Source organism: Talpa occidentalis, unplaced genomic scaffold (genome assembly GCF_014898055.3).
Source record: "Talpa occidentalis isolate TD23 unplaced genomic scaffold, MPIMG_talOcc4v2.1 talOcc4.10, whole genome shotgun sequence".
Classification (NCBI taxonomy): Eukaryota; Metazoa; Chordata; class Mammalia; order Eulipotyphla; family Talpidae; genus Talpa; species Talpa occidentalis.
In genome coordinates, this window is record NW_023600993.1 from 102774786 (window position 1) to 102846874 (window position 72089).

Consider the following 72089-nt stretch of genomic DNA (forward strand, 5'->3'; position numbering starts at 1 on the left):
GAGCGCTGGGTTGCGAAGCTGCCCGCGGCCTCTGCGGCGCCGGTTCGATCCCCGGCTGCTCCCCGGCCACCTGAGGAGGGTCCCACATGGCGCGCAGACCTCCCCTGCCACCCGCTGCTCCCCTCAGCAGTGTCCTTCGGTCCTTCTGCCTGCTCTGCTCCCCGCTCTGGCTCTGGTGAATCCTCTCACCCTCCCGCGCTTCTGACTGTACCCCGTGCTTGTATAAATAAATAAATTAAAAAAAAAAAAAACAAAAATAACAGGTAGAATTGAAGGAAGATGGAACAGCTTGCATGCCCCAGCACCTGTGTAGTCACTTATCCAGTGTGGCAGAGATGACTCTAGGGCATTGGCTTATGTTAGTGTCTTCAAACCTTGCTGAAATACCCGACCCCACAGAGATCAACTTCCCTGGGCTTTAGATCTGGGCATATAGATTTTAAATCTTCCTAAGGAATTCTGGCATGACAAGTCTTGGGCTACAAAACACATTTATTTATACACAGAATTCAACAAATACCAGAAAGTTAATTAAACACTACAACTTAGGTTTTCTTTTTTATTCTTTAACTTCCACATCTCACAAACTTTCATTCCAGTAAAAAATCAGACAAATAAACAAGCAGTATTAAAAACAAAATGTTATATCCAATAGTGATAAAGAAATAAACTGGGTAAAGAGGGAAACTATGTACCCAGTGGTGGAAAGTGGATACGATTTTAAATTGGGGGGAAATGAAAGCTTCTGAGATGAGACCAGAATGAAAAAGAGTAATCGTTATGTGGAGAACAGGACAGGGTTTCTGGACAGTTCATGGAAAAGCAGGGATGCCAAGGTGCCTGGGGAGACAGTGGATAATAAGGGGGTGCAAGAAAGAAGAGGCTGGAGAGGTGTTCAAGGTCACATGCCCCCCACACACACCAGGACCTGCAGACTATGATAAGGAGGTTGGAATTTACTCTTAGGGCAATGAGAAGCCATGGGAAGATCCACAGCTTGGAGGTGATGCTAAGATGTTATTCTAAACTCTCACTCTCTGTGAGAAGTAGGGATTCTAGTTACTCAGTTCTGCAGAGCTCCAGGTGAATAAAGGCGGAGACTTAGGCAAGGTGGTGAGAGCATTTGAAGGTGAGAGGTAGCTGGAGTCAGGACATGCTTTTAAAGGTTGACTTGGCAGAAGCTTCCAAATGATTGGTTCTGGACACACCTAGTCTCATGACTTAAAGTTTAAGAGAAAGGCAAGACTCCAAAATGACTTCAGATATTTGGTATGGTAAATTGACCAGTGGAGGTACCAGTAGGTAGGTTGGTGAACACTCTGGAAGTAGCAAATGTGGGTGTTGAGGGATTTCAAGTTAATTTTGGACATATTAAGTTTGAAATTCCTCTTAGACATCGAAGGAGAGCTGTCAAATAGGCAGCTGAGTCACCGAGAGTCATTTTAAGGGAAGATTTCAAGACTGAGATGAATTTGGGACTCATGAACATGTAGATAAAATTTAAGTTATGTGATTAGTCTCTCAGGGAATTGATATAAGTGGAAGAGAATAGAGGCATATAAGATCAAGCCTTGCAGTGACTAAAAAGCTGAAATATTAGAGGTAAGTTAGCTGGGGCAGATCCAATGTTAATGTTTCTCAAGAGGTAGTATTAGTATCTTGAGTTGAATAATACTTTGTCATGCAAAACAGACGTGAACTTTATACAATGCTTAGCATCCCTGGATCTACCCCCTAAATATCAGTGTCACCTGCCAGTCAGGTGACAGGAAATATAGCCCCCACATATTTGCAAACCCCTCCAGAGTATGTCTTTGTAGAAAACCCTAGACTGTATGGCTACTCAGAACAGGAGGTGGCTTCAAATATCCACTCTAATTACCTATTTCATTTTAGGGGTTTTGAATTTCAAACATACTTGGATTAGAAAAGTACATATTATGAAGGTATATGTTATTATGGAATATAAAAATTTATTTGCTAACAATCTCCCAGGGTCAAAAAATAGAGCAAGCTCAAATAAGACAGTAAAACTACTTTCACCGTTTTACCTTTTAACGAGGATTAACTGATTAATCGATTCCACTAATAGTTTTTGCAAAGTATTCTGAATTGGGCTCAAAGAGGAATACATGTGGCTTCAGTGCACTAACCTGAGTGACCTCACACCCTACCTGTCGGCACCCATCCCCACCCTGGGATTGTGTGCTCAGTTGTTTCAGTTGCAAAATCTGTTTATGTAAATTGTCTTCAATGTTGTAAATATGCTTTTTAATTTGGTGTGATATATATACAGAATAGACTAAATACAATGTACTATTTTGAAATAACTGTTGTGTGGAGTCTTGGTTCCATGAGATGGCACCCATTCACTCATTTCTGGGTGAAGATAATGTGCTATTTGTATATCTTGCTAGGGGTCTGGGTTACCCAATATGGGTCTGTATTTGTCAAAACTCCCACCTCCAGAATTAACCACCATTTTATTTTTTCTACCGTAGATTATTTTTACCTAATCTATAATTTCATATAAATTGAATTATATATAAATTACATCAAAGAATACTCTTGTGGAAGAAATACTCTTACTTCATCATAATATTTCTGAGATACATGGACAAGGTTTTAAGAGCTATGGAGTGTATCAGCTGTTTATTACTTTTTATTGCTGAACAGAGTTTCATTGTGTATCTAGACCACAATTTATCCATTCTCCAATTGGTGGACATATGGTCTGTTTCCAATTTGGGGCTGTTAAGAAAAAAGCTGCTGTAAACATTAAACATTTCTGTACATATCTCTCCTCATTTCTCTTAGAAAAATATTCACTTGGGGTAGGATACTTAGTTTTATTTAGTTTTTCTTGGGCTGGAGGGTGTTATATTTTTTCTTTTTTTTTGCTTGCATTTCCCCAACCACTTGATTCTAAGTAATATTTCAAATACTTATTGGCCAATCATATGCCTCTTTTTCTAGGAAGTATTTATTCAAAATGTTTGCCCAGAGAAATCCCTTCTACAGGTATTTAAATGCTGAGTTGCTATGATAAATTTACCATAGAACTATTACTTTTCAGTCAATATTAAAGGAAGTTTGTATACAGTAGCAAAGAAGAAAGATATTTATGGTGTGTGTTTAGCAATATGCATATAGAATTTCATAAGTACTTTGTTTCTATTTAATTAGTAATTTAAGTTGGCTTTCATGAAAATTTAATTTACTGTAATCCTGGGTAATAATATTGGCAATGAGTCAATACATATATTTTTTCTGGGTTTTAATTCTGAAAAATATAAAGACCACTAAGCACTTATAATGTCCTACTTAAGGATATTATGCAGCTAATTTCATTTGTCTGCTACTACTGATATAACATTTGAGCTGTGTTTAAAAAAAACTAGCATCCAGCATGATTTGTACTGATAAATACCTTAAGTAGGATTTGGTTGATTTCATTCACCAGCTAATAATACATATAAACTGTGATATCAGTGAAAATTGCATGTAAAAACCATTTTAAAATAAACACATAACCAGATATAGTTCCTGAGTGATTCTGTTAGAGTTTTCATTAGAGAGAAAAGAATGTCAAGACATCCACTCTGTCTCACCGCCTAGTCAGGAAGACCAGCCAGTAGACTTCTACTCTTAAGAACCTGAAGTGACGCTGAAAATACATATTCAGATAATAACAAACCAAGACCTGGTTTATCCATCTTCATGGAACAAATAAATCTGGGCTCTGTATTTGATTTTATGTGGTCACCAGAGAGATTCATTTTCTTAAGTACCTTTTTAACCTCCCCAATAAGATAATGTTCCCATAATTTAAAGAAACGAAGGACAAAACAAGGTATTCACTCAAACTCTGGGCAGCAACCACTTACATATCAGCCTTTCCAGACCATGAAATAGCTGTTTGTAAAATGATGTGTTTAAGTACTGGGTTCATACTTACAAAACAAAAGCCTTCTCCAGAAGCCTCCTGGATAGTCTTCTTTTTTCATGTTAAGCCTGGGGTCCACGGGTCTCTGCTGTTGTTCTCACTACAGCTTCAAACTGGTCCTCACACTACCTTGCAATGCCATCTTCCAGCAGGCATTTGCTCTGGTACACCTACCTTGGACCAGTAACTGGTCAGTTGGCACTGCGGGGAGGGCCTGCCTACCAGTCACAGAGCAGGCCGCTCACTTGCAGAACAGGAGTGCAAGCCTTCATGTGACATTTTTTTAAGATTTATTTTATTTATTTATTTATGCATACAAGAGATGGGTGCCTGCCAGAGGTAGGGGTGGGGGGTGAGAGGACTCACCAGAGACAAAGTGGGGAGCAGAACGGGCGGATCCACTGAAATATACTGCTGAGAGGAGCAGCGGGGAGACAGGAGAGGTCTGCTGCACCATGTGGGTCAGCTCCCTGGCTGGGGATGGAACTCATGCTGCAGTGGCTGTGGATAGCTTGATAGTGCCAAGACTTAGCCCCTGCACCACCAGGGAGGCCCACATTCCCCATTTTCTAAGCCAACATTCTTTAAATTCCGTTGAGCATATGAATCACCCAGGCATCTTTAGCATCACCCAGGCTAAAACACAGAATCTTATCTGTAATTATAGGAAGGGCTGAGCACCTGCATTTGAAGCAAACTCCCAGGTGGCACTCACTTGCCCCACATGGTGCTCTGTGACCCACCTGGAGTAGCAATCGTCGAGCCCCTGGGTGATCATGGGTCTTCCTTTGACTTGCTCTGTACCTCCTCATGGCACGTGTCTGTGTCTGGGCTTCTTGATGAGCACATGCCAGTTGTTCTTTGTAGACCAGCCAACATTTTCCTTATGAACAATAACTTTTGTGTTCATTTTGTTAGTATAAGCTTAGAGCATTGATATTTTAAATAATGCATTTTTAAATCTTTATATTCACCACCTTTTATGATGATATGTTGGGCAGACAGGAGAATGCTGCCTGAGTCAACATGAATACGCTCCAGTATAAACTCTGCTGTGACTCAAAACATGTCCCTGAGTGGAATTCACTTCTGGCATCTATTTCCTGCTTACTGGGGGTAACACCTATTCCGCTTCCTCCAGGCTGGTGAAGTCGTGCAGGGGGAGAGTAGACGCGGAAATGTGCCTTCCAAAATCCTGCCACTGAGTCACCCTTATTGAGCCTCTTTGGCCACCGGCACCAGTACATTTCCAGTTATTATTCCTGCCCCTACCGTGACCCCATTGATAGAAACTTCTATCAATGCTCATGAAAACACCTGAGCTGCATCTTCCTCTGTGGCTTCAAACACAGCCACCGCTGATGTCTTATTTTGATAGGCTCCACTTTTGTAGACAGCCCAATAAATAGTTTATTTATTCTGAATCCTTCCTCTGGGAATTCTCTTTTCAACTGCAGCCTCACAGCTCACTTCAAAGGGGGGCAAGAAAAGCATCAGCTCCTGAAAGGCACCGCATTTCTTATGCACAGCTTGAAGACACCGCATCTGGTGTGCACAGAAACACATCTGCCCGTGCAACTGTTTCCACGCAGAAATAGCTTTGCTTACGTGGCATCCCTGTGGCCTCCTGGTCTTCCAAGGTTTGGGACTCGTCCCTATAGATGCTCTTTTTTTTACAATATCTGCCTCTTGATGCTAAAGATCCTAAATTCAAGGAAATGAAACATAGGTTTTTATATCTTTCTTTCCAAATCAGTAATTGCTACCCAATTCTGACAAACACACTTATAAACCCGGGCCAACCAGATAGTCAAAGCAACAGCCAACTTGCAGACTCTCTCTGTCTGCCACATCAGAGAGGAGCCGAGCTAAAGCCCTTCTGATGGTTTGGTTCAATTTTTAAGGCACAGCTTTCTCAGCCCTGTTAAAAGACAGAGATAAGAAAATGTCATCTGATCCAGAAGCTAGAGTAACAGCTACATGTTTTGATCAGAACGAAGAAGGAAGAGGGTCTCTGGGGTGGAGTGCAGTAACACAGAGAACAGTCTTTCCGCACTAAATGCCCTAAGCTGTATCAGCAATGCCTTGGGCAAAACGCAACGTCTAGTGTTCTGTTACGACTGCTGCTGCTGCCACTTTGCAGGCAGCCCCTGGATCCACCCCCCTTAATCCAGGGAAATCACATACTCACCAGGATTCACAAGAGCCTTTGGGGGTCTCATTATTACCAACCCCCTTATCCATCTTTCATTGTTCTTAAAATAGGATCTGCTCAGGTGATTTTAGATTTTACCCTACTTGCCACCATGCCAGTTTCCCTGCCATTCTTAATCCACTCATTCATTCCAAGAATATTCAGTAAGCACCAATATTCTCCATTCATTGACAGAGATAACAGTTGCTGAATGTATGAGGGTAAAGAAACAGACTAGGTCCCTGCCTTTGTAGTAGATCCTGGGGACTCAGACACCCTCCCTCCAATGCAGTATCCTTCTCACAGAATGTTCTAGAAGATCTTGAACCCTCTCCCATCTAAACATAGTCTTAATAAACACCAAGTAATGATCAGAAACTAACTAGAAGTTGATGTTATATGACTTTTTAAAGAATGGCTTTGTTTTCAAGCATACCCTTCTTTTAGAGGTTGCAATTTGAAAGCACGCTTCCCAGAGAAATTTCTTAGTAAACATGAGTGAACTCTAACTTAAACACCCATAAGCCAACAAAAGTGCTTTATTGCCTCCCACAGTTGAAAGACCTTGGCTTGAAGCTCCAGGTACATCGATGGTGTCACCATGAGTTCAGCCTCCGCCCTCTTCCAGCCCTGTGTACTGCGTGCAGACTCCATTCTCAAACCACCTCTTCTCAAGTTGTGGCCACTCAGCCACCAGCAGCTCTAGGCACCCCCAGGAAAGGAGAGTGTCTCCCCTGGTGATGATAATGAGTCAGGGTGTGGTGCTCGCTGGATGCCAGTGAGGTGACTGTCCATTTGATGACCCAATCCAAGGAGATAATGGAATTGGCTAGGCTGGAAGTCAGGTGTTGCAGTATCCCAATCTAAGCTGCAAAATAAGGGCTGGAGATGCCTCGGTTCCCAAAGGAAAACCTGATTGTTTTCTGTTACTAAGAATACCCTCCTCACTTCTACTATATGACACACACAGGAGAGGATTGTCTGGCTGCCTCATTAGGACCTTGTGGTGACTTTGCCCTTAAGAAGCCCCTGCTCTCACAATATGAGCATCTGATGTGCAGATCTGAAAACCTCACTTGTTACCACAAGACCTGTTGTCTCTGGAATAACGCTGTGTCAAGCAGATGCCCAGGGCTACTCCCTAAACTGGAACGCTGGTCTCTGACTAGTTCTTGGGAAATAGAATTTCTTAGTTGACCTGAAAACATGAGATCCAGTGACCAACTCAGTAGATAGAGCTATACAGGGAGAAGATTAAAACCAATAGTTTAGTTGAGCATGAAGTCAGACTTGGGGGAATTAATTATGTGACCACTTGCTGTGATATGTAACTGATTGCTCTTAAGTGGACCCCAGAAGGAATGACACACCTGCCAGATGCTGCGATCCCAACAGACTCATCTGCACCTTCCTCTTCACACCCCCAGTATGTTCTGGGTAACTATAGCTAAATTCTGCCTTTCTGACATTATGATTGTTGATGTTGTGTTTTCGCAGGGACAATTCTGTTCCATTGACACCTTACTTAACTGAGTTGTCTTTTGATTACATAGCAGCCATTGTTTGATTTAATTGGGCAAAGTGTTAAGAAATTTCCTCTTATGCATTGATGACAAAAAGTGTGTAAAAATCTACATATTAAAACTTTCTATATAATCAAAAAGCATAACAATGGATTAAGTTCCTTAAAGTCAATGTAAGGGAGCAGAAAATTCTTCCTGGCTTTCCATACAAAGAGAATCTTGTCCCTTTTCTTGAAATTTTACACACCATGCTGGTGAAATTTATCAACTGAAATTTTTTCTTTTTTTAGTGAAGCTAATTTAAAACCACTTTATAAAATGTGATCAATTTCTTTGGGTCTTATTTTGATATCATTTCAAATTAACAAAATGTCAAAAGAAAAATGAAAACAATATCCCTGTACCCAGATTTCTCTCTTACTTATCATTTGCCCCACTGGCTAGATTTATGATTCTCTCTTGAAAGGTTTGGCTGAAGACTTTGTCCTTTTCTCCCTGGATTCTACATTGTATATGTCCTAACACCAAGGACATTTCATACACAGCTCTCCTACAATGATCGAAATCAGGAAATTTAACCACAAAACACTGCTATTATGTAATCGACAGTCTTTAAATTTTCAAAAATTGCTTCAGTGATGTTATTTTTAAACTATTTTCTCTCTGTTCAAGGTTATAACGGGGTGTCTTGTGTTAGGTTTAATTGTTCCTTTACTACTGAAAAGTTACATGTCTTTGTCATTGCTGACCTTGACAATTTTAAAGAGTACAAACCAATTATTTTGGGTTTTCTGATTTTTCTGCATGATTAGACTCAGGTCTGTAATGTTTGTGTATTTCATCTGTCTTTACTATGCCATGTTTCAATGTCCATGATGTTGATTTGTCCCAACTTTGAATCAACATTCATCATGACCTTAGCATTAGTTAAGAAGGTGTCAAGGTAAAGGGGGTGTCCACCAGTTTTCTCTGCTGTAAAGTTATTTTTTCCTTCTGTTTGTAATTAGTAAGTAATTTGGAGAGAGGTACTTTGAAGTTTTGTATATAGCCTGTTTCTGACATTCTTTTTATCTTTCCCTCTTGTCTATAACCTGTGTCAAATCAGCCTGTCTATAACCTGTGTCAAATCCTTAATTATAGACACAGCCTGTCTATAACCTGTGTCAAATCCTTAATTCATATGACATATAAATAAGCAGAAAACAATTGGCTAAAGGAATTAGTATAATAAATGCTGTATTTAGGGTTAAAGTCCAGTCATTGCATTCCTCTTTCAACTTCTCTATATGATAATTTCCCCCCACTGACTTTTTGAACAGAATCTTGGCCACCTGCTTAGCCTCTTAAGCTCATGGTATCTTATATTAGGAACAACTTTGGAGTAACAGGGAAAGCTGGGAGGGAACCTGAATCTGTCACTTGTGAGTGCTGTAATCTTTGAAAAGTTGTATAAAAATTTCTGAATCTCTCATCTTTTTCTGTAAAAGGATATGTCACTCAACATTCAAGGTTGCTTTGTGATGAAATGAGACAATAAATTTTTCTCATGAGTCAATATAAAATCTATCATACAGTAAGTTGTCAACAAATGTAGATTCATTCTCTTCTTGATCCCTGAGGGTTTTGTTTCTTGTTTCTTAAATGAATATCACTTGCCTGGCTCTGTCTATGCACTGGGGATATAGTGTTGAGAAGCCCCACCATCTGCTGAGATGGAAAGTGTGAGAACATTCATTGATAAAGTAGCATTTTGGGCCATGTAGGTATCTAAAGTAGAGAGTCCCAAGTAGGAGGAACAGCAAGTGGCCACATCCTGAAGTGGGCGTGTCTTGGAGTCAGTGTGGGTAGAGCAGAGTGTGTGAGCTAAGGAGGTGTGGGATGAGATAAAAATTTGGTCTAGGGACAGATTGCGTAGGTCAATGTCAGAGAGAGCTGAAAGACATTATAGGATTTGAGGCAGAGAAGTCATTCATTCTTCTATTTTAAGTGAATTACCACTGTTGTGTGTTGAATTGGGTCCCCCTCAAAATATATGTCCTATTCCTAATCCCCTATATTTCAAAATAAGTTTTGCAGCATTTGATTTCATTGGCAAGTACAATCGAGTTAAGGTGAGGTCATGCTCGATTAGGTCATAAGCTCTCATCTAATATAGCCAGTGTCCTTGTAAAAAGGGACATCTGAGCACATAGGAGACCATGTGAATAATGCACAGGTGTTAAAATGATACACGCCAATGATGCATGGACAAAGAAAGGCTGGTAATCACTAGAAGATGAAAAACCAAGGACTGTTTTTCCTTGTAGGCTTCAGACAGACCGTGGCTCTGCCAACGCCTCAGTGCTGGGCTTCTAGGTTCCAAGAACCTAGAAGAATAGAAATCTATTCTTTGATTCAAATGTCTGTAGTCATTGGCATGGCATTATGGCACTAGCACAATTGCTCTGTGATGACAATGGACCTGTGTGAAAGCACATAGATCATCCGTAGATGATCTATGTGGTCTATGTGAAAGTTGATGTGTCAAGGACTCAGGCAATAGAGACCAGAGGTAAGACTAGTCAGATTCTGGTTATGTTTTCAAATAGAGGCAACTGTATTTGATGTTGGATGGTTTGACCCAAATCAGAAACACTTCTCACCGTGAAAGAGAATGTTACTGTTGACTGCAATAGGACAAAAGGCAGAGTCTAAGGTGTATGGTTAGTGTCCTGAATGTGAGAACAGGAAAGACGGAGAGGACTCTGCATGGAATCTACTGATGGTGTGAATTACCAACTGAACAGTCACCAGTTTTGAGATAAAGACATCATAGGAGCAGCAGGTGTGGAGGGAAAAATCACAAATTCAGTGTGGAATCTGCTGAAACTTGAGATATCAATTAAACACACAAGTGAACATTTGAGGAGGCATTAAATGCAGGAAACTCATGCCCAAAGGAAAAATTTAATATAGATATATAAATGTGGGTTCTTAATTATGGTAGATAAAGCCAAAAGACTGTATGAGATCTGAAATCTTAGAGAATAAGGGAGAATAGGGAATGTATTGAATCCTTCCATGTCCTCCTAATCATTGCTAGATTGTGCTAGTTGATTGAAGATGAAAACATAACAAATCTTGATAAATCATGGCTTTCAAATAAACGACATGAGTTCCTTCAATGGTAATACACAGTGGCAGAGTGCTGGAGTTCAAGATAAATGTTAGAAAGTGTTAAAAGTTGAAGTGGATCTCAGTTCCACAGATACTGATTGCATCGTGCTGAATTGAAGCCTGGAATTCTTACTCTGTAAAAAGCACTGTTAGAAATGGTGATGCAGGGCTTCATGGGCCTGCTTTTAGAGAGGCCTCTTTGACAAGTCTCTCTTTTTAGGTTTTCTCTTGTAGTATTCACACGAATTTGTAGGGTGCCGGTGTTCCAGATTCTTAAATTGTGCCACTCTTCTAGTGATTGTGTGAATGCTAGAAACCACCTTGGGATGGCAGATGTGTGGGAAAATGATGTCAGTGTTGATGAATTTGCAACTCTGTCACGAACAGAGAAGCTGCAGGAAACAGAACAGTTAGGGTTGGTGGAAAAGGATCGGAGGAGGCGGCCCATTAACTATCCAGCTGCACTTAGTGCCAGCAATGACCCTCTTCACTCCACATACCCTGAAAAGCAGCTTAGAACTGCCCCCCCCCCCACCGAAATGTCAAAGCCCACAACTTTCACTTTTGATTTTGCTTTTCATCTGCTTCCTGGGCCACTTTGAAATGTGCTGGTCCTCTATCACCCACAGCTCTAGTCATTCCAGCTTGATGCCTAAGCCCACAAGGCAGCATGGCCCCCTCGATCTCCACCTATCTTAGTCAACACTCTTCACATTGCTACTGATCCCCATGAAAGTAAGCTAGAAATGTAGCCATATAGTAAGAGGTTCGAAAGCGTCAATAACTCCATAATACTTGTCATGCTCTCAACAAGCTGATTATAGTCTGTGTCTGGTTGAAGGGTTGGTGGAGGTTAAAATATCTTTAAGTGTGGTGGAGGTCCCAGAGAAAATGGAAGTGTTTCTGATTATATTTTAGAAATCTGCCTTTCACCTTGCAACCATTACAGTAGAATTAGAATTTTTAAAAAGACAGACAACCAAAAAGCAGAAAGTAAAACAGTAAGAAAAAGATGTCTGTTTGCACTAAAACATTTTTGTGTTAGAAAATTCAAAAATGTTTCTAAAAATCTACTTTTATTAAGTTCTGCTGTCAACTGTACTTAATGCTTGATCTGGGTCTGTTAAAAAAAATCACATCTTTATTGAAGTACAACTGACAAAGCAAATTACATATTTTAAGTATACCAAATAAGTATACAAAATGGTGACTTAATATTCATTGTAAAATAATTACCATAATCAAGGTAATTAGCACATCCATAACCTCAGAAAGTGACTTATTTGAAGGAAGGATGTGGTGAGAGCACTTACTATCTAGTCTCTTAGCAAATGTGTCCTCTGAGGTGCCTCAGGTCTAAAAATCCCAAAAGAAAGAAAATGTTGCCTTGATTATTTTCATTTTTTTAAAGATTTATTTATTCATTTACACAAGAACCGAGGTACAGACCAGATGCGCGGGAGGGTGAGAGGATTCACCCAAGACAGAGCGGGGACAGAACAGGCAGACTGATGAAATACACTGCTGAGGGGAGCAGTGGGCGAGACAAGAGAGGTCTGCCGCACCATGTGGGACCCTCGCCGGTCAGCCGGGATGGAACTGGCACTGCAGAGGCTGTGGGCAGCTTCACAGCATGGTGCTCAACCACGTGCGCCACCAGGAGAGGCCCTTGATTTTTTTCATTTTGCCTTAATTTCACATGAAGTTATACTCCTCAACTCATTCATGTATCCATCCATTCACTCATTATGCAATGAGCAGTTACTGTGCTCTAGATACAATGTTTGAAGAACTAGATATGGCCCTCGCCCACCGAAGATCACATCAGAATTACATTTCAAGCATGTCAGAAAGACAAGGAAGGGAAAGTGGAGTTTGGGATTTGAGGAACAAATCTCAACCACAAGAGACCACTACACAAGGTTTTCTCAGACTTTTGAGAGTTTCCATCACAGATTTTTTTTAAAGGTTATGTGTATCTTTTTTGATTGCTGAGTAATATTCCATTGTAAATATACACCACATTGTCTTGGTCCAGTCATCAATTTTTGAGTATTTGGGTTGCTTCCATATCTTACCTATTACAAATAGTGCTGCAATAAACATAGTGGTACAAAAATGAAGAATATGTAAAATATATATATATATATATAAATTGAATACATATATAAATAACCAGGGTCAACTAAGAAATAAAGAGAGAAATGAGTAGGCAAAAAAAAAAGTGGGGGGGAAGTATGAGTATTACAGTGCTCTAGAGAAGCAGAACTAATAGGAGTTTAGAAAGAAAAATGGGTGGATGGATGGATGGATGGATGGATGGGTAGACAGACAGACAGACAGATAGATAGATAGATAGATAGATAGATAGATAGATAGATAGATAGATAGATAGATAGATAGATAGATAGATAGATAGATTTATTATAGAAATTGACTCATGGCTATGGAGGTTTGATACCGAGCCAACAATCTGCCATGTGCAAGTTGGAGAACTAGAAAAGTCGACATTATAATTCAGTCTGAATTCAAAGGCCCAAGAATAGGGAACAAATCTAAAAACCCAGAAACCAGGAAAACCGATTTCTCAAGCCTCAGGACAGAAGAGGGATGCTCAGCCCAGGGGAGTGAATTTGCCCTTTCTCCATCTTTTTTGCTCTGGTCAGTTCATCTAAGAGTTGTATGAGGCTCAATCCACTTCAAATATAATCTCTTCCTGAGACGTCAGCACAGATACACTCAGAAATAATGTTTTACCAGCTATCTGGGAAAGTTGACATATAAAATTAAATATCAAGTTGACATATAAAATTAAATACCACAAATGTTGAATTTTTTCATATGCTTATTTGCTATCCACATAACATCTTTAGTGACGTGTCTATTCAAATCCAAATCTATTCCCATTTTCTAACTAGACTGTTTGTTTTCTTACTGCCTAATCTAGAGAGTTCTTCATGTATTCTGGATCTATTATTTGAAAATATTTTTTTTTCCAATCTGTGGCCTTCTTTCCAAATCTTGTAAAAAAAAAAGTCCTTTGCATAGAAGATTCTTGAATTGTAATGAGGTACAAGAAGTCCAATTTATTAACTTTCCTTTTGAGAATTATGGCTTAGGTATCATATCCAAGAATTCTTTTGCTAGTCCTAGATCAGGAAGAATTTCTTCTGGGTTTAACTCTAAAAGTTAGATCATTTTACCTTTTCTGTTTAGACCTATAATCTATCCAAATTCTTTCTTTATGTATGAGTTTTAGTTCCAGGTTATTTTTTGTGTGTTTTTTATTTTTGCCTTTAATTGTCCAGTTGTTAAGCACCATTTTTTGAAAAGGCTCTGCATCCTCTGTTTAATCACATTTGCACTTGGATCAAAAACAATGCTTTGTGTGGGGCTATTTCTGGACTTTCTCTTCTGTGTCACTGATCCCTGTACACTTTTGTTAATATCACAGAAACTTGATTACTATAATTAAAACAAGTTTATTTATTTACTATAAATAAAGCAAGTCTTAACATCAGTAGTGTGCTTCCTCCAACTTTCTTCTTTTTCAAAATATTTTTTTCTTTTCTAATTCCTTTGCCTTTCCAAATAAATTTTAGAATCAATTTATATTTACAAGGAATATTCCTGGGATTTGTTAAAACCATAGATTAATCTGGTGAGAATTGACATCTTTACTATGGTCAGTTTTCCATTCTATGAACACAGACTCTTCATGCATTTAAGTCTTCATTAGCATTTCTTTGGTTAGCATTTTTAGTTCTCAGCATATAGATCTTATACATATGTGTTATATTTACATATTTCTTCTGGAGGTGGTTGTAACTGGTAACAAAAATATTTTATTACCAGTATTAAATATGTATATATAAGCTCTTTGAAAATATATGGGTTTCTTCTTACTTTTCCCATTTTGCAGATAAAATGTCATACAAGGACAAGTGTTTGGAATCTATTGGGCTAAACATAAACTCCAAATATATAGGACTGAATCTCTTTCACTGACCTAGGATGAAATCTAATATGTAATAGGCACTGTAAATTTGTTGAAGGAATGCATAAGTAAATTTAGAACATTTTAAATGTTTAATTAATTACATCTCAATTGATGTAACTATGATTATGAATCAAACAAATACCCACCAAAGTATATGCACCTCTCCCCAAAACTTATCCAATGAGGGATATACGCCAAGTAGGACATCAAAATATCCAGGAGATATATACATGCTGAGATGCTTAAAAAAATTAAATTCCATGAGGGACTAAAATATAACTCTCTTGTTCACTGAGAGTGATTGTGTCCAGTACTCTCTAAAGGACAAAGCAGAAGCTCAGTGGGTGTTTGTTGAATAATTAAAGGAATGTATGACTGAGGGAAGGAAAATTAAGATAATGAAAAATATATGACCTCTAACTATTAAACATGTTTTATAACATTCCAGACATTCTCAGTACCTAGAAATATGGTTTCTATTTTTCAAGTTTGGATTGTATTATACTCAGTGATTTTTTAATTAAACTGATAAGTATATATGAGCATTTCCTAAGTCATTAATTTTTTCAAATGATATTAATGGGTAAGCAATTTCATCAATATCTTTCTATATCATATTATAATATAAATATCCTTGCCATTAAAAACTATTCAATGTGTATGTTATTCACTGTTTTTGAAATATTAAAATGCTTGGTGAAGAGAGAACCAAAATTGAGTGAATACGCCAGATTCAATAGTAAGAGATGGGATTTCTCAGATAACAAGGACAGCAACAAATAAATAGCAAATAGCTTAAGGCATGGGAAAATCATGTAGCATCTTAACTGCTTATTCTTTTAATCAAGTAATATTTACTGGATAGCTCATTAAATAATTATAATTCAATTAATGATTGAATAATTGAGATTGAATACTTTTCTGTTTTTACATGTGAACATTTTCTATGACTACTATAACGTTACCCAGAATAAAAGTCCTTTACACCTTTGTTAATATGAGCTTGTATGAGTAGGAGCTCATACCTACTGGACTAGAATAGACTATTGAGTAGAAAGGGATATTGAATACATGAAAAAAGTAAGAAAAGTGAGATTAACGAGGGTCAAGTTAGAGGAGACAAAAATCATGATGATTATGAACCTTAAGAAAATAAGGAAAAACATTAACAATAAAGACCAGGATAAAGGTTAAGGTGTTCTTAATGAGATCTCAGTTGGCTCCCCAAGGCTAAAAAGATAAGTGACAATAATCATTTTAGATGAAAAGTAAACCCAGAGAAAACATTATCGCAGAAGGGCATTTCTGAAATGGAGACTATTGTAAGTACAAAGACGATAATCCCCACTTCCATGGAGGTGGCAACAAAATAGGTACAATTGGACTAAGATAGGGATATTTATTTTCATACTTACATTTTATGTTAACAGTTCTTGAAATGTGATGTGTAAAGAAATGAATAGAACCTGATTGAAATAGAAAATTGGGCATGGAGCAGCAAAGCAGAGGGAAAAATGGATTTTATTGTAAATAATGTAATTTCACAATTTCAAGGAACTTATTTATGCATCTCTCATCACCACCACCTTTATTTTTTCAATAAAAAGTATATACATATAGCTTGGGCGAGTAATTGAGTTAATATTAAAGAGAAGTGCTTTAAGCTGTTTAGAAAGGCAATTTATAACACCAACCTATTATTACTAATAATCGCAGTAGTAATGACAAAAAACTGCTCAGGTAGGGAGTCTGTACCTTGTCTTACAAAAGAGGAGAAAGGAAAGAATCAGGGTGTTAACATTGTCTACAGGGTATGGAAGCAAACAGGCTGGGAACAGTTTTTCCCAACAGCTGCAATTCATTTTTTGCATCCTTAGACAGAGAATCGTCAGATAAGTGAAAAAAAAGTAATGGGTAGAACCCAAATGCCCACTAAATGTATAAAAGTCTCAGCACTGCGCTGGGGCACAACTGTCAGGATCAGACACTGCTGTTATGCTAATGGACCCTATTTGGCATTTACCTCCGTCACCCATCTGTTGGCTGTTTCCAGGGTTGGAACAAGAGATGCTGCCGACTTCTTTCTTATTCAAAGCATGAGCAGTTTGCCATTCCTCATTTAGGGTTTAATGTGCATTTTAGGGAAATTATTCCAGTAGAAAACGACAAGGTGGGGAAGAACAGAGCAGCTCCTGGAGACCACAAATTATTTAGAGCAAGCAGAGAGAAAAGCTGGTGAAGATATCCCAAGGCAGATTGTCAATACATATGTTGAAGAATTCTGTGGTGCACTTTGCCTCAGACCAGACACGGAAAAATAAAATAGACCCAGAACTTTTTTTGAGTCCAGATTTATTTCCTTAATACAATTGAAGTCTGGCCTAGAGATACTTGGTTACTGCTCTCTCCCCTACTTAACATCGCCTTGATCCTATCTGTATTGTGAGCTAGGGCCTATCTACTCAGACATAGGTGCTAGAGAATATTGTTGTCAAGTCTGGAAGAATTCTGATTCGCTTCTGTTAAGTTCTTCATCAGCCACTCCAGATACCAATTTCTGTGTTCTCTGCCCACCAGGCTACAAACAATTTGGACACAGGGACTTATTTATTACAGTATCCATGACATGTAGCATAACAATCCCCATGGAGAAGACTAAAGCAACTCTTTAAAGAAAGAATGTCAAGAGGGACTTAAGGGATTTAATCCATACCCTATATCTATGATGAAGCCCACCTGCCCAGCCATCTGGAACAAGAATGCAAGTAGGGCCTCCTTGGTGGTGCAGGGGTTAAAGTCTCAGCGCTATCAAGCCATTACCAGCCACTGCGTCCTGAGTTTGATTCCCAGCCAGGGAGTTGACCCACATGGCACAGCAGACCTCTCCTGTCTCCCTGCTGCTCCCCTCAGCAGTATATTTCACTCAATCTGCCTGTTCTGCTCCCCACTCTGTCTCTGGTAAGTCCTCTCACCACTACATCACTGGCCTACACCCCAGTTCTTGTATGAATAAATAAAAATAAATCTTTAAAAAAAGGCAAGTGACTGGCTCCTTGGGATTGCTGAACCCAACTCTCCTGGCTATCTCAGAACCATGGAAAAGAAATTGCTCTCAAGTGGAGATACACCCGCTAAGGAAAAAGTGTGTTTTTTCACTCTGTCTCATGCTCTGAAGTCATGGTGGCCCCTTCTCATCTCCTGAATTCTCTTCTGTATGATCTTTTACCCCCTTAAATATTCAACAAACGTCTTGAGTACCTACTATATGACACAGCCGCTACCTCCCCTTAAGGAAACAACTTTTTTTGTCTACTAGATATTCTCTTCAAAGGAGTGCTATGTCTCCTCCCTCCTGCACTCAGACTGATTGATCAGGTGCTGGGAAGAGGACTCATCTGAACTTTTTGCACTTGTGAGCGAGCAAGCAAGCAAGTGAGCGAGCGCGTGAGTGCAAGAGAGAACCAAAGGCAAAAGAAGTGTGAACGCAGAAGCCCCCATGCATATTTCCATGCTTCACATACTGAATACTATTCATGTATTCATTCATCCATCCTTCTCAATAAAAAAAATTGTACTATGTGCAGTATAAACCCACACTACTGAAAGGGATGATGACAAACAATAAATTTACATCATGAATCTATATTCTAATAGGGATAAGAACACATGAATAGTGAAGTGGTCCACAGTGTGATCCAGACTGATTCTTCTGTTGCCTCCCCTCCCACCAAAGGAGTTTTCCCTACTTTATCTCCAGTTATAGAGTTCTGCTTAAATTTGGGCTCATCTACTTCATTTCTTGTAGCAAAGCCTTATATATATATATTTTTTTTTCTCTTTGCTAAGAAAGACTACCCAAGGATGGATGGATGGATGGATGGATGGATGGATGGATGGAAGGATGGATGGATGGATAAGGCACCAACCCATCTTGCGTGCGTTTACGGTGTGTGACCAGATTTATTCTGAATCCACCTTCCTCTCTGCAGCAACACCAGCAGCATCCTCCTTTAAGCCACCCCCATCTCCTTCAAGGACAGCTACCGTCGGCTCCTCAGAGATACACCTGATTCTCTGCTCTGCTCCTCTGTTGCCCCTTTTACTCAAAGTTGTAGGAAACTTACGGTAATTAAAATTTCACTGCACAATTTCACATGAAAACTGTCCACTCGATTTTCATTGAACGTGTCACCAACACAAGCCCCTGCCAGGACCTAGGCCGCCTGGAAGCTCCAACCCCACCCACTGCCGGGTCTTATCTCACACCGCTCACCTTCGATGATTCTTTCCCACCCCCTCAGTGCCTCTCTCTTCCTGAGGTTTTCAAGTTCGTAAACACCTTATAGCCTTTGAATTTGCTGAGGAGTCCTCCAAATTTTAAAATGTCTCCCTTGGTCATCATGGTCTGCTCCTTGCCCTTCAGTCCTCAGCTTTTCTGAGACCTGCAGAGACCAGGCCCCATGGCCCACCCAGTTAGTCCCAGCACGTGCAGGCCTTTCCTTTCACCTCAGGATCCCAGGGCTAATTTAGTTCTTGTGTCTGCTTTTGCTCACCTCACATGAGATCACACCCATCTCATGCCACCTTGTAATCCTTGGCATCTAGAAAAGGCCACAGTGCCCAGCAGGTGCTCAGTGACGATGGGCTGAACTTTTTGAATAAATGAATGAATAAAAGAACAGTAACCTGAGACAGATGGATACTCCTGGATCCTAAACTGTGAATAAATTTCTCCTGTTACTTGTTGCCTAACAATCAACAACCACAACAAACAATAACAGCAATTAAACACAAGAGAAAACCAGACCAGACAAATGAACCATTAAGAGTATGCTAGCTAACTCTGCAAATACACACACGCAAAATGAAGACAAAAGATCAATAACCAGGGACTTAATTCTCGTTTGCTTTTCCTGTCCCAGGACCCAGCTATCTCCTGCACTGAGGTTCATCTGCAACCCTTCCAGCCCTTCTGGCTTTTCCTGGGCAATGCATTTAGCTGTTTGCTCTCCCCAGAAGAGCGCTGTCCGGAGAATTTCACAGCCACGGGCTCCAATGTAAGTCTCTCTGACACCTGGGGCCACAGTGCAGCCATTTGTCTCCCAACAGAAAGAGCAACAGCTGTCTCCTCCCGGGGAAGCCCACACTCGAGAGATGGAGTCTTCTCTGCCTCCTGCAGATGCCAGTTCAATGGCAGGCACGCAGCAGAAGCAGTGCTGATAACCCATCCCCATTAGCCCCCACATGGCCTCACTGCTGGTCACTGCCCACATGGTTGGAAGCTGAAGTCTTCAACTGCTGAGGTCGAGTGATTGAAAATTCTAGATTACGGGCAGAAGGGGATGAAGAGTTGTTTATAGCTCTTGCACATCCACTAAAAGCCTCTGGCCAGACGCGTCTCTCTGTTTGAAAGAAAGTAAATTTCTTCCACAGCTGAAAATAAATGTTTTCTGAGGGAATTTAGGGGAACCTTGTGGAGGGAAGCATGGCCTGTGGGCCTGGAGATGGTGTGGGGGTGAACATACACAGTCATTCCTCAAACCAGGGAGGTCTCTGTCTACACGCACGCCACCGGATCTAGCTGATCCTCTCAACTTTAAGTGACCTCAGAGAAACAAACCCTCTGCTTTGAACTTGGCTGTAGTTGCTAATTGTACCCTACTTGATGCAAGGGCTCTGTTTCCCCTCCACCTTGGAAAGCTGAACCACAAACAACTATAATGGGAGGTCCCAGAATTCTGGATGCGTAGCCAAGGACAAAAGGACCATAGCTTGTTACTGAAATCTCCTGGTCTTCAATTCCAAACTGCTCTTGAATGGCAGCTTCCACTAGGAGAAGAATCAGGAATGAGTTTCCTATGTTCTCTATTTCTCTCTTTAGCTTGCCATTCAGCCTACAGGCACATATTCATTCATTCAATTATTAGATATTATGAATTGATCTCTTTTGCTGCACCAGATCCATTCTAGAGGCTAGTTCTCTGGAGCTCCAGACAGCAAACTGTCTAGAGCAATTTGAGGGCATGGTCCCACTCTGACTGCCTCAGATCTCCAGTGGGGAACAGACACTTAGGTAATCGTGATGGAACATGGTGAGTCCTAAAATGCAGGTAACTATTCCCAGGATTGGGAAGCTCAGATACTAGAGGGATTTGTGGCACTCAGTTTTGGAGAACACTTGACAAAGGTGAAAAGTCTTAGGTGTTAAGTAGAATGAAATATCCAGTAGAATGAAGCTTGCAGATGGAGGAATTGAACCAATGATTTTATGAGCAAGGAAACCAATAGAAATATCTTCAGAGAAATTAGCTCTGGGGGTGAAGTTATAGGAGATCCTTTAAAGAATGTATTTAAATTTATAGACTTTCTCCCTCAAGAAAATAATGTCCATGTAAAACACATTTTTTAATTCACACAGGACCCTGTAGCAGGTGCAGGTTAATAATCTGGGGGACCTTTCGTCCTAGTCCCTTTCACATTTAAAAAAGCATTTCTCAAAGTAAAAACTGTGCACCAAATGCATTAGAAGCACCTGAAATGTTTACTGAAATTCGGATTCCTGGGGCTCCGTCTCAGGCCCCTGAAAATGTTGTTCATCTCTGGGGTCTAGGACTCTGCTTTTTTGAACAATGGTGTGTGATTCTGTGCGGTGAAATCTTAAATAGCTCCAGGGAGATTTTTGTGCACCCATCCTAAGCCCTGGGGCATTTCAGCCACCTTTGAACTCACTGAGACCCCTGCCTTTTAAACTAGGGATATCACACACACCCCTACCTCTCATGAGAGGCCTAAAGGAGCATCCTCAAGACATTACTATGGAACTCCACCCCATCTCCACCCTGTCTGTGAGCCTCATGGAGTGAAGTTCAGCTGTTGACAGCAAGTGCTGCTTATGGCTGACTTGTTCCTGTGGGTTTGTCCTGTCTAGCCCAGAAAACTGCAAATTCTTGGGCTGTTGGGTCCTAACTCCTCATTCTGCATCTCTCAGAATACTGGACACACATATATGCTTACTGTTTATTAGTTGGTTATGGACTTAGTTGTTTTCTTGACTCAACTGGTCAGCCTCCTGTTTTCTCCAGTCTGATCTTGTACACTTCTGCGTCGACATCATCTGGTCTTATTTTATTAAGAAATGTTCCACTAGATTTATCCTCCACTTGGCCTCTCCCTCCACACCTCACCAAGCTTCTTTCACAGAAAGCCCTTTGTGTTGTGCAAACAGATACTAATCAGCACATCTTCCTCTGAGCTCCAACAGCGCTGCCAGGTGAGCCCCAGACACCGGCCCGAACAGCTGCTCAGGTGCCCAGAGCAGCGGGCAGTGACTGCGCGCCCCTCGCTTGTCTGATGGGCCCTGGGTCCAGCACACACAGGGAGGAAGCCACAGGCGCAAATGTTTGCCTTGCCGGCTGGAAGTCCTAAAAGCAGCTGCCTGCTGATGGATGATAACTTGCATAATAACCCCGAGTGTTCAGATGCTGCCAGGCATGAGCCAGACCCGGCACACTCCCCCGTGTAAGCCCTCGCTGTTGGCCAAATCCTTATCTTCCAGCAGGCAGGCGATGCAGGCAGCAGGAGCCGGAAGGAATCTGATCCAGAGATGCCCATTACCAGCCCGCTGGGTCCCGAACATGGAGGGGCAGGGGCTGCGGGTGCCTTCTCCTGCGTACTTACCAGGGAAATGATACACGGGCTCAAGGCAGACCTGGATGCCTGGGATATCAAGGAGGATATATTCTCCCTAGAATAAAATGAATAAATATGGAATCTCTTATGGAACTGGTACAGTGGGTGGCTAGACACATCTCTTAAGTGGGTTCCTCTTCTAGCGAGGCCAGATTCTAAGAAAACTAGCACCTTGGACTCAGTTACCTTCCCTTGATTCACCCAAGCAGGAAGTCTTTGGAATTAAAACAGAGCATGGCATGGGTGATTAGCAATGCACACTTTTTTTGCATTAGCATTTCTCAGGTCATTTCCACCCATTTCCATTGTCTGTGATTTACTCAAAACACCACTTCTCTGTGGTCCACGGAGTGGTACCAGCAGGTCACCCAACCTTCCGACTTGACCTTCTGTCTTCCCCAGGGCAATTCATTCTGCACCTGGCAGGGACACTTCCCAAAGTGTAAGGGGGAGGGAGGCAGGTTCCCTGCCCCACCCAAGGGAGGGAGGAGCTGAGCAGGAAGGAGAAGCTGGAGACCAGGCCGGAGAAGGGGGAAGAGGATGGAGCCAGAGGAGGCCTGGAGGAGGCACAGGGAGCAGAGAGACACGTGAAGAAGCTGCACCTGTTTCTTGGTCCTGGACCGGTTGGAACAGACGTGGGTGAGAGACCCGTGGGGAGGTGACAATGGCAGATTTTACCTTGATTTTTTTTTTTGCTTTTTTCCTCCCAGACTTGACTGGGCAGTTTCTTTCCCTTTTATGGGTCCCTGCTGGAAGGTGCTTGAGACTTAGGGCAGCTTTCAGGCCTTGCTTTGGGCCAGGGAACTTTTGGCTGGACTTTTACCTGCGAGGGGATGGGTAACTTTGGGGGCTTGATGTGGAAACTGTTTTGTCTTGCCTGTATGACACACTAATTGTGTTAAAGTGCCTTTCCATCAAAGCTCTTATATGTTTTGTCTTGATGTGGCGGATAGCAGAGCCTATTTAGAGGAGGCAGGTTTGGGGGTTCTGGGGTACCCCTCTCCCTGCCCTGTAATATTAGCAGCTCAGGTTACTCTTGTCTTTAGCTGCCTTTGGGCAAAAATGTCCAAACTCTGTTCACTGACTAGAGGATCTGTCGTAACAACCTACTTCTCTCCAAATGCAAGCAAATCCACAAGGAAAGGGGTCCGCGAGCAGCTCTTTGGTTTCTGTCTACATCTCTTGACCCCTCACTTTCTGCTGGCCTTTTGTATTAGCGCATCAACCACACTGAGTCTGCAGAAAGTGAGCAGGGTAGCATAAAAGACGTTAACTGGAGAGCTTAAAAAATTGGTCCAAGAAATTTGAGACATTGATTAGCCAACACTGTCACCCACCATTGTATCTGCAAATTATTTGAACTGTGAAATGCTCATCGGGGTTTAAACTAATCTGATTTTGATTTTGTGAATGGTAACCAATGGCATCTTGAATAAAATGGAAATGATCAGGAACTTACCAAGGTCACAAAGACCCCAAGTCCTCAGCACTGTGCTCAGGGAATTATTAAAGTTCAGGATCATGCTCCACTCTCTAAGACATCCTGCTACTTTTTTAAAAAGCAGCTTTGTTTAACCAATTATTTCCCTATAATAGCTGAAATCAAAATATATCCTTGTGGAAGCACATCTCAGTTAATCGTCTGTGGTTGAGAATCTGAAGATTTACTCTTAGAGCTCTTTGCCTTCTGGCCTCTCCTTCCCCCGCCACCCCCCCATAAATAAACTGTTGTCAATTCTTCATTCTATGGCCCTAAGCACAGTGCTGAGGACTGGTGTCTCTGTGACCTTGGGCAAGTTCCTGATCATTTCCATTTTACTCAAGGTGCCCTTGGTTACCATTCACAAAAGTAAATTCAAATTAGTTTAATCTGAGGAGCATTTCACAGTTCAAATAATTGGCATACAATGGTGGGTGGTAGCGTTGGCTACAATTCAGGGGTTTTCAATAGTGAGTGATTGTGTCCCTCTCCCCTGCAACCCTCAGGAGGAATTTGACAACATCTGAAGATATTTTGTTGTCACAGCTACAGGAAACGGGATGATATTGGCACCTAGTGCTAGAGGCTCCCCTACTCCAAAAAAAGAAAAAGTACAGAACCCAGAATATCAGTGGTGCCAAGGCTGAGAAACTGTTAAAACCAGATCCAAACAGTCAAATCACAAAGAACATTTCAGCTCTCATTTCTCATTTCTTCTGTCAAAGCTAGAGTTTATCTTTGCATAATAAGAAATATGGCTGCTCTCCATGTCAGAGTCACATATATCCATTTCTGCGACCTAAGAGAAATGCAAAATAATTGATTTAATTGGTACAATTTTGATCATGTGTTAGTTATAAAATCATTCCCTATTGAGGTGACCACAACATCAGCCTGGCTTCTCTTTGGGGGAGATGGTGTGAAAAATAGGGGGTGGACAAAATATATTAGTCAGACAACAGCAACAGTATCACACTTTTTTGGAATTCACTATTTTAAAATAGAAATGATAATTTATCTCATAAAATCTCGCTGTGAGGCTTAATTTCAATGCAGAGTCTGAGATAATATTTGAAACAGAAGAAATAGTTTTAAAAATGGTAAATACGATGACTGGTAGATTTTTTAAAAGGTTTTTCTTGAGGCAAGAACATTTAACATGAGGTCCACCCTCTTAACAGAATCTTAAGTACACAGTACTGCGTTTTTAATATATGCATGAAGCTCTACAGCAGATCTAGAGAACATACTCACTTTGCAAAGCTGAAGCCTGAAAAATAGTTCCCCAGTTCCTCTTCCCCCCACCCTGCAAAACAATATTTCACTGTTTCTATAAGTTTAACTATTTTAATTACCTCATGTAAGTGGAATCACACAATATTTGTCCTTCTGTGTCTGACTTATTTCACTGAGCGTAAGGTCCTCCGTGTTCATCTATATTGTTCCTCTATATAAGACAGGATGCCCTTATTTTTAAAGGCTGCATAATATTCCATCATGTGTATAAATGATATTTTCTTTTTTCCTAAAGATTTATTTATTTATGCATACAAGAGCTGGGGTACAGGCCAGAGGTGCGGGGGAGGTGAGAGGATTCACCAGAGACAGAGTGGGGAGCAGAACAGGCAGGTTGACTGAAATACACTGCTGAGGGGAGCAATGGGTGAGACAGGAGAGGTCTGCTTCACTATGTGGTTTCTCCCTGGCCGGCCAGGGATCGAACTTGTGCTGCAGAGGCTGTGAATTGCTTCATAGAATGTTGCTTAACTTCTTGCGCCACCAGGGAGGCCCATATTTTCTTATAACATTCCATCGTGTGTCTAAACCATATGGACATTTATATTGTATCCATATCTTGACTATTGTGAATAGTGCTGCAATACACTTTGGAAAGCAGATATACATCTCAGAGAGATCTTGCTTTCAGTATTTTTGGATATATATGCAGAAGCAGGATTGCTGGATCATATGGTAATTCTATTTTTTAAGTTTTTGAGTAATCGTTCATTCTTTTGGTTGCCCTAAACATACTAAAGGATACTCTGCTGATTGTATCCTTTGTTGTACAGAAGTTTTAAAATTCAATGTAATCCACATGTCTGATTTTTGTGGCTTGTCCTTTGGTTTCCTATTAATTAGTAGATAATTAATGATACTGATTAAAGGACAAATAAGAAAGCAATATGATCAATCTCCGAAATGAAAAAAAAATCAATAGCATAGGCAGTGTGAAATCAGAATAGAAAGCACATTATTTATACCTTTGGTTCTGATTTTTGTTTGCAAGTTCAACAATTAAACTTTTAAATTTGCTTGCTTGTAAAAGTATACAACTACTGGTAAGATATACCTGGTAGTTGTGATCTCAGGGGTACATTTAATGTAGTAAAATATACACAGTTTGAAATATGTGGTGTCAAGGACGCATTTAAATCCTCGGACCAATTAAATGTAATCATTGAATGACTGACAACAGTTTTCTTCAACAGTGTGCAGGTTAAATTAAAATTCATTTTCAAATTAGAAGATAACAATTACTAACTGTCAATCAGTCAAATGTTTATTTGAGGATCAGTTTTGGAAACAAAGTAGAGTATAAAAAAATTAACTTGAAATCAAGTCTTTCTAATAGTATGAGAATTATACTTGGATTGTGCCAAAATCTAGCTTTTTAAATCAGAACTACAGAAAACCTAAAACAGACTTTTCTGAAACTTGTAAAGAAGGTCTAGTGAAGGGTTAAGCACTGTGAATTAGAGGTAATTCATGACTTTAGAATGCCGGAAACCTCCCATCAATTGTTGAGTGATGGACAGTGACTCTGTCCTTTCATGCTCTATTAAATATGCATCATGTTTCTCCTGTTTGACACAAGCTTTAGTGGGGAGATGCAAAGGTAAACAGGTAAGTATCTGGGACTAATGCAAGGGGAAACCCTTATGAGAGAGGTCAACAAAAAGAACCACCTTGTTGTGTATAAAGATCATTGAGGAAAAACACAGGCAACAATCTATAAAGATATAGCTAACTTCATCTCCTCTGCTATAGAAATGCGTATATGGAGATAAAATTGTACCTACTGGGGAACTGGTGCAGTGAGAGAGGCTGTGCAGTAAGGCGACACAGACACCAGAAATGGACAGTATTAATAACCACACCTTCTGATGACCACTACGTGGAGGGGAGGCTCAGTCTTATACTCAATTTCATGTTTTAGTAAGAGCATGCAGCGAATTGTAAAGGATACAAGTACATTATTCATTACTCATTACCTCCATGTATAAAGTTCCCTTAGAGGGCCTCCCTGGTGGCCTAGGGGTTAAGTCTCAGTGCTACAGCCTGAGTTCAATCCCTGGCCAGGGAGCTGACCCACATGGCGCAGCAGACCTCTTCTGTCTTGCCCACTGCTCCCCTCAGCAGTGTATTTCAGCAGATCTGCCTATTCTGTTCCCTACACTGCCTCTAGTAAATCCTCTCCCACCTCCACATCTCTGGCCTACACCCCAGTTTTTTTATGCAACAATAATCTTTAAAAATAAATAAATAAATAAATAAAGTTTCCTTAGGCTGTAATCTCCACTCACACCCAGTAGAGTATTGACCCAATATAGTGTTTCCAGGATGTTCTGTTAATACATGTAGCTTTAATTCCAGCAACTCTTGACTGTTTCTTTTTAAAGTCATCAAAAACGCTGCACCTCATTCCCTATACCTGTCACTATGTTAGGGCATTTTACTTTTTCTATTTTATATAAACTTACAATAAACTTGAGAAATTGAGGTTATCTTTCCTATTTTCTTTCCTTTCACATTTGGGAAAATGAGTCTTTGAGAGTATAAACAACTTGCCAAGCTCACACGGCATAGAACCAATCAACATACCGGGTGCAAATATTCAAGAATATTCTCAATTTTGGAGGATAAATGTGTACTGTGTTATTGGTTATACTGTGCTCCTACATTTCTAGAGAACAGAAGATTTATATAGATGGCTATTAGAGATTTCCATGTACACACTGAATGCGTCGTGTCTAAAGAATCAGAAAAACTGCACCCTTGTATATTACATATAAAAACTCCATCATAGCAATGATACTATGTAAGTGATGCAAGAGACAGATATTTAATTATTGTTCCCTATGAAATGTTCAAATGGTCTACATGTAATTTTATGAACCTGTGTTTTCAAGTCTATAATTAAGTGGTATCATTTATTATTCAAAAACAGGTGTTTTGTTGAACACAAAGGAATTTAATATGACATCTCTCCCAGCTCGAGTGTAGACCATGATCACATTTTGATGGTGACTTCCTGTGTTCATAATAACCACTTTTTATCAACTCGCAAGCATCTAAATTGTGTATAAAACATTTTAAATCAATAAAGCCAACTCAAGAAATTGCTAGTTCTGTAAATAAGATGAACAAAAATGGTTGAGATTAGTAATACAAAAATTTTGAGACACTAGCAATACAATCTTGTTTGGATTATATTTATGGTTTTATCCTACCTTTCCCTCCCTCCCAAAAAAAGATAACTTTCCAGGTAGAATTTAGTACAGATGGGTGCCAAGCCTTATGTGAACTAATCATATACTTCTGAATCATATCTGCATTGGGAAGATGAATATGCTGAGAGCGGGCCTCTGGGGGTCTCTACCATGTCCTCGGTAAATTTATATAACTTTCAAGGTGAAACGAAATCTATTTTCAAAGCATATGTGAAATAACTTCTATTCATAGAAAAGGAAGAAATTTAAAACATTGATTTTTAGATTCAAGTCAATACTTGTTCTTTTTTGAAGGAAATTTTTAAATAGTCACAGCAACAAAGAGAAAGTGGACTCGAGTTACTTTTCCCTTTATGGAACTATCTTTGGCCCTCGGTTCGGTCCCCGCTGTTGCACCGCAGCCCAGGCTGCTCCATGTGAATCAGATGATGAAAACCAAGGTACCAGGAGACCTGTCACCGCCTGCTTCCCACTCGCCTGCCAGCTTCCATTCTTCACTGCCTGAAATTCTATCTAATAGTCTTGCTCTCTTTTAAAGAATAAGCACCGGCAACCTCTGAACTCAAAAGGTTGACAAAGGTAATAACCGGGCACAGAGGCAGAAAAATGATGACTCAGAATAAGTCTTCTCAGTAGTGAGACTTCATTGCAAGTGCATTTGTTTTGCGTAGAGGGAGGTGACCTCAATGAGATACGGAGAGCTGTTTCCCAGCCATAACAAGTTTGCCATTTTATTTTTTCAATTTATATATAGTTATATCATTGTTCATTATTAAACAGTGTTTGTTCCCCCCTCCCCTAGGTGTAGTCCCCATAGAGTTTCCTTCCCCAGTGCACCCCTGCACCATCACCTCAGTCCCCCAGCACCTCCCTCCCTCCCTCTGATCCCTCTCCAGCCTCCTCCCCTGCAGGATGGCTCTGGTTTATAATTGTCTGTTTTTGTTTTGTTGTGTTTTGTATTGTTACTAATTTTTCCCCTGATGTCTTAATCGGCTCCCCTCTATCCCTCCTATAAGTGAAACCATCTGATATTTTTCTTTTGCCTTCTGAGTTATTTCTCTGAGCATAATTCCTCCTAGCTCCACCCATGTTTAGACCAGATAACTTCTTGGCGTACTGTGTTGTGTATCAGAGGAACTGTGTTTTGGAACCGTGTTGTGTATCAGAGGTTGTGCAGCATTGTCACTGCCCTCTCTCTACTCATTGGGTACCAGGAGCACCCCCTTTCCTGGTGCCCACTTGTGGCAACCAAAAATCTCTCCAGTTGCACTTGGGAAAAGTTGAAGCAGTCTTGATATCAACACGGACTGGGGCTCCTCCTTCCCCAGCACAGCAGTGGCTGGTGGGTGGGGTGTTTGTTTTGCTCATATTCCTGGCCTGTAGCACAACCTGCCACAGAGCAGTAATTGATAAACATCTGAAAATTCAATGAACAATTGAAATGTCCAACACGAACAGGCTTCCATTCATAAAACCGAATACCACCCAGCTGTTTAAAAGTAAGGGTTTTACTGTGCTGGATGTGCCTATTAATATGGTTAGATTAGATGCTCATCAAATATTAAGTGAAGAAAGCCAATTACAGAAAGTCTGTCTAATGCATTCCTATTGTGGAATGAAAAAACATATATCCTGAAGTCTATGGAAAATCGTGGCTATCCTAGGTGGCAGGATTGCAGACTATTTTTATGTTCTTTTTATACTTAGTTATAATTTATTATGTGCAATATTTTTTATAATGCAAAGCTTAGTTGTGAGTTTACATAATAAAGAGCAGAGCAGGCCAAGCACAGCAGAGAAAGTCCTATCTTAATTCTAAATTCTGCATAACAAGGAGCTCTAGACACACTAGATTTCTGACTTGAAGGAATTAACTACACCCTGAGACAGCTAATATTGTGTTTTCAAAATCACTAGCAGTGAGCCCAAAATTGTTCCGGAGACCATGGTGATCTAAGAAAATGATAGTTCAGAATCCCAGGGCTGGAAAAGTATAAAATATAATTGGGAAAATTAGACCCATATACAGGGCGATGTCAAGGTGTTCGATCGTGTGTTTTAGAATCCATGCTAGGCGTTCATGGAGGTGAAGTATCAAGGAATTAGTCCATTGGATTTGAGTATCAAGGATGAGTAAGACTCCCATAAAAAGAGGCTGGAATGGGATCCGAAGGTGGGTGGGAAGGTCCATGCTGTGAGTAAAGGCCCGAGGTAAAAAGGCAAACAGGCAGAAGATGCTAAACTTGCTGGAACAGAGAGGAGCGAGGACCCACCCAGCAGCAATGCCCCTGGCTTCCTGGGTGGACTCTTCTGTGTTATGTAGGGATGTTCTCAGCGTGTGCAGAGTTTTTTGTTTGTTTGTTTGTTTGTTTGTTTTTTTATCAGCTACTATCAACAAATGGCATAAATACCAGTTCTCTGCAAAGTCCCCAGATGTCCTTCAGGACATCTAGTCTAGGATGTGGTCAGCCTTTTCTTTCTTCTGTCTTCCTGATGCCGAATGACACCCAGCCAAGTTTGCAAGAAACCCACTGCCTTGGTGCCCTGGCTCTCCAGGGGGCGGTGCTGCTGCAGCCCAAAGGCCCAGGCTCAGACTCTGTTCCCTCCTCCTCTTCCCCAATTTCATCTGGTGCCTGCGCCAACCTTGGGTCTCATTGTGGGAAAGCAGACTCTGCTCCAGGATCCCCTACTCGTTGGGTGTATCATTTTAGACAAGTCACCCATTCAGTTCTCAGTTTTCTTATCTATAAGGCAGGGATTACTGGTGAATGAGTGTGTCTTGGATTGAACTGTGTTCCACAAAAGCACACAGGTAAAGTGCAGTCCTAACTCTCAGGGCCTGTGAATGGGACCTTATTTAGAAATAGGGTCTTTGCAGACAGAACCAAGACTTGCAACCTCCAGAATTGTCAAACTGTATTTCTGGATCTCCTCGTTGGTGGTGCTCTGGCAGGGCAACCCTAAGGAACAGGTGCAGAGTATATGCAGAAACTGGGGAACTGGAAACAGGACCTCTGTTTTTTTTTTTTTTTTTCTTTGCACTAATCAGTATAATGCACTATGGTTATATAAGATATTACCACTGGGGGATGGGTCTGGCACTTCTGTACTACTCCACACTACTGATTCTGGGTTCTATAATTATTTCAAAATTATTTTTTAAAAATAGAGCTACTGAGAAAAGTCAATGAGATAATGTAACATGTTTTATTTATTAAACTACTCAAGCAATATTGCTGGAATTATTCTACCAATCAATAAATTCATAGTTATGCTAGAGAATCCTGATTGGGCCAAAGACTGGTATTGTAGACGCATAAGAAATACCAATTATAGAATGACTATAAATTATTTGGCCTTTTCGACCTTTAGATTTTTTTTTAATTGCAGATGGCAAAAGACATTTCACACCTAGTTTTCTAGCAATCAATGAGTGCAATTTTTCTTCTTCTATCTACTTCAATCTACTTCTCTCAAAGTTGACCTCCTTGCTCACATAGTAGGTACCTTCTAGAGACCTACTTGATCTTCTTGGCCCCTGTTTGGTGAGATAAGTGTTTGCATATGTACATATTGGTTCTACCTGTTGGGGTTTTACTTGTTTGTTTTAATTGCATGGTCTTCTCATCCATAAGAGAACTTTTAGGACCTGTATCTAAAAGTTGGCACATAGTTTCATGTTGTCAACTGAGAATTAGTGTGGCCGCTTTTTTTGGTTTGAGTATATAAAAATATGATTGGAATTATGATTTAACCCTGACACTCTAGAAATCAAACCTTTCAGGATTAACCTCTTTCCTACTAGGTATGAGGGTTTCCTTTTGAATTGAACATTTCTTGGATCGCTGCCATTGTTCTGTCTTTTACAGGCACAACATGTACCAACAGAGCTTCAAGAATATAGAACAACTAGTTATAAGGAAGGGTGAAAAGTGACAGTGCACTGGATATCCCAGGTTTTTTTCATTTGTTTACTCATATAATCAAAAATACATATTAAGCATGTTTATGTACTGGGTTTGGGTTACAAAAATGAGGCAAAGTCCTATTCTCATGAAGCTTATGTACTCAAGTTGGGGAGACAGAACAATCAAATAAGCCAAAGGAAAAGGACAATTACAGATAGTAAATGACATAGAAACACACACCAAACAAGATGGTAATTGGCAGGAGATTGATGATTGGGGTGAAGGATAGCCATGGGGTAGTCAAGGATATTCTCATTCAATAGGCGACTTTTAAGCAGAGACCTGATTTAGAAGGCACCAGTCATGCTAGAATCGGGAGATTAAGTGTATGAGGCAGGGAGAGCAGCTAGTGCAGGGCAGGAAAAGAGTTCTGGCCCCCGGGAGGCCAGGAGAAGGTCATGGTGACTCAAGTTCAGGGAGCCAATGGTGGTGGACCTGTGGTTAGTTCAGGGTAGAGTGAGGAGTCTGATGGTGAAAACTCTTGGAGGTCACTTAGCAGAGGTTGGGTTTCATTCCTCATGCAGTGAACAATTATTGGATGTTTTTAAGCCAAAGGCGAGAAGATAAATAGAGCCTTGAGGAGAGAGAAAAAAAGTCAAGATTTCAAGGACAAGAACTCTTTTCTAGGGAGAGTTAGGCTATAAAGTTGTTACATAAACAAAGTATTTTTCAAGCAACTCAAGTTGCCTGGTTGGCTCCCACAGGCATCATTTATGGGGGTTATAAAGCACAGTCATTAAGTGGACACGATCTGGAATCCATCCGACGACTGGGTATTAACCTCAGAACTGTCACATAAAGGAGCGTGGTCTTGGGCAAATGACTTATCTTTAAGCTTTAGATCTTCAATCTATAAAATGAGACTTTACTATGATATACCATTGACATGGAATCTGGAACTTAATGAACATATATTAAATATTGGTGATTTTTAGAACAACACCACCACCATTATCAAGCTGATGGAATCTACCACAGCAGAGAGATTTCCATGGTGCTTGCAAGGTACAAGTTACTTGGGAGGTAGGAGGAACCATTTAACTTTTCATCATTGGTTTACCCAAGGTTTTTGAATGTAGTAGGCGATCAATGCTTATGTGTTAAATTAATGAAAGGAAGAAAGTAGATGCTCAGTAATTATTTGATGAATAACTTACCACTGATCTGCTGAATTCCAGTGATGTGCAGTTCATGCATGACAAGCTTGCCTATTTACACTCAATTCAATGGCAATCTTCTAAAGATTTGAATTAGACGATGATTTCTTTTGTGTGTTAAATATGAACATCGTATGAATTAGCACCTTAGTGTAGATGAGAGGTTGTAGCTTGTCATGTGTGGATTTGTAACTGTCTGGGTGAGACAAAATATTTCTTGGTAGAATGTATCTACTTATCCAGAGCCATGGCTGATTTGTTTAAAATATCCATACATATTTCATGTTATCTACAAGCCAAGGTTTGGAAGTGAAAAATGAAGGTTGCACTGTCAAACTCAAAACTAGGGCAGACATTTTGATATAGAATCTGTCTACAAAGAGTATGAATAGGGCCTCCCTGGTGGCACAAGGGGTAAAGACACAACCAATGAAGCTATCTGCAGTCACTGCAGAACAGAGTTCAATCTCAGGCAGGGAGCTACCCACATGGCGCAGCAGACCTCTCCTGGCTCGCCTGCCACTCCCCTCAGCAGTGTATTTTGGTCAATCTGACTGTTTTGTTCCCTGCTCTGTCTCTGGTGAATCCTCTCAACACCCCCTACACCTCTGGCCTGTACCCCAGTTCTTGTATGCATAAATAAATCTTTAAAAAAAAAAAGAGTATGAATATACCCAGAGTGAAGGAGATAGGAGATAGAGCAACAGTTCAAAGATATCTTTGGGAAGAACTGTCATAATTCAACAATATCTTACACATAGTAGGTAGCCATTAAATTTTGCTGTATAATCCTAACTTTGGATATTAGCTGTAGAGAAAAGCATATAATTTTGTGATAAAATTAACAATTGTATTCAATAGTGTTAAAACAAGTAAGTTAGAGGGATAACAAGTTTAGACTATCTCATTTCCAAGCTGTGTTTCCTTGAGCAAGATACTTATTCTGAATGAAGTTTCAGTGTTCACACCTCCACAGAGAACAAATCTAATCAACATCATGTTAGAGTGTGGATGAGCACATAGTAAGTTTTGCATATGCATTACTCATTGGCTCTGCTATTGCAGTTACTGTTATTTTTATTATTAAAATGTTCACTAATTAAATCACAAGCATTATGTTTTACACAGAAGAATAGATTTCCAAGTCAACCATAACAGAATAATGATGAATGTGTATCACACTCTTCAACCCCACTGAAAAGAACCATAAAACTGTACAATATATGTGAAGATATCAATTTAGTTCAATTCAACTCATTAACAGAAAGAAGGGAATATAATAATCATTATAGATGAAGCATTTAACAAAAGCAAAGAATTTGTGATAGAAATTTATGAAAAGTGACCTTATAATGCACATGAAAAATATACAGGTAATAGCCTATCTACTTGTGAAAGACAGAGTAAGTTTCTCCTCTGATTGGGAACATCAAAAATGCAGTGCTAAATGAAATATGAAAGTGAATATATACTAAAAAATTCCATTATATGAGGTTCTAGAATAGTCAAAATACTGTAATTTTATAAATGTTAGAATAAAGACTTTTAAAAATAGTGGTCCGGAATTGACTGGAAAGACATGGAGCTCTTTGTGATGGCAGAATGTTCTGTGCATGTGTTAAATCCATTGAAATATACATTTAATATTTGTGCATTTTACCCTGTACAAAGTTGCAGCTAAACAATGGAGAGGGAAGTATCATATTCAAAACATTATTATTTAAACCCAAATATATTAGAGACTAACCTGAAATTTAACAGTGTTGTCTGTAGAGAGGGAATGACAGTTACATTTACCTTGATAGTTAATCCTGCTATCAGATGTCTTTAGAATTCATGTATTCTGTTAAAAGGACAGACTTTAAAAGACTCAAGATTGAGTTATTATGGAGCATGAAAATATAGAGTAACCTGGTGTGAGAATGCATTCCTTTTGTCCTACCTATCTCTGTTCTCTAAGAAAAGCTGAATATAAATATTTCTAGTAATGATGGATTCAATAAAAAAAATAACTTAACAAAACATTTTAAGTAAATATTTGCTTAAACATATTGTATACACAAGAAAGGATTTTTTTCATCTAAATGCATTTTGATGATATCTTTACCTTTAAATGCACCAAAATGTTTTCTATTAGCTTGTACTTACGATAATCACACTAAGTGCTAGGTGATAACTTCAATGTTTCATTTTACAATAATCCTATGAATTTGCAGTGAGGGAACTGAGGCTCCTATGAATTTGCAGTGAGGGAACTGAGGCTCTTAACCACTAGGATATGGAGATACAAAATCCATGTTTTAGAAAGGGCACCACTTACAAAACTAGGCAGTTAGTAATGAGCGATCCACGTTTAGGTGTGTTTTAAATATACATTGATTGTGTTTTTCCAAAGCCCGTGGGCCTGGAGTGAAGGAGGGATATATTATAGACTCTGAAAAGCAGAAGGTTAGGATCATTAATGCAGAACAATCTGTGTTTCTAGTCTTTAGATATAAGAGACTTAATGAGTGCTGTAGCGTTGCAGTAACAACTTGCTTATAATGCCAAATTTCTTTGTTTCACCCCCTTGAACCTTACACAAGTACATTTAATACTCAAAATCAAATCTTTGAAAGATGTTATATTAAAGTTCCTTAGGAGTGTGTTTTTTTTTTCTTTTTTCTTCCTTCTTATTAAAATGTCAACACCTAATTCTGACCTTGGGGAAAGCATTGTTTGCTAGATGAATAATCTTAACCACCGAGCAGCCCATTTCCTCAAGCTTTCCTCTTTCAAAGAGGATTAAGTCATTGTTTCCGCTGAATTCAACATCTAAAATGATAAAGATGGTATTATAAAGTCAAACAAGTACAAGTTTATTGGTTTTCTGGTTTCGAATTATGAGAGGATAGATCATGTTTTTCCCCCTAAATGATGACAAGAAAATCCATCTTTTGAAATATCAGAAAAGGCAGAACTAATAAAATATTGGTAGCCCTAACAATGGAAGGAAGGAAGAACAGGAGGGAGGATTAGAAGGAAGTAGAGAAAAATGAGTAATCACTGAGATTTTACAAATACTATCTCATCTGTCCTCACCTGGGGTTGGGGAGCAGGTCCAGTTCGCAGGAGATTGTCCCTCGTGAGGTGATCTGGGCACAGAGCCACTCAGCTGCGGGAGATGAAGTTGGGATTAGAACCGAGACACCTTGACCACATACTTAGCTACTTGGAGCACATCATCCACACTCTTGATTGCACTTTTCTTTATATATATGCATGTATGTATGTATGTATGTATGTATGTATGTATACTTACATATATGGATATATACACGCACATATACTCTTTATATGTGTTACTTATTAATTTATATTTTACATCATTGTTCAGTTTTGTACAATGTTTGCTTCCCATGTCCACTCCTCCCACCCCAACTCCATGCTGTAAAAGGAAGTGATTATTCTAAACCCAAGACCTGACCACGTCCCGCTGCTCCTGCCAGGGGTATGGGCTTTCTGACATGGAGTAGGGAACAGGATGACCTTCATGACCTTTGGAAATGATGCAGCCTCTCTGTGCATTTGTTTTCTGGAAGATGGTGATAAAATATTGATAGCCTCATGGAGTGGTTATGATTCAATGAGCTAGTGCATGAGAAGCATCCTCCACTTGCTGTACTATAGTCAGTCTTCCTTTTGTTTTTAATTCTTATCAGTCCCTTCCTAAAGCCCAAACTATGGACCCAGCTACAGGGCCCTCAGTGTCCTGATCTCCATTTACCAACCTGGTCTGATTCTTTAGCAGCGGCCTCCTTCCTTGCATAAGCTCTGGCTTCTTTCACTTCCATTGCACCTTGCTTGCACCTCTGGCCATTCCTTGTGTCCCCAACACTGTTCCCTTATCACCCACCCCCCTTGCTCCCTACAAGTCTCAGTTAAGATACAGCTTCCTCCTTGCAGCTTTTCTTGAGCCCCCACTCTGGGTTAGGTGCCCTTCCCCAGTGATGCCAGGACAGACACCTAGGTATGCTCCATCCTCCCTCAGCGCATTTCTACAAAACACAGAACCTGACGACTTACACATCTGTCCTCACCACTCAATATGTCACCATGAGGAGGGCGACCCCCTGAAATCTTCGTATCCTTGGCATAATTTGCGGCACAAAGTCCTTAAACATATCTATCTGTCTGTCTGTCTATCAATATCTATTTAAAATTGTAATTTTTTATTGAGGGGATGGTTTGAAACACTCCATCTGAAGGGTCTAGGCTCACACTTGTTCAGATGTATGTTACCCCCACACACAAAAGCCCCCATAATCTCCACCCCAGTCCTTTGGGCCCCTCCCCTGCTTACTCTCCACCCCCCTCCCCTCTGGCACCCTCAATTCTGCAGTCAGATTTCTAGGGTTTCTTTGGATTTAGTTTTGTCTATTCCTTTGTTTTTGCTTCTCTATATTCCACATATGAGTAAAACTCTGTTTGTCTTTTTCCCTCTATCTTATTTCACTTAATATAATCCCTCTCAGTTCCACCCACAATGTCAAAAATAGCAAAAATTCATCTTTTTAAAAGTGTGAGTAGCATTCCATGGTGTGCCTATGACATCCTCTTAACCCACCTCACTGTCCTTGGGGGCTTATATTGTTTCCATCCCTTGGTTATTGTAAATAATGTTGCAATGAGCAAAGAAGTCCAGACACTGTTGAAATGAAAGGGCTTTATACACTTTGTTGGCCTTACCAAGATTCACAGACCAGTATGCTCTGTACCATGTCCAGTTTCTAGGGGAAAATATAAACAAGATGAATCTCTTCATGCTAAGGTTGGTAGTTTGGGGATGAAAGAGGGGCACCTCTCTCCCCAACAACTGGCTTTTTTTTGCTCCAGAATCCTGAAATCATGCATGAGCAATTAACTCTGGTAACAATTTTTTTTTAAGATTTATTTATTGATGCATACAAGAGTTGGGGTGCAGGCTAGTGATGCGGGGGGTGAGAGGACTCACAGAGACAGAGTGGGGAACAGAACAGGCAGATTGACTGAAGTACACTGCTGAAGGGAGCAGCGGGCGAGTCAGGAGAGGTCTGCTGTACCATGGGGGTAGCTCCCTGGCTGCCAGCTATTGAACTCGTGCTGCAGAGGCTGCAGATTGCTTCATAGCGCTGCATCTTAACCCCTTGCACCACCAGGGAGACCCCATAATTTTTATTTGATTTTATTCTCATTCTCAATGATAAGTCACCCTCGTGATTTTCCCAAACTAAATAAATACACTGTTTCTCACACTATTTTGATGTAGACTATCAGTCTCAAGCCTCAAAAGTTACTAAAAACTTATAATTTGAAGAGCTTTGATTTATCAGTTATAGCAGATTCACTTAAATAAACAAGAGAAACTTGTGAGATTCCTTTTAAATTAATTTACCTTCCAAAGAAATTTCCACAGATATGCATGAGTAACAGTCATAATCATTTAATTATGCTTCCAGTATATTAAAACCACTTTTAATGTTTGTTTGAATCATTTTTTTCTCCTTGAGTTGATGACGGTGACACAAATACAGTACCACGTTATCTCTGAAAGTGCAGGGAGAATTCTTCTATGATCCCAATGATAGTGAATTAAATTGCTTAAAAAGTACAATAAGTACTTTTGAGTGATGGCAACATATTCTGAGCTAATTTTCAAGATATTAAGTTGCTACAAATATTTTTTCTTTGCTGAAGCAGGGAAAATGAATTGAATTGAATTTGAACTGCTACAATATATGATTTGATCAAGAATAGGAAAACGTAAAATACGAAAGAGAGCACCCACTCTCTCCATACCACCTGGAAAACAAGTGGGGAGAGAAATCGAGGGTTTCTGTTGGTTGAATGGGCAAATTTATAAAACCTGAAATAATCAACCGGATTGTCCTTTCGTCCCTCATGTCTTTAGTCACGTTAATCCTTGACATGCTAAGAAAGACCCCTGAAATGAGTAAGAGTGTTTCATGGAGAAGTTTTATTCCAATTGTCCTCATTCAATTTCTGCGTCCCGCACGTCATCTGAATTCTAGTCTTTCACGGTGTCTCTTTCCTTCCAGCAATACACTGGTCATTTAATAACTGTCCATCCAGCCCTCCATCCATCCATCAGTCCACCCTCCCAGCCTCCCATCCACCCATCCTTCATTCCTTTGCATCTTTAGCACAGCCTGGAACTGTGCTACCCTTTTTTTTTTAATGACCTTTCTTTTCCCCTTTATGAGTCACGGTTCACAGCAGAGGGGCCGAGGTGAGGCGATGTTTCTCTCCATCTGTTGTTTGTCGTGTTAAATTTAGATATCTCTAGCAGTGCCCAGATTCGATAATGATAGGTGAGGGTGTGTTATATACGTGCTAACAGAAAGGTATTTTATAATTCCTGCGTGCAATGAGTAATTTTCTTCCCACTGCAATTTTTCTTGCTCGCCGTAAACCTTAACTACAAATCGCTCAGCTGGAATTACTAACAAAATAACCTTTTCCAGTGATGTCTTTTCTTTTCCTGGTGATATTTGGACCATGATGCCCAGGGAGGTAGAACTTTGATTTGTCTTTATTGGTTAATTTATTGATTTAAATAAAGGAGCTTATAGTTAAAAGATGCTGGCTTGTTTTCATTTCTAGAGGTAGGAACACCCACGTATCTAGAGATGAAATTTCTTCCTTCTCCATCTTATAAGGAGAAAGTAGACACATTAGCCTGTGGATCCCAGGGGATTGCTGGGAGTTTCTATGATTTTTAAATCATGCCTGAAAGACCCAGAATTATGACTGGGACCCAAGGGCTGGAGCTAAAACACAAATCCCTAAAGGGGTCTCACCGTAAAGAAAAGATCACTCAGGGCTGGTGGCCCACACAGCACCCACCCATGGGCTTCCACGTCAGGACCTGCACCATGTCAGTTGTGGGGCTTCCCATCCTGATCCAGCCCCACAGGCTGGGGGTGGCAGAGCAAAGGGCCCCCCTATGCTAAGCTTTGTACTTTATACTCACCTGCTGGTCTTGGGGTTTGGGGAACACTGATATACAGAAGCAGTGGCCAAGGAGGCAAAGCTTCACTCACCTTTCTATTATCGCCTTTTGTACAAAAAGCCTACTAGATCTCAGGAGTGAGACACAGAGAAGCCAAGAGAACTCAAATCAGACTATGGGGCTGGAGGATTTCCTGTGAGTACAGAAGCAAACTCTGCCTCTGCTGCATCACCTCAGCCAGAGGACTGACAGACCCTGATACTGTTGACAAGGCTTCCATTCCCTTCCAACTGGGTGGTGTGAGCAGAGACAGCTGTACTATTCTTGAGGTTGACGGAACAACCTCAAGGAATTATCTGCCAATCTCAAGTGGACGTCAATGTCTGCACATCTTAGAAAACTTCCAGTACAGATTCTTGGGTATGTGTGTTGGCGTTGTCTGGGCTGACAATACCATGGCCAGGCCCATCTGTGTGGCCAGAACCCCCTGCTCTGGAGGTGAGCGGGGCAGCCAAGAGGCCCAGGTGAGGTTGTTTGGGGGTTCGGGGGAGGGGAGGCAGCTGCAGCACTTCTGTGGTTCATGGGCCATCCTGGGGCCCAGGGGTCCTCCTCCTTGGCTCCCGCCTAGCCTGAGGCAGCTGCCGGGTCTGTCTTAGCGCTCCCTCCCCTCAGAGTGTCCTCCTGGCCTGCTCCAACCCCAGGGTCAGCTGTGTGTCCATAGGAGGGTGGACTCCAGCCATGCAGGGTAAACCTGGTGCCTGAGCTCAGCCCCAGCAAGTGCCATGGTGGGCCTTGGGCCCCTCTGGCTTCCCATCCCATGTTCTCACTCATCACAGTTTGACAGCTGCTGCCTCTCCCTACCCCGGCTCCCTGCCGCAGGGGTCAGCTCTGGCGTCAGACCTGGAGGCCTGGTCTTAGGGGTCCAGCTGGCACAGAGGCTGGGGGCCACATCTGACCAGACCCTGGGGAGACGGGACCTGAGGGAAGCTGTGTCTGGGCCCATGGACTGAAGTGCCTTCAGGTCAAATTGCGGGGACTGGATGCCCCTCTGCTCAAGTGTGGCTGCTTAGCAACTGTTCCTTCCCTCGGCAGATAAGAGATCGTGTGAGCGCGTTCCTCACCAAAGTGCTCCCAAAAGCTTTGAATGGAAAGCTCTAAAAGACTGAAGATTATGTGCTTATATATTTTTTTATTTTTATATTTATCTTTTTATTTATATCTTTTACATCATTGTGTATTCCCCGGAAAATTCCCCCCACCTGTTCACCGTGAGTCATCACCATAGTCCAGGTGCCTTGCTCTTCTCTCCCCTGCCCTGTGAGGGAAGAAGAGGAAAAGGGAAAAAGATTATGTGTTTTGGAAAACACGAGAAAGGCAGCTTTGCTTTTCCCTCAACACCTCTTGCATCCACCCTCCCGCCAGGGCCGGGGCAGCTGGTCTCTGGTGCTTGTTCTCCAGGGTTTTCAACCTCAACCGTGCGTGGAAATCTCCATCCACATGTGTGTCCCTTCAGCACCGTCTTCCTCAGCGAGTTGGCATGAAAAGAAAAAAATATTTGAAAAAGTAAGAAGGAAAAAGGGACTCGACTGACCACTTAAGAGCACCAGTCCCCATATTCAGGCTGCGCATTCTCAGGGTTCAAACCTTCTCCCCTTTGTAAAAAAAAAACTTTGTAATACGACTCCTAGTCATTAAATTCCTCCAAAACAACAAAAGCCAAACCATATTTCAAACAAAAGTAGAAAATTAATTGCTATGAAAAAAGTAAAACCCATTTATTAAGGAATTTAATTTCTAGCAAAGTTCTCATTGGTGATATATCTATTCAGGGGTAGTAGCAATTTATTAGAAGATAAATAAAGCAACATATTATTTAAAATGCTGGGAACCTGAGTACATGCATAAAGGTTCCCAATATAGTCTTTATTTTTTTTTTTTTAGTCTTTAATAGAATCGTTTCAGCAAGGATCTCAAACACATGGCATACCATAGAGAGACATAATAATCTATGTGGTGGAAACATAGATGTGATGTTTTGCACATTTAACATAATGTATATGCGAATATAGTCTATAGAATAACATGGATATAGATGCAGAACAGTTTTTTAGTTGTTTGCAATTATCAGAAATACAGTGTTGAAAATAATATTGTAGCAACTCTAATGAAAATTAGAAGCGTTGATTTTGATTATTACTTTATTATAATTAGTCTTTTTCCTGGTCCCTTATTTAGGTTTTCTAGATTCCTGCTATGAGTGAGACCATCCGGTATTTTTCTTTTTCTTTCTGGCTTATTTCACTGAGCATGATCCCTTCCAGCGCCATCCATGTTGCTGCAAATGGCATGTGTTTATCTTTTTTGATTGCTGAGTAATATTCCATGGTGTATATGTACCACATCTTCTTGATCCAGTCATCTATTTTTGGACATTTGGGTTGTTTCCATAGGGCAGGAAGGATTAGGGTCAATATAAGGAGGGGTGGGAATTGTATGGGGAATATAACCAAGATGGAAATGCATACATTGTGCAAAAATAAAAAATGATATAAAAGTATATAAAATAAAAAAATAATTCCTTAAGTTCTAACAACAATAAAAACATTGCAAAAAAATCAGAAGTGGTCATGAAGTTGGACAAATAAGTGCATTTGTGATATAACAGATTCAGGAGCCTCACAGTGATCTGTAGGCCTCAGTATCAGCAGGTGGAATCACTTATTGTAGGGACCAGGACACTTGCAGTCGAGGACCTGGGGCCAGCAATGGTCACTCCAGTCAGGGGTCCAAGCCCCTGACCTTGAGCCCAGTCCTGACTTCCAACCCCACTCCGGGTCTTCAGCATGGGGTGAAAGAAAGGGGTGTGGTGTAACTTTGAGACTGCTGCACAACCCCATTTGCAAATCAAGCTCATCCCCCTTCTTCACTTAAAACACGAAATCCGAAATCCGCACACTAAGAATATCCCTGTGGTAGGTGTGAAGGGAGTGATTTCGCATTTCCTCAAGTGACGCCAGCTCACACAGGTGTTGCTAGTGCTGCTACCTGCAGGCGTTGGTCCTGCTCCAAGTCCAAATCCAGCTGCACGTCCTCGTTTCTGAGGCGGTGCAGTCACCTTCCACTCACAGAGTCGGGCTGACGCTTTAGAGTTTTCCAAGTGCTAATGTGTGTGAAAGCGGGTTATGAAAGCAAGTGACGAGAGAGGTGTCTGCAGCCAGGCCCCCTGGGGCTGCCGGGAGTGGTGGGGAGTTAAGCCAGTGATGCTGTCATTTTCAAGGTTGTTTGAAAAAGTGCCAAGAGAAGAACAGCAGCAACCAGGGCCTGGCCTCTGTGGCTTTCATGTTTTAATGTCACTTCAATAATTCATGCGGTTCTTTTAACAGTTCCTGGGCACCTATGAGCCCAGATCTACAGCCTGCTGGCCAGAACCTTGACCTCTGTGCCTCAGTTTCCTAATCTTTAAAATCAGAGTGTAATAGTCGACTTCATAGGGTTCTATTAATGATCAAATAAGAAAAAACATATGGCTAGCAAGAGATTTCTGGTATTGCAAGCAATGCGTCTGCTTCTGTCATCATTGGCACATGCTAACAGTGTTCACATTTACTTCTCAAAAACTTCTATAAGGTAAATGTGAATAAAAGAAGAAACAGAAGCCTGTAGCTTTTAAATAAATTGCCTAAAGTTACATGTTTGATGAATGACAGGGGAGGCTCGGCTCATGATCATAATTTTGCCTTTGGTAACCAAGTGGCTAGAATCAAATCCCAGGACTGCTGTTCGCTGGTCGGGTGGCCTTGGGTAGCTTCTCAACTTCTCCATGCTTTAGCCCCTTCTCTGGAAAACAGGGCTGGCAGGACTGTTATGAGGGTTGTCTGGAATGAGTGAAAGTCTGCAAAGCGCTTACAGAGCCTGCGCTCCCCGAGTGCCCGGCGCTGCCCCCTCTTCTTACCCAACGCAGGTCTGACCCTTGAGTTCATCTTCTTTTCATTTCAATAATGTTTACCGCACTGCCCGTCCTAAGAATCACCTGGAGTGCCTCTTAAGAGTGTGGCTCTCCAGGTCCTTGCTATAGACATCTGGATACACCTGCAGGCTGAGATCGCAGGAGTACCCATTTTTAATGATGCTGACGCCACCCTTGCCACCCAACCTGTTATTTTTATGATGCAGGAAGTGTAGGAGGTCCTCAAAGGTGGGTGTTCTTGTAGATCTGCAGTGTTTGGAATGTCCTTGTACCTATGCCCCACCTATGGGAGGGAGAGTGTAAATGAAGGTGATACCCAGGCACCTAGCTTTTATTTTTTTTTCAATTCAGTGACCCCCAAATGGCTTTGCTAGTTGAGACTGTATCACCCTACTCAGTCATAGCGTGTGCATTCTGACTCCTGAAACCTGGGACCTCAGAGTCATTGCCAATATTCAGAAAATAGATTCAAGTGTGGGTCTGATTCAAGTCAGCACTTCACTGCTCAGGGGTGCGCTGGCTGCGGTGATGAGGGGCTCAAGGGCGTCAGAAGCGAGCATTTCCCCAGTAGTCTGATCGGCCTTTCTCCATCCATTTTGGTTGTCTCCCCTGCATGCAGCTTGTGAAGACTGCGAGAAAATGCGAAAATGACATGGGCGTGGTTATAATGCTCCATCTATGATGCTCCTACCCTCCGTGGTGTGGCCACTGAACACCAGCCCAGCTGGCCAGGTTTACCTGCATAAGATTGAACTTAAGATCCTGTACTCCACCACTTGTTGTGAATTTTAGCGTCTAGAAAAGTACTCGCTGAAGAAAAGAATATTTTATTTATCACATGATCTCACCCTACGTCCCCACCCATGCAATATCGGCAATGGCCAAGTCTGTTTTATGATGGTTTCAAAATAGCCAATGACAGAAACCCATTTCAAACACTAAACACACACACGTACACATACACACACTCACGCATCCATGTGTGTTCATGCTTTATGTGAGTAGGAAGCCAGGGGCTGGATACAGGTGTCAGGACATGCTAGCCAGTGTCTCCCTCATGCCTTCCCATATCCCAGGAGTTCTTTAACCTAATAAGTTCTCAATAAATAATTACTGAGCAATGTTTTAATTGGCTATACAAGTTCCTGACATATTTCCTAAAGAGCACAGATATTTGAAATTCTGGATAAGATGTCTATCTAGATTTTTTTTTTTAATACTTTACAAAATTCTTTTCCTTTCTTTTGTTTAAACATGTTCTGTTAAGACCTAGGACTTCAGGGTCTCCCCTGGTGGCGCAGCGGATGAGCGCTGGGCTGCGAGGCTGCCCACAGTCTCTGCAACGTCGGTTCGGTCCCTGGCCGCCGGCAAGGGTCCCACCAAAAAAAAAAAAAAAAAAAAAAAAAAAAAAGGACCTAGGACTTCATTCTTCATTCTGGAAGTACTGAACAAAATTAAAAAAAAAAAAAATACATTGCAGTCCTTCCGACCAGGTACTTTAGACATCTTGGCTTCATTCTAAAGTGAGAACATTGAAGATTTTAGAACTTTAAAGTTAAGATACTTTTATCTAAACTTGAAGGTGACTGAAAGATGAGGATGTTTTGTCTTCACCCGCTCTCTTTCAATAGACAATTGTTTATCATTTGGAATAAATTGAGAAAAATAGGGGATAGATTACCCTAAAATTTTCTCAAGACACTAATGTTTTGAAATATTAATTGACTTAAATTATAACTTGAAATTCCTCAAATTAAACACGCCTTTCCAGGTCGACCTCCTTTATGTATTCATTCATTCATTCATTCAACAAACATGCATTGAGCATGAGATTAGATTTCAGTGAAACAAATGCAGAGAAAGAACAGCACATCTCAGGCATATTTGATTCATTTAGTGCATATCTGATTAGTTTAGCCTCAATTTGGTGCATATTTGATTAATTTAGCCAATATTTAATATTTACTGAGAATCTCCTGATTACCAAAGATGTACTGGCTTCTGGGGATACAGTTGTAAACTGAAAATACAGGATTGCCGTCCCTTTAGAACAGAAAGAATAGTGAGGTAGAAAATAAACACCTGAATTAATAAGTCCATAAACACAGTTATCAAAAATTTCAATAAGTGTCAGAGGTGAGTAATGTGATAAAAAGTGGTTGGCGCTTAATTTTAATAGATGGGGTTCTTTGAGCAGACTTCTACCAAAGTGATAGGTGATCTGAGAATGGAAGAAGCTGAAAGATAGTTATGTGAAGGGAAAAAAAAATAGTTATGAAGAGAAGTTTCCGGGCTAAAGTGACAGCATCTGCCATGCTCGTGTTACATGAATATTGGTGTGGAAGGGGCTAAGGAGGGACAGTGTCATAACGCAAGATGATGGCAGGGGAGGTGGGCTGGGTGAGCGGTGCCTTAAGACACAGCAACAAATTGGGTACATGGAATTTACTAGAACTATGCTATTAATGGCTGACTATAATACACCTAATAACTCTTTGTGGCATAAGGGTCAAAACAATTAGAGAAAATAACTTGTGTGAAACTCTGAAAGATACAGAAACAATTTCAAATTACAGGTCAGTTGGAAAAATAACATGGAGCTCCCAAATTCCCTGCATCTACAGCCCTTTTTCATGTTCCTCTAATGTCCCATTGGCATCCTTTGAAGGAAAAGGATGGAACCCAGGATACGGCAAGCCATTGGGGTCATCTCTCTGATCCCCAATCTAGGACAAGCTCCTCATCTTCAAGGTTACAGCTGGTCACTTTGTGGCATGCGCTTCTCTAGTATTTCTTCGCCATTCGACCAGGTCTTCTTTATTCCTCCCTCCTTCCCGCTCTTGTGACTAGAAATACATGTTACAAGGTGGAGAGAGAGCACGTGAACCTAAGTAAAATCTCCTTGGTCTCCTGGCTTTTACTGTTGGTTTAGTACCATTGATCCATCTTGTCTGAATTAATTATTGGTATGTTTATCACTATGTAGTAGAGATTGTCTAGTTGCATCATTACTTTTACCATTACTTTGCATTTTATTATATGAAAAACAGTTCCCCCAATTTATCCATATAGTCATTTGTTTATATTAGTATGGATTTGTGGGTTCCAATTTAGTGAGTATAATATATATATATAGAGAGAGAGATCTCTATATATCTATATCGATATCTATAGATATCGATATAGATATATAGAAAGCGGCTCAAGTGTGAAGAGATGCTGGCCAGTGGGAAGTCCTTCAAGCTGTCTGTACATTCTTCTGACATACCCTCATCATTCTTTGAGCATTTTCTTACTTTTGGTACAACAAAGTGCTCAAGTTTTCTTGTTACTTTTCCTGACCTAAATCTGAGAATCTGACATTTCTCTGATGACACCTGGTTTCTTTCAGTAGAGAAATAGTGGACACTAGCTGTGATCATTACTCCTGAGAAGTCATGATATTTCCCTCTCAGGGGGGAGAACTCACAGAGAAACTCCAGTTGGACCCAAAACTACCAGGTTGTCCCAGGGTTCCCCTCTCCAAAGCGGCCCCTTCCTTCTCAGAGAATGAGAAAACTCCCCGGACTGTTTGTTCTTTTTTAATTCCACCACCACAATCTCCTCAAATGACTTTAATTCCACCACAACTGCCACCAGACTAACTTTTAAAGAAAAGAGGAAGGTTGACTCTCTTGCCTCTGTTGCTTTCATAAATGAATTTAGTGACCCCACAGGCTCTTCGTTTCTATTGAATATACTTTATTTCAGGATCATTCCATTTACAATCCATTTCCAGCCTCTTGTTAGTCAACAATGAGTTTTCCTACCCAGGATACTTTGACGACCAGCCTCTCTGTGGTGCCCTCCTATTTAACCCAGCCAATGGTTACCTGGGTTTCTTTTAGAAGCATCTATGCTAAACATCTGGATTGGGTGTAGTTAGAGGAAGGGGTTGAAAAAATATCTGTCACAGTTTCCCAACCAAAAATGAAGGAGTGTGCTCTAGCAGAAAGGCTAAGTCAGTGACATTATCTCAGAAAGACTATGATAAATGTCAGCAGAGAAGAACGAACTGCATCGAAAGTGTGAAGGCAGGGAAATTGATATCTAATGGGGCCATCAACACTGTCCTCACTGGGGCTGTGCTTGTGTTCTGCCTCAGTCTTGCTTGGAGAACAAATAAATCCCCAGAAAAGATAAGAGTGTGAGGCTTAATAGAATTTGCAGAAGACCTGAAACTAAACACATCTAACAAAAAAATAAATCGATGATGGAAATGCCAATTTCCTGAACAGCCCACTCTATTATATTTTCTGATGCCAGTTACAAATTCACTCGCTAGTCCATCACAGGGATTTAGATGCACACGTCTGAGATATTGTCAGTTGCTCAATAATGGATTTGAAAAGACCATTGGCTCACAGGAATAGCTGAGAAGGGGAACGCATGAATCATTGGAAAGTTGCTGCATGGACTAATTTGCCAGCCCTCTTTTATCACCAAAGGCAAACTTTTGACTCTGAGATTCCCCATTATTAATGTATCCTATCCTGTTGCTCTATTTTTGTCTTTGCACAAAAAATCATCCATCCTTCCTTTTTATCAGTCACTCAACAAATACCGATAGTTTTCTTCTATCCTATCGGCAGGGATAAAAAGATGATGAGCTTTGTATGTTTCTTTAAAAATCTTTATTGGGTACTTCCTATGTGATGGGAATTATATTAGATGCTGAGGATAAAATGTTGAACAAGGCAAATATAATTGCTCATATGAAGTTGGTTGGAGATTGACATATAAATTCAGAATTTTCCAGGAAATGATAAATACTATGAAGACAGTAGCTCAGGCAACATGATGGTGTGTTCAGGGGTGTTGCTTTCATTTGGATGGTCCAAGAAGACCTCCTTGAGGGAGGGCTGCAGGATCTGAACGAGAAGGAACTCAGTCTGAAAACATTCAAAGAGTGTGCTTGAGGTAGTGATAGTCCAGTCCTTCTTGAGGAAAGATTAATGAACGCAAACTGAAAATTCCACTGTAATGTACTCAGGGCTCAGTGGAAGTTTATATAGTGTATGTGGCATACAGAAAGCATTGCATTAGGAAGGCAGGAAGCAGGTGACAAATACTGGAGATTAGACACGGCATTGCAGAAAGTTAATATTTCAGAAGCCTTGATGCTATTTTAGAGCTTCTCAAGCAGATGAGAAGAAAAAAGACATGACAGCAAATCATCATGAGCCAGGGCTGAGTCCACACAATATCTTCAGGCAATAGATTTGGCGGCTACACTTAGAGCCTATAATGAAAATGAGCGTCTCGGTAGAGATGAACATAGAAATGCAGGCACCAGAGACTTGTGCTTTCTGCGTTCTGCATTGAGGACTTAACACTCGGCTGAGGCAGAATGTGATTGCTGAGATTTAAAAAGGAAAGAGTTGAATGAGTTGTACAAACCACCTAGATCTATGCTATTCAAAGCATTCCTCATGGTGTCTTAGAATTCTTGAGCGGAAACCTGTCGACTTCTGCTAAGGAACAAGGCGAGGGCCCGTGGGAAGAGGGAGTATGCCCATTTCTGTTGAACTGGGGTTCCTGACTTTTGATGCTTTCTGCACATTGGCATTCTGTTTTATTATCCTTTAATAATGAATTTCACTCTTAAAATATTCAAAACAAAAGAAGCTACACACATCTGAGAGCTTCACTTCTGCTTATGGCAGATGGCCTCTGTCAGAACACCTTCCCTCCCGCACCCTCCTCCCCAAAGAAAAACTAAAAAGCTAGAAAAATGGGTTTGAGAATACTGGAGCGTGGCCAAGGCAGCTGGGACTTTCTCATGAATGATTAATCCGGGTGCTACTAAATATGCAGCAGGAGAAACACTTTTCCCCTTTCTCGGCGCTCCTATTTTGACCCTCAAAGGAACGTCTCCCCTTTGAGAAGTGGAAGGCGTAGCGGCCATCGGGGCTGGTGCTGGCCTATCTGAGCATGTGTGCGATTCCCTGCATAGACCTGCCTCCGTGTTCTCCTGTTTCCGCCTCCATCTTGCCCAGAACCTCTGGGTAAAGGACCCAGCTTGGGCAGAAGGGAGCGCATCCTGGGTATTTGCTTAAGTGTTTGTCTTGGTCTGAAAACCAGACCTCTTCTTGGGAGGGACCACAGGTCAGCTCAGGAGTGCCACAGAGCTTGACCTTGGCACAGACGGAACAGAACTCTTCCAACTAAATCCCATGAGTATAAACACCCAGTAGGGAGGCAGGCATGTTGATTTCTGCTGCCCCGACCCTTCACTTTTCAGTTTATTCAGGCTCAGAGAAGTGACATGATTCAGCATCTTTCAAATCTCAATACACAATACAAATCAGTAATTAATGGGAACTGTGACTCTAAGAGGAGAATTCCCAGGTTGCACGAGTTTCTCATCTCCTGACTTGCTTTCCACAGTTCTGGAACAGAACACTGACAGAATGGGTTCTCTCGCCAGATCCATTTCAGTAATTGTTACTCAGTCTTACTATTGGTCAAGTCTTGTATTGGGTGCTATTGGGGCTAAAAATCTTCTAATTCTGGACCTCCCTGGTGGAGCAGGGACTAAAGACAGCGCCATCAACCTATCGCCAGCCGCTGCAGCAGGAGTTTGATCCCCGGTGGCCAGGGAGCTGACCCACAGGGGCAGCAGACCTCTCCTGTCTCACCCGCTGCTCCCCTCAGCAGTGGATTTCAGGACATCTGCCTATTCTGCTCCCCACTCTCTCTGTTGAATCCTCTCACCTCTGTCTTACACCCCAGTTCTTGCATGCATAAATAAATCAATCTTTACATAAGCAAACAAAAAATCTTTTAATTCTGTGTGGGAGGGCAAATCGGGGAGTGAGCCATTATCCATTAGGCATCACAGTGAGGTCATCCTGACTCCTCTTTTGTAAATCAGCCTCAACTCTACCTCCTCTTCCACCCACCCCTCCACTCCCTATCATGTCTTTCCATCTCCTGGCTTTGCGACACTTGTCACAATGAACTATCTGCCTTACCTTGTTTATCCCATCATTAAATTATGTTTCCAAGGTCTAAAACGCTAGCTCTGAGAGGCCCACAGCACTGTGGGTGGAGGCTACCGTGTCCTTCCAGGCTAGGATAAGGCTGTGGCTCACTAAAATGCTTACAGTTGAGAGAATCCATTAATTATAAATTAATGGTAGCATATCAATTTATTAGAAAGCCAATGCTAAAGTATGGTGACATCTTGAACGTCTTTGCAAAGTCAGGGAAGGGTAGGAAAAGGAGATGGCCTCCTGGCTGGGCTTGAAGGCATGCTGGATTTGAGGATGGGTGGAGAGTGGCGGCATCTGGCTCATGAGAACAGCCTAAGTCCATGCACGAAGAACCTGCTAGCTGTGTGCCTCTCACTCAGCGAACGCTAGGATAATGATTAACCTTTATGTCTACAGACGTGCACATGATTTCAGTGGTACGAATCTTACTAGTTCTTTTCAGTCATACAAAGAAATTTTAAAATACAGTCAAATTATTTCCTTGGGTTCATGTAGAAAAGACTCACCTTGTCAAAGGTTTATTTTTCCCTCTTTTCGTATACGAAGCTCTCTGTCTGACATTGAAGTGAGTTTATCCCAGCTGCAAGATTGTGGGTCAAGTCTGAGCAACAGTTCACTGAACAATAATTTTCTTCAATTGAATCTTGCTTCTGCTGGAGGAATTCTCCCTGTGCTGAAAGTACCGAAAGTTCCAGAATAAGAGTTATCAATCTTGTGATTTCTGAGTCAAGCCTATTGTTGCCATTAAAATTGTTTCATTAAGCACATAATCCTCTAGATTTGACCATCATTTTGTCTTTCGAAAAGCAAAATAGATGGACACGCCTTCTTCTTTTTATCTCTGATGTCTTCAACACTTGATCACCTATTATTCCTTTTTATATTTGACTTCCCCAGGGGATAACGTGCCTTTGGTTTGTGGGGACTTGTCTAATTTCCCTTGGTATCCCCAGTGCCTGACACCCAGAAAGACGTTAAATATTTGTTGGATGAATGGGTTTTGTAAATAATTACATGAATAAACAGAAAGCTATGCAAATTGCCATCAATATTGAATATATGAAGTATATTGTGCACATATTTGCATGCTTTCCCAAGACCAAATAAGAAATCCTTAATGCCCATCATAAAGATATTTATTACAACTCTGTTCAGGTTTAGTTTTTTAAAAAAATACTGTGTGTTAGAAGTATAAGCATATCGGAGTAGAGCTGGAAAATTTACTGGTTGGGGAATATGGAAAAAATATGACCACAAATTTCCTTGTACAGACAGTATTTTTGATTTCTATTGGATTTTCATTGCCTGGTACCAAATATGAATTCAGTAACTAAAAAATGAAAATTTAAACTTATCTGTCGGATTAATACATATTGGTTTAATTCTTACATAATTATTCTTTTCCCTGGGTAAAGTAGATTATGGAGTGTCCTGAGACAATGACTAATAATGCCAAAAAATGTTTAAAGCCATTAAACAGCTACTGTATGACCTATACTGTTCTGACAGCTGGTGATGCCACAGGAATAAGTAGATATGTGCTTCTCATTAAGTAACATCCAATTAAATTTAAAGACACCGACTAAGTCATAAAGTGGTGTTTATAGGGAGAAATCTGTGATGGGCAGATGTTGGTCCTGAGTTGTTAGACCTGAATTTCTCTTCTGTATTGGATCATTAAGATTGTCTAAAAAATGTCTGAAATGAGTATAATTGTCATTCTATCTATTCACCCCTATCAGAAACTTGAGGACGTATCCTGGCCAGGCCCTTCCTAACAGGGTGTGTCAGGGGCGATCATGTGCTCTCCTTGATGAGTTCCTGAAAGGCACTGATGTTGTTTCAGCACAGACCAGACCTTTCTGGAAAGTTGTCCAAAGGGTGAGGCAGGGTCTCCTCTCCCCTTGTTCACCTGAATAAGCCAGCTCAAACTGATCAAAGGAAATGATCAGCGTCTCTAAGATAAGAAAGACAGTGCATATTGAGATTTCTGATTTCAGACAACAAAAACCATGAGCTCAGTGGAGCTGACAATGACTCTTTCCTTGCGGCGCCAGGGGTAACTCCAGGAGCCAAAATCTGCTGGGAATCAAGTAGATAATGGAATATGGGAGTGACCCCAGAGACCACCTTCCTCTTCTCATCTCTGATCCTTTCCTCGTGCCAACTTCATTCATTTTTGTTTCCCTTCCCTGCTCCACAGGTTGAGCTCAAGTTCGGTTCTCTGTAGTTTTACTGGACAGAAAACTCCTCCCTGTGTGTGTCTGTCTCTCTGTGTTAGTTGCTCCCTAGAGCTCATCTCCCTGCTTCCCTGTAACAGACCCCCTGAATGTCATCAGGACGCATGGCCAGTGCAAGCATCCACATGCCTTCAGCTCTGGGGCAGTTATGTCTGGCACATGACTAGGTTCTAACTATGGGATATAAGAAGTGACCAGTGCAATTTGCAAGGAGTCGTCTTAAAGGGCATCCTGGGGCCTCCCCGGTGGCGCAGCAGTTGAGCGCTGGGTTGCGAAGCTGCCCACGGCCTCTGCGGCGCCAGTTCAATCCCCGGCTGCTCCCCGGCCACCTGAGGAGGGTCCCACATGGCGCGCAGACCTCTCCTGCCTCCCGCCGCTCCCCTCAGCAGTGTCCTTCGGTCCTTCTGCCTGCTCTGCTCCCCGCTCTGGCTCTGGTGAATTCTCTCACCCTCCCGTGCTTCTGACTGTACCCAGTGCATGTATAAACAAAACAAACAAACAAGCAAACAAATAAATAAATAAATACATGCCTCTATTTAAAAAAAAAAAAAAAGGGCATCCTGTAGAACAGAGCTTCTGCCCTTTGCCCCATCTTGCTACAGTGTTGATAAATGCAACTGAAGCAACCATGGGGTACAAGCACTGTATGTTGGAAGGGGGGTAGCAAAATGCAGAAAGGGCCAGGAGGTGCATAGTAAGACAGCAGTGAGAGGTTGGGAGCTGGGCCTCACATCACACAACACTCTAACTCCTCTGCAATGCCAACTCCTAGAATCCGATGTGAGGGCATATTCTATATTTTTTTAAAGCTATTCGTAATTTGGGTTTTTTTTCCATGTTAATGCCTTAAGCTAAATGACCCTAAATGACCCTCTTCCCCATCTCCCTAGTGCTCTTACACTTTTCCTGCCCTCTCACTATTTTCAAATCCCTTGGGGGAAGATCCTGCCTCGATTCCATTGATTGGCCTTGAAACACCTTCATCTGAAAATAAGTCAGTGACCTCTCCAAACCCCACTCCATGAGGAGCCAGCTAGGGAGTCTTTGTGAAATAGATGGGCTTTCCAAATACCAAACTAGAGGGCAGATGGGGATGCTGGGCTTTTGAAGGGGAGACCTGGCACTGTTTACCATATTTCAGGGGCTATCCCTAGAGGCCTGGAAAGGGTATTGATCTTGGACAGATAAACCCAAGCACCTGGTCCCTCAAGGGCATCACACGTAGAGAACTCACCACCCACGAAATCAAATTACTTCCATGTGCCATAGGCTCAGTAGCTTCAGAAACAGTTTAGTGAATATCTGAGTGCTCCATCAATAAGAGATTTTCAGAGACCCCTAGGGCACAACCCTAATCTTGAAGCTGAGGCCAAGGAAAGGCCTTGAGAATATCCCATGGTACATGTTTATAGTTGCCACAAAGAAAAGATTCCTGGGATCAAAGGGCCTGAGATTTAGCCAATAAAGATTCTAAATTCTTATCTCAACTGCAGAAGAGAAAGAAAAAGTAACAGGTGCTTGCCTTATAGTGCTTATTCTCCATGATTCAAAAGCATGACCCTGTGAGCTATGTGTAACTCAAAGGTAGGTCATCTCAAAGGAGACTTCAGTTGTTTGTTGATGCCATAGAGATCAGTAAAGTCTTAGCCCTATGGTCAGAGGGGGCAGAACTCCTGAGTGTTTATCCCATCTTTCACCTGCTGTCCCACACTTCGCCTTCATCAGCCACCTTTCACTATATCTTTTTTATTGGAGACAGTTTCTGTGGCTCACGGATAATTGGAATACTGGCCCTTTTTGCTGGTCTATAAATTTGGCAGTTACTGCATTTATGGCTATGTCGTTCTGACACGATATTTCAGCCATGAGAACGGCAGCGTGAGCTGACTCGCTGAGAGAAGGCTGCCTTCGTGATAGGGCACAAAGCTGGGGCAGGTGGAAATTTGTGAGTTAACCACACCCCTGTCTGTGCTGACCTCCAGCGTTTCAGCTAATGAGGTGCATGGGGGAAACACCTCTTCTTTGTATGAAAAAGCCCGTCATTGGAGAAGGCAGTACCTCAAAAAGGGAGTTGGCTTGGTTTTAATCATGTGTCTGTTACTTAGCATACTGTTCCCTGGTCACTTACTGTTACATAAGTGTAAGGAGCCTGGTTTAATATTCTCAATGTGTCTGATGGAATTCAGGTCTCTAATTTTCTCTCATAATTTTTCGTAGCTGATTTATTGGTCTGTAGTCAGAGGGGTGGGCTAACAAAGTGGCTAAGGCCAAAGAGCTTAGGAATCAGACAGGCTTCATTCACTCATGACCCTGCCTCTTCTAGCTGATGACCTTAAATCCTCTGAACAGCCATGTCTTCTCTACAATGTAGTGATATTGACTGTAGTACCTGCCTCAAGGCCTGTCGGGAGCAGTAACTGAGATCCATCAGAGAGTGCTAGCTGTCCTGGTCCTCATTCTGGACGATGAGCCTGGCATTTGTGGCCACGGGGTAGTATTCTGCGATATCCCCCAAGCTGTGATCCACCACAAACACTGGTTCTTCTGTGAATGTTTCAGAGTCCCCTGACACAGAACTCAGTTTGACCTGAGTTATGAGAATGTTACTTACCCCACACTCTCGGTGGTTTGCCACACCCAGCCGGATGGAACTGACTGTGGAGCAGTAATGGGGCACCTCATGTCACTGGACAAGGGCCATGTCAGCTCTCATCTCTCAGTGAAGTCATTCACATCGTCTTTCCACTGGCTGGGAAACAGCATCACCAGCTCCTAATTGCTCTGAGGGAAGGTAAAGCCTGGTAGACCCCCTTGAGCATCAGGGGGTAATTCCTGTGTCCTTGGACATTCTTATTTACGTCAAACACCCAGTCTTATAGAGAGATAGTCCTCACTAAAGAGTCCAAAACATTCATAAGGATCAAGTATTTCTTTTTTATCTTTACCTTTTTATAACTTGCTGTAATAGCTCATAAGCTCACTTGTCCATCATCTGCCCGGTGAACACAGCTGGGGGTCTACTTCACCGTGTGCTGGATGCCGGGTACAGAAATGGGCAATGTGTCTGGTCCTGCTCCCCGGTAGCTCACTTTAAGTGAGGTTTGCAGATGTGTTGACCAACTGAAAGTAATGTGACAAGCAATAAAATTGACAGGTAAATGATGTCCTAAGAGCACAGAAGGGGGTCTCCTCCCTCTGCCTGGGGGTTTGAAAGAAGACATTCCAGCATGTGAAGACTATTCTGCCAAGGATGGATGCAGACAAGGGCAGCGAGGGCTGGGTCCCAGGAGAGGCAATGTGCTCAGAGCTTCATCCCCTGCCCTGTCTCTCCCTAATGTCTCAGCTCAAACCCTTTACCCCTTAGCTTCTTATTTTTTTCATCTTGAGAGTCTGCTACAGAGAATCTCATCTCAGAATCACCCATATGAACCTGTTACAAATCTAGGTCCCCAAGTCCTGGCTCAGATGTTTTGTATAACCATTCGTTAATTCAGTAAATTTTATTGATTAAGCACCTAGAATGTGCCTGATATGGTGGTTAAGAACTGGGGGGCAAAAACTAAATGCAGTTAGCAAGATATTATTAGGAAAGCAAAGCACAACAAATAATCACTGTAAGAAAACAAAAATAAATACTTTAGTGGAGTGCTTATAGCAACTAACCTTTTAATAAGTGAAAGGTGATGGCAGATGTCAGGATGAGATAAAAGAAGGGTTAATTAATAATAGAGGGGAAGATTCTGCCTGGAAAAACAGTACATGCAAAAGTCCCATGGAATCAAACCCTTCAGAGGTAGGGCCAATACAACAATGTTTCAACAATGTGCAGGTGATCTGAATGTTCAGGATTGAGATGCTCTTTCTAATCCCTGATCCTCATGTTTTATAGGGCTATTGTGGTGAGCAAATAAAAAAGAGGCTTATAAAAGTCCTTTGAAAAGTCAAAAATGCTTTACACAGCAGAGTGTTATGTATACAATACAATAGTCCTCAATGATCATCAAGTAAGAATAGTGCTCAGGGTATTAAAACAGATCAGCCCTTGATATGATCATAAATTTAAGGGATTACACGTTTTACAAACCAAGATCAGCATTTCATGTCACTTTAGCCAGGATGATATGACTTTTACACTATATGTCTACAGCTTCTACATTTTCCATTTAGGGAGTTTTTGTACCTCGATGTGAAGCCACATGGTGTGCAGGGATTGATGTGTATGAGTGGAGGAGAGCTCTAGGTGAGCAGGGTGAGACTGGGAATTAAAAGGTGAAGCTCTAGCCACTTTCCTAAAGCAAGTGGAACTTGTACTCACAGGTTGGTCGCCTGGTGAAAATGAATATATCAAGACATCCTATATATTCTGCTGCAGACTTATGGGTCATGCTACTGTGTGATTGACAGGTGAGCATTTCTTGTCAATTAAAACAGAGAAACCTGAAAAAGTAAGCATCCAGCAGCTTCATAGAGCTGTTTTTCATTGTCATATTTAGACCTCTAGTTTTAATCACTCAATAACCAGCTTCTAGTTAACCTCAATCTTACCCTTGGTGAATTATAACACCATGCCATATTGCTAGTTCTTTGAGGGTTGGGCTAATAAAGGAATACCCAATAACCTGAATAGCGCAAGTAAAATACCAGGATGGAAATATCAACCTTGCATTAGGACCAGGAACGGGGCCCCCAGAAAATTTTATAATGTGCTTATAGAACCACAGATACTCCATGGTATATAATTCACTTGGGCACAGATACATAATATAGTGGAAATTGAAATATAATGAGTCCACTTGATTTGTGACTGTAGGAGAATAATTTAACCTATATTACCAACATTTTATCATGTTAAATGCAGATAATAAGGTAATGATGAGGATTAAATGAGACATAAGACATTGAAGTTAAAATGTTTGGCACATGCAAAGAATTCTGTGTAATTTATGTAGATATTCTCCCCTTCAAGCCCCCACCAAGATAGGGGAATATAACTCCCAAACCCTTGAACACAGACTGTCTATAATGACTTTTTCCCAAAGAATATAGTTTAGAAAAGGGAAAAATAAAAAAAAAAATAAATAACTTTACAGTGGTGAACACTGACAAACACTTCCTTAACCAGATTCTCAAGGTCAGCAACAGTGATGGGTCTTGTAGATGACATACACACTTGCACCACTGGGATAGAAGACACTTTACTTCTTTGTTCTTCCTCCTCAAAAATCTGTAACCCAGTCTAATTATTAAAATGACAGCAAACAAAACTAAATCAAGAGTATTCTAGAAAATAAGTGGCAAGTATTCCTCAAAACTGTCAAGTTCACACAAAACTGAGTAGTTGTCACAGCGAAAAGAAGTCTTAGGAGATATGACAACTAAATGTAATGTGGTATATGGATGCAATTCTGATTCCAGTAAAAGAAAAAAATAGAACCTTAAAGAAATACTAATGAAATCCATATAAAGTATGGAGTTTACTTAACAATGATATAACAAAATTGGTTCAGTAGTTGTGAGAAATGTACCATAATAATTAAGAAAAGAGGAAAATTGGTGTGTTTATATGGAACTCTGTACTATGTTTGCAAATTTCCTATAAATTTAAAACTATTCTAAAATTTAAAAGTTTATTCAAGAAACATTTATCACAGGGCTTAAGAGCTTGTTGGAACTCTCCACTTTTTCTTCCTTCTTCTCCATTCTCCAAATATGCAACTTGAACAATTTATTTTAATTAGCTTTTAGAGGGTAGACCTCAGTACTCTCATTCCATGTTTTTACACATACATATTTTTTCTCGAACTTAAAAATTCACATATAAATATTTAAGGTATGATTCTACTTGCCATCACCTCTACACAACATGTTACCAGTGAAGAGCACATTGGAACCAGGACTGTTGTATTGTAAACTATCCCAGGCAAGCAAATTATCAGTGCAGGCGTAGTAGGGAGCCAGAGTTTCCAATCATGCAATACTAATATAAGGAGACAGCCCTTGTGTGTTAACGGAGTCTGAATAGGGAATGTGGACTTCTACCCTCACCTGGCTATAATGAGGTGAAGGCATTCTTTCTCTGTAACAGTGTCAGAAAAAAAAAAAACATTCAAAAACAGAACACTGAAATAAGATCTTAAGCCTCATAATACCCAAAAAGTCCAATTTTCAATAAAAAATAATTGGTCATGATAAGAACCAGGACAATCTCAAACAAGATGGAACAAGAGACAATCAATAGATGCCAACAACAAAATTACAGAGATGTTAGAATTATCTGAAAAATTATTGTAAAACAGTCATCATAAGACATTCCAATGTGCAATTACTAACATGCATGGAGAAAGTGGAAAATGAGAACATCTGGGCATAAATGCATGACTCCACTAAGTGCAGCAGCAGGAAGAAGGAATAGATGAAATAATCAAAAAATCATAAAACATGATGATAGAAATTGCACGGTCTGAACAACAGATAAAAAGCTGAGACTAAACAGCTGAGACTAAAAACAACAGACTGAGAAACAAACAAACAAAAAACAAACAGTTCTGTGGCCCTGTGGGACTGGAACAGGAGACCTAATGTTTGTGCCATAGGATTCATGAAAAGAGAAAAAAGAAGGCGAAAAATAAATCAACAATGGGTGAAAGTTCCCCTCAATATGATGGCTAAAGGCAGAAATGACAGATTCAAGAAGTTGATAAAACCCTGAGAACAGAAATCCACAAAAGATACTACCACAATCTTCTGAAAACTAGAAGCCAAAAAAAAAAACTGATAGAAATGGAGAGAGAGAAAAAAAAAAAACAAAAAAAAAACTGTAGCAAGGAAGGAAATAATACAACTGACAGCATTGGAAGGGAGTCAGGAGTCACTCAACATTTTTTCAATTACTGAGAATAAAGAACTATCAACCCAGAATCCTATATCCATCAAAAATATCCTCCATAAACACAGGGAAAATCAAGACCTCGATAGCTGAGGAAAAACAAAAGAATTGACATTTATAGCCCAAAACAGCAGCACTTTACCAACACAGGTGAATATGATTCACCATTATTTTCAAGTGGCTGGAAACTAACATAACACTAAATAAACCAGCACTAAAGGATACTATTGTAAATGAACTCTGAAGAATTCCACATGTAAATTTGATGACTTAGATGAAATATGTTGATTCCTTGAAAAACACAAATAACCACACCTTACTTTATATGAAATCAATAATTTGAATAAGTACATACTATTAAGGCATTAAATTCATAATTTAAAATATCCCCTAGTGACATTTTCATGCCAGGTCAATTCATTACAGAATTCTACCAAACGTTAAAGGGAGAATTGACACAATTCTACACAACTTCTTCCATGATATATGAGTTAGTGATAATTTTCAACACATTTTATGAAGTTTATATTACTAGCTAACAAAACAGACTTGGTATAAAAAGAAAAATACAGAACCAATACTTAACAAATATAAATGCAAAAATCTTTTAACAAAATGTTTGCAAATAGAATTCAGTATTCTAGAGAATGAATTATGAATATGAGCAAGTAAGGCTTATTTCAGGGTTGCAAAGCTAGCTCAATATTTGAAAATCAATAAATGTAATTCACCATATTGGCAGACTTAAAAAGAAAAAAAAAACTTCTGATCCTATTAATTAATGCAGAAAAAGCATTTGACAAAATTCTGCCACTCATGATAAAGAAAATCTCACAAAGATAGGAATTAAGCCAAAAACAGGAATAAACCCAAACAAACAATTTGAGATCAGTTTGATAAATCTAGATACTAGGAGTGGAATTGCTAGATTATATGGTGGCTCTATTTTTAATATTTTGAGAAACCTCCATACTGTTTTTCACAGGAGGATGTGTGCCCTCTTCTACTCATTGCAGAACTATTTACAATAGTCAAGTCATGAAAAAAACCTAAATGCCAATGACAGATGAGAGGATTAAGTAGATGTGGTATATATACACAGTGGGGTACTGCTTAGCTATAAAAATTGATGCAATCTCATCATTTATGACAACAATGAGTGGAATCAGAGGGGATTATGCTAAGTGAAATAAGTGAAGAGAAAGACAAATACCAGATGATTTCACTCATACGTAAAATATAAACAAACAAAATCAAGGAAAACAAAACTAAACCAAAACAAACCCCAATGATAATTCACTATAATGGTGGAAGTCCTAACTGGTTAAAAACACAAGAAAAGGAAATAAAAACACATAGATATCCCCCAAAATGTTGGTGTGGATATGGAGAAAGGGAAATCTTGGTGCACTGTTGATCCTATTGTAATTTGACATAACCACTGTGGTAAACAATATGGAGGCTCCTCAAGAAAATGAAAGAATTACCATATGATCCAGCAATTTCCTAGGAATATATCCTGAGGAAATTAAAAAAAAAAAAACTCAAAAAGATAGCTGCATCTTCATGTTCATAACAGACTTATTCATAAATAGTCAAGATGTGGAAACAACCCAAGTGTCTATCAGTGGATGAATCTATAAAGAAATTGGGATGGACGGATGGATGGATGATGATAGAAGGGGTTGATTTCTATTGAGAGTTAAAATTACCACTTACGATTGTTCAAAAACTAAGCTGTTAGGTATAAATATAAGAAAACATATATAGGACTTGTACACTGAGCAATATAATATACCAACAAAAGAAATCAAAAATTAAAATGGCCAGTCATTTGACATGTTTATGCTGGAAAATTCAACATAATGAGCACGACATGCTCTCCAAATCCATATACAGGCTTAATGGATTTCCCATCAAAATCCCAGTAAGATGCTACGTAGAAAAAGATATTCTAAAATTTGTAAGGACTTAGAATAGGTAAGACAATTGTTTGAAAGATGAATGTGAGATGGATCAATCTACATGATTTTGACTACGGTAATCAAGCCTGCATGGTGTTGGTGAAGAGAAAGGCCATTGATGAATGGGAAGAACAGAAACCATCAAGACTCACACACATCCCCCAAGAGATTCTGAGCAAAAATGCAAAGTCAGTTAGGTGGAAGAAAGACAACTTTTCCAATAGTCATTGCTGGAGTAGCTGGATATCCACAGGTAAAATAAATAAATCAATAATGAACTTCAACCTAAGTTGCACAGCTTACACAAAAATTTATGAAAATGGATCATGGTCATAAATGTAAATCTTGAGACTATAAAACTTTTAGAAAAAAAAAAAAGAAAGAAAATCCTCAGGATTTAGAAGGAGGCAAAATGTTGTTAGAATTCACACTGAAAGGATAATCCATAAAAGGGAAAATCAATAAATAGGATCTCATCTAAACTAAAAGCTCTTAATCTGGAGAGGTCTCTGCTAAGAGGTGACAAGTCAAGCTATAAACTTGGAGAAAATATTTGCAAGCTACAGATCTACACAGGATGGGGAATAGATAATGCATGTTCAAAACTCAGCATTAAAAAAGTCCACTTAGAAAATTGGCAAAAGATGCAAAAAAGGGATATATGCCAAAGGGGATCTACAAATGACAAAGATGTTTCACTTACTAGTCATTAAGATAATAAAAAGTAATACCACAATGTGACACCACTACACACATTTATTTTGTTAAACAATTTAAATTTTATTAAATTAGCCTCACAGTTTTTAAAAGTCAGAGTTAAGGTCATATTTGTAAGTTTAATGTAGCATATACACATATGTTTACAATAAAAATAGGGCAAAATCAATTACCGGCAAGGATACAGACAGATCGGATCACTCATATATTGTGGGTAGGTTGTTTCTTTAGTAACTAAACATCAACAGCCATATGACCCAGCAGTTGATAGATTCACACAAAAACTTGTATTTGAATGTTTATAGTAGTTTTTTTTTTCTCCATAGTTCCAAACAGAAGCTAATCCAGATGCCCTTTAATGGGTGACTAGTTAAACAATCCATGGAATACTATTCAGCAATCAAAAGGAATGAGGGTCACCACCAAGATAAATCTCCAGATAAACATGCAGAGTGAAGAATGCCAGCCCTACAAGAGTACATACTGCATGACTTCAATTATATGACATTATCAAATGACAATAGTCAGGAAATAGATAACAGATCAGTGGTTGTTGGGATATGGAAAATTATGGTTATGAGAGGGAGGGAAGATGTGGATAAAAAAGGCAGCAAGAGTTGTTCTAGTGGTCTATCTTACCTCTGTCAGCATTTCCCTCCAGGTTGCAAAATTTTTCTGCAACTCTGCCCAGTGTTACCATGGGGAGAAGTAGAAAGAGTTCAGGAGATGTCTTTGCATCATTTCTCACTAGGGTGTACAAATCTATAGCAATCTTAAATAGTTTAAAAATAAGTTTACTAGGTTGAGTTTTTTTTTTGTGCAATCAAATTAACTTAAATCAACTAGGATTTATTGACATTATTTGTTAAGTACAGTTGGGGAGCCCCAGTGGCGTGTGTGTGATTTGTCTGCTACAAAAAGTTGAGAGAACAGGGCCTGGGTGACCCATCGCATTGACTTGGTGGTGGAGGCTGGGAGAAGGGTCTTTTCCTGGCGCTGGTTACAGCGTTAGCAACGTGGGTAGAGGGACTTCCATGGGCTTGTGCTTTGAGATCTGTGGGTGCTTCCAGATTATCCTTGTTCGTATTCCTGAGGTGGAAACGACTTTTCTACACATGTAGATAATGACAGAGATAGAGAGACGGCTATAGTCATAGATGCTAGAGAGTCAAGCACGGATGAAGATATAGAATTCTAATTTCCAATGAATATATTCAGGGTGTGTGGACTTTATTTCTTTTTTCTTGAGAAAGGACCTTAGGTGACAAAGTGATTCACATCAGGGCCCGGACACACTGATTCAGAACCTGCCTGGGCTATTCACGAGCTGTGTGACACTGGTCTTCATACTTACCCCATCTGGCCCTTTCTTTCCTCATTAGCAACGTAAGAATAAAATAAATATGGCCTCAGGGAGTTGATATGAAAACTGAATGAATGAATATTTGTAAAGCATGCAGAGCAGTGTTCTCAACAGTGTGAAATCAACTCATTCTGAATTTCTTAGATAATTTCTGCTGAGTATAGTCTGTGAAATGAAAATGAATTCACTCTCACTCTTTTGTAACAACTATTCTGACACACTTGCAGATTTATATGCCTAGGTGCAAATAATCACCAAGGATTTGAGTACTTTTATAAGGAAAAAAATGAAGTGAAAATAATATTTCCTTTAAAACATGTGGTTTGAATGCTTCAATTTGTCAAAATGTTGTTCTTCATTTAAACATTTAGCAATTTTGTTTTGTTTTTCTAGCTTCAATACACATTTCAAGATGAAACCCAGCAGGCTATATTTTATTATAATTAGTCTGTCAATGTCAAGATTGCAGATGCTAGGATTGATCCACTGAGTGTTATCCAAGTTTTTGCTGCACCCCCCTCCCTACATATACACTGCTTTTTGGACCAAGGAACACCTTGGGGGATATCAATCAAAATATCAACTGTGTTGCATTTACCAGGGAAACTGGGTACAGATAGAGAAGAAGAATGCACACATACAATTACTCACAGCTCTAGATATGGCTTAGGGCTGGCTATTTTCTGAACAGTATCACTGATGACCAGAAAACTTAGACCCCTCACTATCAGCTTAGAACAATATCATTTCTCAGAATGACAGCAGAATGGATGTTTATAGATAAAAATTCATTAATCTTACCCTCATACAATTGCAAAGGAACAATGGGATGTAAGTGACTCTAAAAACTAAAAAGAATTTACCACCAGATGTCTCCACTTAGTAAGGCAATTAACAAAACAAAACAGGAGATTCAGAGGAGGGTTCATTTCACACAGAGATTCTTGGGGGAAGGGGTGTTTTGCACCCCCAGGCGATATTTGGCAATGATGGGGTCATTTTTGATTGTCCTAATCAGGAGGACACGTATTAGTGGCATCTAGTGGCTAGAAGTGAGGATGACTCTCAAGGCCACAACCCCCCAGATCAACCTTCTGAGCAAAGAACCATCTATCACAACAGGACAATAGTGCTGAGCTGGAGAAGCCCTTTTAGGGACATTTTATTTGCTTGATTGACATGAAAATTCATGAAGTCTTTACCAGTCTTTATCTTTTTTCCATGTGGAGTAGCAATAGCTGATAAGAATAATGGGATGTGAGACTAAAAACTGTTTTCTTCCAGTCTACTGCAGATCTCTCTACTGCCAGCCCTATAATATAAGGTTCTTACAAGATAATTTCCTTTCAAATGACTGTTCTCCTCACTAGGTGATGGCATCTCAGGGAGGGCCTATGGCTGAGAAGATTGCATGGCAAGTAGCACCCACTCAAAAAAAAAAAAATTGTCAAATGAATGATTTCCTGAGTTAATCATCACAGACAGCTTCTAGAAAGAACATGAGAAAACTCTACGTTTCAAGAAGGTACACTTCAGAATCCATCAGTCCTGGGTTTAATGGAAGAGTGTGGCACTTGCAAGCAGGCAAGGTGTAGTGGGAACAGGTGGTGTGGATCGTTAGGAAGAAAATTGAGATGTTAACAGGTTTTGAAGGAGGATGTCAGGCAAGAACATCACACATAATCAAGAAGTTATTCAAGTATAAAGGCGATGGGCCAACTTTCTCAAACTGAAACGCCTGTGAATTCCTCCACGATGAAATACGTGGCAAAATCACCCATTTAAGATTTTAATCTAAGTAAAAGAACTTCAGACAGAGGACTGACAAACGAGCTGGTCGGCGGCTAACACAGAACATCTGTGTATGTACATACGGACACACGCATACCTGTGTATCATATAAGTGTCTCTAGATATTCGATACGTATATGTATGCCGTATATGACTATATATGCGTATACATACTTCTATATAGTATGTATTCTAACTACATGTATGTATGGCTCTGTGTTAGTATGTGTGTCAATGAATGTGTGTATTTACTCAAATATAAATACTAAATTACTGACCAACAGCTACAGATTGTATTTAGAGCATTATATAGTAAAGCTGAAAAAGTTAATGATAGTTAACATATTAGAAGGGGAAGAAGGTATTGAAAGAAATTTTGAGTCCTTATTCATGCAACTGAGTAAATCAAATTGTAAAATTACAGGTTAAGAAGTGACTCCTGATTCTTAATGTTATTTATAATTTTTCTAAATTTTTTGGACCTTGTGGGAAGCTTTACTTCTTTGTACAAAGTCATTAATTTATATTTTCAGTTTATTTCTTCTGATAAATTTAACAAAATACTGACTATGATGTGTTTTAAAATCATCTGTAATAGAGCTTTTTCCTAGTGTATTTTCCTCTCACACCCATTGCCCTATTTATCTATTCACCCACCCATCCAAGCAGGCTCGTAGGAAGATATCTGGAGTGATGTTTTTATGAATAAGCTTCCACTAATACTTCAAATTCTCCAGGGCCCTTAAATAATTGCCCCATGCATTTTGTCCAGGTTTTATAGCTGCAGCCATTGGGAGACATCCTGGAGGGTATTGACTCCACCATCCCAAAACTGGAAACTTGTCACTTCCTAAACAGATTCTAAAAACATAGAGGAATTTTTCTTTTTAGATTTATTTATTTATTTATACAAGAACCTGGGTACAGGCCAGATGCGCAGGAGGGTGAGAGGATCCACCAGAGACAGAGTAGAGAGCAGAACAGGCAGACTGACGAAGTACACTGCTGAGGGGAGCAGCGGGCAAGACAGGAGAGGTCTGCTGCGCCATGTGGGACCCTCACCGGCCAGCCAGGATCGAACAGGCGCTGCAGAGGCCTTCACAGTGCAGCATTCGACAACCTGCACCACCAGGGGAGGCCCACATAGAGGAAAATTTTAACTGTGGTTATTAATAAGCTACAGTCATCTGAGTGATCAATTCCTTCCTTATTTTCTCTTGTATGTGTTTTGTTTTTTTTTTTTTTTATTTTAAAAAGGTAAATTTCAACAAGGGGAGCATTTTCAATTGATATACTCCAGTCTGTGTGTAGAAAGAGAGCAAGTTCTTCTGTGATTCATCCAAAAGCAAAACTTAAGAACAGAAAGCACAGAACACAGACCTCATTCCTGTTTATCTGGTCTTTGACTGAATCCCAGGCCATGCCAGGTGGTATCGGCTGAGTGTGCTCTGTAACTGTCTTCCCTCTTTAACCCTTTGCTAAAGGCTGGTTTCCTTGTGTCTGCAAGAAATAGAATAAGAGAAAAGTGACTTAGAACCAAATCAGTGGAAACCATAAAAGTCAATACACTTTATTACACTTCATCCGTCACAAAGGAATAAAACAAAGCTTGCAAACTGTGGGGTGATTGAGAGGTACCAGGTTTTATGCTGAGCTCAGTCATTTCTCGGAGCTATTAACCATTGTCCTGGAGCATGGTGTGTTTTTTCTTGTCTCTAAATGAACTTACTTCACTCCCCTTAGGTACCTGTATTATGTGGTAGGCCATTATTTTTAAGAAAAACCTTTGGAAGAAGAGACTAATACCCTAGTGCAGACGAACTTTTGTGCTAACAGGGTTTGTTTGTCTGCAGCAATGCAAACTTAAAATGCTTTTCTCATGAAAAGGTAGAATGCACAGATAAAATGACTGCATGTCACCAACCTGAATGCCCACAGACTGTCCAAGGTCAGTCTTTCAGCAGCTGACTTCGGGACAGAGTCCTGAGAGCCCTCATTCCCGAGGCTATCCATTCCCACTGAGTATAAAATAACACTGAAGGAATTTGATGGTTGATATTCTGTGCACACACTCTGTCCACCACCATCATCCCTGCCTTCTCTACGCAGGCACCATCTTCCTACGATGCCCTCTGCACGGTTCCCTCCTGACTTATCTGGCAAGCTGAACAGTAACTCTGTGATATGGAATCCAGAACTTTTTTGTTAGCCTGCGGCCCTTGCTGTCTGGATTATCTTCCCATGTAGGAGTCTCTCACTCCGCCTTGCTGATGCCTTGGAGGGATCTCTCAAGTCTTATCAGCTCCCTTTTCCTCACCTTGAAGCTTTTTGTTTTTCTCTCTTTCCTCCTGGACTAGACACAGGGCAACTGTGGTCTTGCTTCTTAGACACCAAGTTCAAGTCTTTGCTTTGCACAGGTTGCCTTTTCCTGTTCGCTGGCTCAACTGCTTCCTAATTGCAAGAAGAAAACACAGACTCCAGGGACACTGTGCAGGGAGGCTCTGTGTTGTTCCCAGTGCCTTGTGAGCCTCCCTGACTGACGTGGTGTCTCCACACCCCGGGTGAAAAAGTAGCTCCTCCGCCATTACGTAGGGATCTGGCTTGCTGGGGATGAGCTGTTCTAGGCGTTTGATGGCTTTTCAGAACATCACCCCTGCCTTTGAAATGGTGTTTGAAAAGTTCTCAGATGTCTGGGCCCACTTTTCTTTGTTGGAAGGAATGAAAAAGGAAGAAAGACGAGGTAGCATAAATCAAAGGGCATCACTGCTTTGTTCCCTCGCCTTCCTGCCCACCTCCAAGCACTCTGCCCGCGGGCACGCAGGACGGGCACGACCTGGATGTCTGGGGACATGAGGACACTGGTCATGAGACGCCGGTGGTCACAATGCGCCGGCTCCTGAGTCAGTCAGGAAATCCCAAGGTCGGTCTTTGCTCATCTAATGCCACCCATTTGTTCCAGTTTTCCTGAAACTTTCTTGGTTTTAACTGTGAAAACCGCACACCCCACGTAAACAAGCATGGCTCATCATCCAGACGCACCCGTGAGCGCCTACTGCATGCCAGCACGTCCCCGGGGACACGCCTGGTCAGCCAGTCCTCTCCCCGCCCTCATCTGCATTTCTCTGCCTTATGTTTACATAAACCGCTAAAGGTTGCCCTTGTGTTAACGATTTCACGTCCATGCCTGACCGTGGTTGTCCCGAATGGTTGACCCTCTGCTAATTTGATTTTATTCTCTGACACGACCTTGGTCTTCCATAGATCCAAAATGAAAATGCTGTGGGGACTGACAAGGAGAATTGAATGTGGGCTAAATCCCAGGGAAAACAATAACTGACAGGGGAAAGAAATGTAGGGTGCAGGGCGGCCCACAGGCTTCAAGCAAAACTGGGCATTCAGCTAAATACATGCGAGGGCTGAAGCAGTTTGTGGTTTAGGCTTTCAGAATGTATGATCTGGCCAGGGGCCCTGCCAGGTACGTGCTGTGAAAGAGTCAGGAAGGACGATGGGAGTTGGGTGAGAGGCATCAAAACCAGATATGGAAAGGCCATTTCTCCATCACAAGACCTCTTAGGAGACTATCAAGGCCACCGAGTGCCAGCCATGGAGCTACCCACGCCCACCACACGCTAATTGCACCAGTGATGCAGGAGTGACCAAGAACACGAGCAAGTCCAGGCCATGGCTCCAGGTCAGAGGAAACACCAGCAGGACTGGAGTTAACACAGCCCATGTAGAGTCTGCCCTGGTTGACCCCCAGCCCTGTGGGGAAGCTGACTGTTTGGATATTTAGATTCTGGCTGGGTACCCAGGGGGAACGCTTGGTCTGACTGTTTCAAAGAAAAAGAGAGAATTGGTCAGTCTGGTCATGTACTTCTTAAAATACGAGAGTGTCCTCGGTCTAGGTGAGGCCCTTGGCAGAGAAAGGAGAAAAACAGCAACAAAAGCCAGTGTCCCTGGCCTGCTGGAGTGCCCAGTCTCGCCGGATAGTGAGAAATTATTCAAATAATTGTCCAAGGTCATGTTAAAGCACCAGCGTCGTCATGCCAGGAAGAAGAGGTACCATGACTGCCGAGAGCATTGAGGAGAAGGATGTGAGCCCATTGGGGAGCCTCCCTGAGAAACTGGAAATTGGTCTGAGATGCATAATATCCATATCTGCACATTTGGTGCTCGATGGGCTCCATGAGCCGATTCACCTGCGTTTTCCCCATCAGTTCCCTTAGGTAAACGTGGCAGGTTGGCACGGTCCTTCCAAAGCCTCCTCCGTCTAAGAGAGTATCCCATCCACATGTACAACCTTGGGAGGGTTGCTCCCTGGCTGGCCGGGGATTGAACTCATGTTGTAGTGGCTGGCAGTAGCTTGATAGCACTGTCTTTTTTTTTTTTTTTTTTAGATTTTTCACTTTATTAAGATAGGCTTATTTATAATTTAAAATAATTGCGATTATATATTCATATTATGTTATATATTCACTGGCCATAAATTAATAACTTCACTGTGCAGACCTCTCCTGTCTCCCCGCTGCTCCCCTCAGCAGTGTATTTCAGTAGATCTGCCTGTTCTGCTTCCCACTCTGGTGAATCCTCTCACCCCCCACACCTCTGGCTTACACCCCAGTCCTTGTATGCATAAATAAATCTTAAAGATAAAAACCTTAGGAGGATTGTCCCATCATTGTCAATACCAGAAGAAGGAACATTCCAATGTGATCCCTGGAATTGAGGCTCCCCAAGCCCTTTTTTCTATCTCCATATCAAATGCCATGATTGACAGCAGAAGTCCAAGTCCTGAAAAAACTAATAACTCAGATAAAAACTAGCAACAACAAATGTTGGCGAGGGTGTGGAGAAAAAGGAACTCTCCTGCACTGTTGGTGGGAGTGCAAACTGGTGCAACCACTATGGAGAGCTGTGTGGAGATTTCTGGACCTACTAAACATAGAGCTTCCATAGGATCCAGCAATTCCACTCCTAGGGATTTACCCAAAGGACACAGAAACATCCATTCCAAAGAGCACCTGCACCCCTATGTTTATAGCAGCACTGTTTACAATAGCTAAGCTTTGGAAACAGCCCAGATGCCCAAAAACAGATGACTGGATCAAGAAGATGTGGTCCATATACACCAGGGAATATTACTCAGCATTCAAAAAAGATAAACACATGCAATTTGCAGCAACATGGATGGCGCTGGAAGGGATCATGCTCAGCGAAATAAGCCAGAAAGAAAAAGAAAAATACCGGATGGTCTCACTCATAGCAGGAATCGAGAAAACCTAAATAAGGGACCAGGAAAAAGAAATAACTATGAACAAATAACTATGAACAAGAGACACTCTATGGGGGGTGGGGGTGGGGAAAGGAGGGCTTGGGGTCAAAATAAGGGGGTTGTAATTGTATGGGGAATATAAAAATAAAATTTAAATTAAAAAAAATAGTTCAATGAGTTTATTTATTTATTCCCAATATGCAGATTAAAATATTTGGCCTAGCAGTTAAGTGTGTG